This window comes from Hyaena hyaena, unplaced genomic scaffold (assembly GCF_003009895.1).
Source record: "Hyaena hyaena isolate Hyena2069 unplaced genomic scaffold, ASM300989v1 scaffold_62, whole genome shotgun sequence".
NCBI classification, from domain to species: Eukaryota; Metazoa; Chordata; class Mammalia; order Carnivora; family Hyaenidae; genus Hyaena; species Hyaena hyaena.
In genome coordinates, this window is record NW_024080694.1 from 3961928 (window position 1) to 4034016 (window position 72089).

Here is a 72089-nt window from a genome sequence, read left to right on the forward strand (position 1 = left end):
CTGAAGACCACTGGTAACTGGGAAAGAAAAATGACCCTAATATAGGGATACCTCATATTGCTCATAACTGACTCTGTTCCCCTAAATAAATTACTTAACCACAAGGGACTCAGTCTCCTCCTGCTTCAGTCAATGCTGAGGACTTTCTGGCACCCACAGTCTGATTTCCAGGCACCCTTCTGGGGGTGGAGGCGATTGTCTGACTGAAGCTGTGTGTGTTACTGAAGAGATCCATCAGACCATTTTTTCCAGGCAATTAGATTCTGTGGCAGACTCATCTCAGCATATCAAACAGATTTATGAGGTTAATCTTTGACCTTTGCGACAACTAGAAAGGAACATAGATGAAGGGGAACAGAGCTTTTGGGCATTTCTCTTTATTGTTGTTGTTTTTTTGGCTTGATTAGATAGCTGCTTTCCACAGCCTGCATGACTAATTCCGTGCTTCAATGACTCTCTTATAACCTTAGCATGTAAAGATGGAAAAATTCCCCTGACATTTTCAGGAAACATTTATTACAGACTATTTTATATGTCTGGTCAGAATGGGCTAACTGATTTTTCACAAGCACAGAATTTGGCAGAAAGCCTGGCCTCCTTTAGTCCCTCTCTTGCCAAAAATCACTCTGGAGCCAACCTGTCGGGCTTGTGATGTCCCAGATGAGGCTGGACTGGGAACGGGCTTGGGGCAGACGGACTCTTTCACCCACAATGGGGAACAAGACCCATGTAGAGATGGGGAACCTCTCCCCACCTGTGCTTTTGGGGAATGTAAGGTAAAGTTCTGTGGCTTTATCTCCCTGGAAATGGTACATCTGGAAGATCGGGAAAGGGACAGAGAATAGAGGAGCCAGGTCACAGTCCATCCTCAGAACTCGCAGGAAGAAGAACGAAGGAGGATGGTCCCCTGTCCTTCTCCTTCACATCTCCTGATTCCGTGGCTCACCTGGCTCGGCCTCCGAATCACCTCTATCCCCTCTGGTCTGGCCACTTTGATCTCCAGCTGAAGATTCAGCCCCATTCTGGCTCTCAGGGCAAATGCCGATGAGACGCAGGAGGTCTCTCAGCCACAGGAAGGGTTTAAACAGGCTGTGTCGGGATCCCATTTCAGTTTCAGATTTACTGCTGTGGCCGCAGCTGCGTGGAGGATGTTCCGGTTACGCTGCGGTGATAAAGTTGTCATTCTGCTGGAGAAACCCAATGAGTTTCACATGTGTGTTGCCTGTTTTATGCGGCGAACGCTGACAGTGCCTCTGGCTTGCGGCAGACGGCTGTTAGCACCTTTACTGAAGATGAGCAAACCAGCCAGAGTCGCTGGAAAATGGATATTTTTAAGAAGGTCTCCACTAAGCCAGCTTGGTAGACCTTGGGCTCTGGACCCAGACAGTCCAGGGTCTGAATGCCTGCTCTTCTATTTGCTGTGTGACCTTGGCCAACTTACTGAACTTCTCAGCTTGTTGCTTGCTTGTCAGCTAAGGAGGATAATTGTGTCTACTGCACAGGATTATCATGACTATTATGTTCCTGGCCTGTATAAATATTATGCTACCTATTTTCTTTCTTGAACTAGAGCTGAGGAAAGGTGGGAGAGCCATGGTTAGAAGGGGGTTAGGATGGGTGGGCCTGTAGGAGGTATGGGCACAGGATGGTATGATGTCTCTGAGTTGGATGGGCAGAGATGCTGCAGTTTTGCCTAAGAATGGCATTGGATATATGTCATTTATAGCTCAGACATCCTAACTGATGGCTGATAGGCTTGTTGGTAGTTGGTGATTTGTTTTATCTACAGGATTAGCTGGATCTGAGTAATAGCTGGTCCCTTGAGGTGGGTGGGTTAGTCAGTGTTCTCCAGAGGAACAAAATCAATAAAGGGTGTGTGTGTGTGTATGTGTGTGTGTGTGTGTGTGTGTGTGTGTGGCTTGGCAAGTCTAAAACCCACAGGGCAGGCCAGCAGGCTGGAGACCCAGGTTAGAGTTGGGGTCTGTGTCCAAAGGCTGCCTGCTGGCAGAGTCCCTTCTTGCTCGAGGGAGGTCTGTCTTTATTCAACTGATTAGATGAGGTCTACTCACGTTGTGGAGATCAGTCTGTTGTATTCAAAGTCTACCCATTTAAATGCAAATCTTCTCCTAAAAACACCTTCACAAAGACATCTAGAATGGTGTCTGACCAAATATCTCAACACCTTAGCTCAGCCAAGTTGACACAGAAGTTCATGTCTGACACCTGACCCAAGCCATTCATTCACTCATCTTCCCGACTTGGAGGTGTTTGAGTATGTGATCCTTACTCCAGCATTGCTGTTCATGATTACAGAGAAGACTTCATCGTTGTTGGACACTACATGATAGTTTGATTTGCTGGAAACAAATGACTTTCTAGGCAAATACGCCCATTGTGCCTTTCCTAGTCTCAAGTCTTGCCTCTGTTATCATGAACTGGCCAGAGAACACACATAAGGCACATTGGGGTCTCAGACTTGGATGGCTGTGCAGAATCTCGTATGGGCTCATGTGTGAGCCCAGTTGGGACTGTGACAGCATGACCCCGAGAGAAAGCCTGACCTAGCAATGGGAGCTGGGGAAAGTTAACCTGCAGGAGCAGCTGCCCCGGGATGTCCTTGTGTTTGTGCACATGTGTGTTTGGACAGGGAGGTTCCACCTGAAAGTGAGGTCTCCCTGCTGCGGTGCAAGGGCTCAGGAGGTTGGTAATGTGTTAGGGCCCCTGGGCAGCAGGGTCTGACCAGGGTGGGGTCAGCGTGAGCTATACTGGGATGGGTTTTTATTCCAAAAGTTGAGGGTTAGGGAAGGGTTGAATAGAGAGGGGAGTTGGGCCTATGGAATGACCACAACAAACTACAGGGGCTGGAGTTAAGCTTCTGTGGTTTAAGGATCATTTGGTGAGCCCAGGTTCATCCCAGAATCATCTAGGCGACTATAGGCAACAAGATTCACCTCAGACCTTGCCTGGTGTTGCTGTGGGACTGCTGGCCTGATCTAGACAAGAGAATGAAGGTTTGAAGCTACTGTGACAGACATAGCTGTCATTGTTGGCTGTGACATCAGGCAACAGGGTCAACACTCTATGTGTATGTGAGGAAAAGTGTGTCAGGGACAGTGGTGCCCTATGCCCCAGTGTCCTTGGATGAGGCCCGAGAATGAATGGAAGGGCATATACTGATGGGGCTAAGGATGACTTGTCCATGAGATGGCGCTCATAGCTTGTCTTCATGTGTGCCTGTGTGCCTTTTTTTTCTTTTGATAAAAACGCATAATGTAAATTATATCCTGTTTTAGAATTCGTGGAAATATGATTTGTCTTTCCTAATCTAAAAAACAGATTTCATGTACTTTCAAGATTCCCAGAGAAATGTCTATATTTGTAATAATTCACTTCTTTTCTTCTTCTAGGATGCAGTGACAAGGAGAGGCAGGATGCATGTTATGATCTCCCTGCTGAAACACCCCTCGATCTCACCCTATCTACAAGAAGCTCACAGTCCAGCAAGAAGTGAAGATCCACCCACTCTTCTGACACAAGGTAGATTTTGAGGTAAAAACAAGACAGTGTCATTGGTTGAGGGAGGAAGAGGTTAATTCTGCTTGGAAGCTCCTTGAGGGAAGACTGAGACATCAATGGGGCCCAAAGAAAGGATAATACTTAGGGTGGAACATACTTTTTCTGAAGCCTGAGAAGTAGGAGTATTGCAAACAACCCGGGTTGTCCAGTGAGAACAGTGCTCAAGGCACATGAGAAGACCTCGTTTTGTGAGTCTGAACTGAAATGGAACAAGGCAAGAGGGAGGGAAGGGACTTTATAAAACATAGGAAGTGCCCCTGTCTGCTGGAGAGAGAAGGGGTCAAGTAAGTACTCAAGCCAAGCTTTCGCAATTAGAAGGAAGTAGTCTCTTTTGAAGTTATCTCAGGCAAGAGTTAGTAAGAGGTGAAGTTAAAAATGCACAGCTTTGGAATCAAATAATTAATAGCACATTTGTATCACACTTTATGGTGTGGAAAGCAGGATAACAGTGTAGGAAGTTTTGATATCTCTGTTTAGCAGATGAGGAAGCAGAGGCATGATGAAGTGAATTACTTAAGATCACATAAATAGTAAATGGCCAAATCCTATTGAAGAATGAGGTCTGGAACAGTTCTTGATCTAGTTTTAGCCACTGGTGAAACTAATCTTTCATCAGGAAGCATTTAATAAAGAACTACTATGCAGATTTTAGGTATCTGACAGTTTCTGATACAGTTTCTCACAGCCTAGGGAATAGCTCTGAACGGGGGTAGTTTGGGGTGACATTTGGTGATGTTTGAAGACATTATTGGCGGTCATGGCTGGCATTTGGTGGGTAGAGGCCATGCATGCTGGTATACATTCTACAATGCCTGGGGCAGAGAGCTATCTGGCCTAAACTGTCAATAGTGCTGAGGTTAACAAACCCTTTTCCAGTATATTATTCATTTATACATTCATTTTATCACATATTCTTCAAGCTTTTGGGGTACCTGTAATGGACCAGACACTGTTTTAAGCATGAAGTATATGGTGGGAAAGAAGACAGAGAAAGCTCTTGTTCTCATGTCATTTATATTTGGGTGTGGAATGGAGGGTGGAGGGGAAGAGTTGGACATTAACAGGGAAATGAATTAGTAACAAGGGAAATATCAGGTGGCATTGAGCGCTCTGTGCAAGGTTCGGATGCGTTGGTACCATCAGATGTAACTTGGAAGTTTCATTAGAATGGCTCATAATGGAAAGCCTTCATAAAGCAGTCATATTGGGGTGCCTGGGTGCTTAGTCGGTTGAGTGTCTGACTCTTGATCTTGGCTCAGGTCATGATCTCACGGATTGTGAGTTTGAGCCCTGCATCAGGTTCTGTGCTAACAATGCAGAGCCTGCTTGGGATTTTCTCTCTCTCTGCCTCTCCCCTACGTTTGCTTGTGCTTTCTCTCTCTCTCTCTCAAAATAAATAAATAAAACTTAAAAAAATAAAGCAGTCGTATTAATGACTGAATTTGAGTGCCAGGAAGCCATCTGAGGAAAGTGCAATATCAGGCCAAAGGAAAAGCAGGTGCAAAGGCCTTGAGATGGAAATGAAGTTGGGATGTTCTTTTGAGGAACAGAGGAAGGTCAGGGTGTTTGGGGCGTGGAGGAGGAAGGAAGTGACACTATAGATGGTGGTGGGGGTTACATCCTGTCAGGACTTTGTTAGCCAAGATAAAGAATTTGCATTCCCTTCTAGAGCCTTCCATGTGGAAAAATGATAAAGGTCATGAAGAAAAGGAAGTAGGGTCTTGGGGACAAAGTGATGGGGGGGGGGGAACAATATTGAACTTGATGGCCAGAGAAGGCCACTCTGAGGCCTGGATGCCGACAAGCAGATACCTGTGGGAAGGCCTGGGGAACCTGAGGCTTGAGATTCTGGGCCAAATTGTATCCCCTCTTCCACTCCCCCGCCATTTATATGTTGAAGTCCCACCCTTGTTTCCTCAGAATGTGATTTTACTTGGAGATAGGGTCTTCAAACAGATGATTAAGTTAAATGAGGCTAGTGGAGTGAGCCCTGATCCAGTGTGACTGGTGTCCCTGTAAGAAGAGGAAACGTGGATGCCCAGAGACACCAGGGTGTGTGCTCACAGAGAGAAGTCCATGTGCAGACACAGCAAGAAGGCAGCCATCTGCAAGCCAAGGAGAGAGCCCTCAGAAAGAACTAATGCTGGTCACACCTTGATCTTGGACTTTGAGCCTCAGAACTGTGAGAAAGCCAGGTTCTGTTGTTTAAGCCCTCCAGTCTGTGGCTTTTGTTATGGTGGCTCTCGCAGACCAATACACCTGGAGTTTGGTTTTCTTATCTTTTGCAAAAAGTGCTTGTGGATCTTTCAGTTCAGGTTTCTCTAGTTCTAAGAGCCTTTGATTCTAAGAGATACATGAGCGCTTCCTCCAGGCTACCTGCTGTCTGTGTAAGCCTTAGTTAGCTACCTGTCCTTGATTAGAGAATGGCAGAACAGTTCTGGGGAAAATGGAGGAGCCCTAGGGAGGAATTTGGAATTAGATATGGATTTCCCATCAATTTCAAAGAGCTCCCGGGCTGGGAGGATTCCAGTTCCTCTTCTCCCACAGGAAGGGGATTCAGAACCCCAGATGAAGATCCATGGGATCATAATGACACGTATGTATCCCTTGGGGACAGGCAGAATTCAGTGCCAGAGTTTCCAGAAAGCAGATGGAACTTTAGGAATTTCCCCTTGGAAAGAGTTCACTAGAGAATAGGGCCCCATAGAGAACTTGGAGTCCCCTTTGTGCTGACCCCATGCATCATCCAGGCCTTGCAGAGTCCCTGCCTTCTGTGTGAAGGAGCCTCGTTGGCTCATCTTATTCCTTTAGGCTCTTATCTTGTCTCTGAAAAGGAAGGTTTGAGAATATGACTCATTTTAGGACTCAGGAACAGAGTGGGCAAAGCATCTGCAAACTTGACATGTGCTGCTTATTGAAACAAATCTGACCCAGTAGGCAGCTCCTCTGTTCTCTAAGCAAGAGCACGTGAAGCATGGCAGCTACTGTTTGAGCAATTGCTTTTGTTTCTAACATTTCCCCTACAAGTTGATATACATCAGAACATATTGGAGGGGCAGCCTGTGCCTTGATGCCCAGCCTTTCATAGTTAACCATCTGTTCAAATATTATGAACTCAACAAATATTTACTAAGCAATTCACATTGCTTACAATTTTTGGAGGGCATGGGAGTGGGGAGGAGACACAGACACTAAGCTAGTATTTGACACGTGTGTGTGTGTGTGTGTGTGTGTGTGTGTGTGTGTGTGTGAAGTGTCTAAATATAGTGGTTGACAGGGAGTAGTTGCTCATTAAATGGGTGCTGAAGAATGAATGAATGAGGGAACAAATGAATGGACTGGACATTTTACACTTCAGATTCTCTCTGTCTCTGCCTCCATGGAGTAGTGTAAAACCCTCCTGGAACATAACTTTCTCTGCTCCCCAGAATGTAGCCTTTCTGAGAGCAGGGGTTTTTGTTTGTATTGTTCTGTGTTGTATCCCTAACACCCAGAGACCACTGAGGACATTACACCGGTAATCCAGATAAGAGCTGATCATCCTGGGCAAGCAGAGAACACAGACAGATGGTTAAGAGGCAGAAAAGTTACCAAACCTGGTAACTGATCTACTGTGGGGATCAAGAGAAGACAGTTTAGGGAATCTCTAAGGATTCTGCATCTGTGTGGATAGGGTGCTGATAGCAAAGACAGTGAGATGCAGGGAGGATCACTGGCCAGTTACAAATAGACATCCAGCGTTTTCCAGGGAGATCAGAGTCACCAGTATTAACTGGGAATTGTAAGCATAAGGTATCAGTTGAAGCCGGAGAAAGAGGAGCAGAGGCCTGAAGATAGAGCCTTAGGTAAATAGTGACATCTAAATTAGGAGGAAGACTGGACATCAGGAGGTTATCTGAGAGTTGGAAGAAAATGAAGAGAGAGTGGTATCTCCTAAAATCAGATCGTGTCACGTATCTATGCTGCAGGCAACCTGGGTTCTGCAGGATAAAAGCCCCGCGTCATTAACATGTATACCTCGAACGTCGTAGGTGCTCAGGAATATTTTGCTAAATAGGGAAGTGATTTTTTGGATACATTACTATAAGGCATTAATGGGAGAAGATCAGGGGTTTGTTTTTCTGTATTCCCCCTGAGTTGCAGGTCACTAATGGAGTTAGAACACATTGGGTAGCGTGATATAGAAGCGTTAGTCCTTCAGATGTGAACAAGGAAAGGGGGGAGGTGGTGAGCATCCAAGACTGTTAATTTGACCAAGGCATTCCAGTAGGTCAGCAGGCTCTGGGATTTGGCAGCAATTTTGTGCATTTGGAGACTCAAAGAATTTACCAACCCCCTGAGAGCCATTTTTGCAGACTGTTAGACTTTTAGGTTGTCTTGTCTGATGCATTTGGCCACAAATGGCCTGAAGAAGCTTACGTCAATATACACCATTTAAGTATTATTTTTGTCATCTCGCCATATAGTTTAAACTAATATTTACTGGCCTCTACCGTGTTCCAGATGCTGTGCCAGGCATGTTAAGTAAAAATCTCTCATGATGCCAAACACCCATTTTACAGATAAGAAAACTGAGGCTAAGAGAGGTCAAATAAACTCAAGGCGACATAACTCATAGAGTGCATTTGGGATTTTACCTCAGATTCTCTGACTCCACGTTCAATTTTTTTGTTTGTTTTCTGACCTATAAAATAGAATCAATAATGTCTGCCCTGATCAATTTCTAGGGTTTCAGGGAGAATTACATGAGATCATGTAAACAAAAGGTCTTATTGAGATTTATCATTAAATCAGTGATGCTTAGCTGGGATTTGCTTTTAATGCCTTCACCCGAAGTCTTGAGAAGCATGGAGGTTTGTGTCATCCTAGGATGCTGGTGGGGAAGTATATTTGGTGGGGAGCGTGGGGCTGTCCAAGCACCTCTCACATTCCATCCTGGAGGAAGGCATCTAACCTGCCAAGATGCAGGCCACGTGCTCCCCAGTGTCCTCACTGCTAAAACTGATGGAAATGATGGCTACTGTGTACTAAATGCCCACAGGCCTGCTGCTTTTCCCATAGTATTTTAAAAAATTAATTAATGTATATATTAATGAATACTTGATAAAAACACATTTCCATTTTTTAATTACAACTTTTAAAATGTGACTCCCATGTTATTTTACTTATTTATTTAAAAAAAGTTTTTTTAATGCTTTTTATTTATTTCTGAGAGAGAGAGAGAGAGACAGTGTGAGCAGGGGAGGGTCAGAGAGAGAGGGAGACACAGAATCTGAAACAGGCTCCAGGCTCTGAGCTAGCTGTGCCCGACACAGGGCTCAAACCCAGGAACTGTGAGATCATGACCTGAGTCGAAGCCTGATGCTTAAGCGACTGAGCCACCCAGTGCCCCTCCCATGTTATTTTAAATCTTGCAGTAAAATTTACCAGTGTAGAGACTGAGGTTCAGAGACTTGCCCAAGGCAACACAGGTGGTGAGGGACACGTTGCTCTTGAATCCCAGTGTGTCTAAGTCTAAAGAGCAAGGGCACCCTCCCTGGTCATTGTTCTTCATTCTAAGGGTTTATGTATGTGGTTCTGGGTAATTCTTTTCCCTGATGTGTTATCATGACTTAGGATCTTTCAGAAAAGATTAGGGCCCTTCCCTTTCCTTAGGTGAACACTCTGTGGTTTGCCAATTGTTTTATACACATTTTAAAATACATTCATAGCTGGCATGGCTTGGGAGCTAAATTTAATTCTCTATGTGCTGCTTTTTGCACTTATAATTTGAACAGGGGTTGAACAAAAGCATTTAATGATTGGTAATTAAATTGATGACACATCATTACGTCTTATCCTCCCCTGCTTTGATCAAACAAAGCTCAGTAAATTAGACGTTTAAACATGAAAAAGGCAGATGCACCAGTAGCCGAGAACAGAGGCCAGGGGTTGGCAAACTGTGGCCACAGGCCAGATCTGCCTTGCTGCCTTTTCTTACACAGCCCTCAGGAGCTAAAATGGTTTTTGCATTTCCAAATGGTTGAAAAAAAATGTGGACATTTTTTCTTTTGTTATGTACATGTCCCATAGTGTCTTGTTTTTGCCTCTGGGCCCATAAAACCTAAAATATTCACAATCTGTCTCTTGCAGAAAGATTGCTGACTCTTGACATAGGACTTTAGCTCTCTGAAGTGAAGTAGGAAGGACGTGATGTCTCCTTTATTTCTGGAATATTTTATATTCTTTTATTTTGCTTTGTTTTTCAAATTTTTATTTAAATTCTAGTTAGTTAGCGTACAGTGCAATATTGGTTTCAGAAGTAGAATTCAGTGATTCATCACTTACATACATTACCCAGTGTTCATCATAACAAGTACCCTTCTTAGTGCCCATCCCCCATCTAGCCCATCCCCCCCATCAACCCTTAGTTTGTTCTCTATATAGAGTCTCTTATGGTTCCCCCCACCCTTTCTTATATGTTCAACTGTTTTGTTTCTTAAATTCCAAATATGAGTGAAATCATGTGGTTATTTGTCTTTCTTTGATTGACTTATTTCACTTAGCATAATACACTGTAGCTCCATCCACATCATTGCAAATGGCAAGATTTCATTCTTTTTGATGACTGAGTAACATTCCACTGTATATATACACCACAGCTTCTTTATCCATTGATCATTCAAAGGACGTCTGGGCTCCTCCATAGTTTGGCTATTGTTGCTAGTGCTGCTATAAACATTGGGGTGCATACCCCTCTTTGAATCTGTATTTTTGTTTGTATCCTTTGGGTAAATACCTAGTAGTTCAATTGCTGGGTTGTAGGGTAGTTCTATTTTTAACTTTTTGAGGAATCTCCATACTCTGTACTCTCTGGAGTGGCTTCACCAGTTTGCATTCCCATCAACAGTGTAAGAGGGTTCCCCTTCCTCTGCATCCTTGCCAACATCTGTTGTTTCCCTGGTGGTTCATTTTAGCCATTCTGACTGATGTGAGGTGGTATATCATTTTGGTTTTGATTTGTACCTCCCTGATGATGAGTGGTGTTGAGCATCTTTTTATGTGTCTGCTGGCCATTTGGATGTCTTCTTTGGAAAAGTGTCTATTCATGTCTTCTGTCCATTTCTTAACTGGATTATTTGTTTTTGGAGTATTGAGTTTGAGATGTTCTTTGTAAATTTTGGATACTAACCCTTCATCATATATGTCATTTGCCAATATCTTGCCCCATTCTGTAGGCTGCCTTTTAGTTTTGTTGATTGTTTCCTTTGCTGTGCAGAAGCTTTTTTTATCTTGATAAAGTCCCAATATGTTTGCTTTTGTTTCCCTTGCTTTTGGTGATGTGTCTAGCAAGAAGTTGCTCCAGCTGAAGTCAAAGAGGTGGTTGACTGTTTTCTCCTCCAGGATTCTGATGGTTTCCTGACTCACATTTAGGTCTATAATTTAATTTTTTGTGTGGGGTGAGACAGTGGTCCAGTTTCACTCTTCTGGATGTTGCCATCCAGTTCTCCCAACACCGTTTATTGAAGAGACTGCCTTTTTTTCTATTGGGTGTTTTATTCTGCTTTGTCAAAGATTAGTTGACTATTCTTTTATATTCTTTTTCTTTTAGTTCAGTATCACAGATGTTCTCGAGCAGAGCTTTGTGTAGAAGCTGTAGGGAAATGGAAGTAGAGAAGGCAAATCACTCACTGGGGCCCTGGACTCCATGGCTTTTCCTCTTTCAGAGGAAGAGGGTTTTGTTCTGGAAGGAAAGGAAAATATTTCAGGGGCAACTCTTCTGCAGTGAGCAGAGTGGACTCTTTTGTGAGTACCTGGCTTCTAATCACAGGCCCACCATGAACCTTGTCCGAGCTGGGTTCCATTATTGCACAAATGTCTGAAGAAAGTTTTCATTTTGTTGAGAAAAGAAAAGACTTCATATTTTTTATTTTTTTTTACAAGGCAGAGAAATTAATGGGGGAAAGAAGTTCTCCTTTCTGTATCAAGAATGAAAGGGAGCTGTTTGAACAGGCCTCAGGCAAGAATCAGCACTAACTGGGTGCTGGGCTGCTAGCTGGGCTTTGTGGCTTCCCGCTCTATTAAAGCATTCCAGCCAGCTCCTCCTGGCAGTCTGTCTTCTTCTGAAGGCTCGGATGTTTGACGCTGGACAGTGGGGTGGGAGCTCAAAGCGAATATGCCCAGAGCATGAGCTGCTTCAGATCTCTGCTTCCAGCCAAAGCCACGGGACAGGAAGCTCATCATGAGCCCACAGAGCAATGCCTGCCTCCAGCGGGCCAGCAGACGCAGAGCCCGAGCTTTGTGCTTTTGGCGTCCACGAACCCCAGGCTGTCTCCCACCTTGTAGAGATGCAACGCTGAAGTTTTTCAGAGCACGCTGGGAAAACCAAGTGCGTCCAGGCCCTTGCCTTTCTCTTCTTTGTTGGTCCCAGGTCCTCTTCCGGTGGGACCCCCTTCTTGACTCTGGGCTGCCTTCTGCATCGCTGCCTTCCCAGTCCTGCCTTGTCTTTTCTGCCTCCGAGTTCCCCTGTGTCCCTCCTCTGCCACTGCGCTGAGCTCCTGGCATTTGGCCTCACCTGTTAAATTGCCTGGAAAGGCCACATGGGGTTGTTGGGGGCTCTTTCGCTTCCTGTTACTTCCCAGGTATGGAATTCACCAGACAACACATCTGTCCCCAGGAATGCCCTCTTAATACATCTAGGAACAAATAGCTTCAGTCTGGGTGTCTCGGGCTGCCCCCAAGTGAGGGTACAAAACCAACTCACGATAATGGCAGGGACAGTCCTTCCTTTTTTTCTGGCTCTGACTTGCTTGGGTAAGTGGAGCCTCCAGGCCCCCTGAGAATTGCATGTCTCTGGGAATCTTGGTTTAGGCTTTGCATTCCTGAGATGATCTCCCCAGCCTTGACCTCTGAGGCTAAGTTGCTTTATCATCAAGGCCACTGCTGGGCCCACACTGCTCTCAGTCTGCTGAGCCCGCAGGGCTGTAGCTGGGGTGCAGAAGCCTTGTTGAGTCCCCAGCATAGTGGGGAGACTCCCCCTTCTCCACTCCTGGGTCACTCCCCTTCACTTCTGTCTTAATGTAGGGCTGCTGCATGTTGGACCCACGTTGTGTGCCTGTCTTGCTAGAGATGGTGATTCTCTTTGAAGGGAGTTTCTCTGTTCCTCACAAAATAGACTCTGAGCTGCCTTCCCCCAACCCCATCCTGCAGGCATATACAGACCTACAAGAAGAGAAGAGCATAGGCACAGTCTAGAACCGCTGGGCTACACACTGCTCTGTCTTCTTGCTTGCTGTGTGAAATGGACTGCCAGAGCCTCTCCTGCAGGCTCCTGGAATGACGGTCCACGGTCAGCAAGCTCAGCTCATTTTCCTCCTGTGACCACACAAAGCACATTTCAGTGGTAACTACTATGTTTCCAAGACCAGTTGTTAGTCAGGTTTCTCCCAAGAAGCAAAACCAATAGGATACATATATAAGGAGACTTATTATAAGGAGTTTGCTCATGTGATTATGGAGGCCAGTGAGTCCAAAATCTGAAGCATGGGCCAGATGGTGGCTAGAGACACCATCTGGACAGTGCTGGGTGTTGGGACTGCAGTGGTGAATAAGGGTTCAGTCCTTGACCTTGAGGAATTTCCAGTCTGATGTAGGTAATTATATTATCCTTTAGGATTTACAAAGGGTGTTTGTTCACAGATATGACCTCATTTGAGTTTTACATGGACTTTTCACCTATGTGTCATTCTGATGTCCATTCTGATGTCCATTTTATTTTATTTTTTTAAATGTTTTATTTATTTCTAGGAGAGAGAGAGAGAGAGAGAGAGACAGCATGAGCAGGGGAGGGTCAGAGAGAGAGGGAGACACAGAATTGGAAACAGGTTCCAGGCTCTGAGCTGGCAGTCAGCACAGAGCTCGACACGGGGCTCGAACCCATGAACCTTGAGATCATGACCTGAGCAAAAGTCGGACGCTTAACCGACTAAGCCACCCAGGCGCCCCTCTGATGTCCATTTTAGAGATGAGGAGGTGGAGGCCTGGAGACCTTAATTGTCCTCATATTTTACTGCTAATAGATAGCAGAGCAGGTACTCCAATGCTTCTTTTTACACTTTAAAAGCCCAAGCTCTTAGGTCACACATACAGTTAATGAGTTAGGAAAAGCAAATACGATGTAGGATTTTACATATCTCTTATTAAGTTGCACGGTGACTGTACACGACATTGTGATTTTTCACGTACCTGTCTCTTACTCTCTGACCATCAGCAGGGACAGACGGGGTCTTACTAATTTTTAAATCCTCAGAGATAAGCGGAATGCCCAGTACATAGTAGGTGCTCAGTAAACAGTTATTGAATAAAGTGTTTCTAAGGGTCCATTGTGAGCCAGATTCATTTTGAATTTCGTTATGACTGGGAAACCAGTCCGGGAGGGAAGTTAGGGAGGCCAGGTGGAAGCTGTCAGATGAGAGGCAGTGCTGGGGATGAGGTGAGGAGTGGGCGGGAGGGCCAGGGAGTGCCTCACAGTGAGCTTTGATAGTCACTACTCCGGGCTTTGATTTCCATGCATGAGGTTCAAGTGCTGCCTTTGTGTACAGATTCATCAGAAGGAGGAGAGGCTTTTTCAAGTGGGATTTTAAATTAAATCTGTATGGGAGGGATAGGAGTGAAGCCCATGGTTCTGGCTCCCTTTCCTGGACAAATTTCAGAGGAGATTCCTGCAGAAGTCAGGGGTCGTCACAGCAGAAGCATTCCTGTGATTGCTAGTGCCAGTCTGCAAGCTGGAAGGACATGTGCTGGCAAGCACCGGGGGCCGGGGGCAGCGGGGGTTCCTTTCCTTTGATTTCCTTCCAGCTCTAGTCAAGGTAGTAGGTGGCCACGAGCCTAGTGACAGCGGGACTGTGGGGGTGGAGTGGGGAGGACAAGGTTCTCACTTTCCTACTAGAAAAGCTCTTGTAACTGTTGGAAATTCGGCAGAACTGTCCAAAGCGCAGGACAGACCTAGCCATGCAAATTGGGGAAATTGATCCATTGCTTCCACTGTCCCGTGACAACATAAGGTTGTAAATTGTCTTTGACAGAAAAAAAAACAAAAAGAAAAATCATGTGCACGGTGCCATGGACACACATGCCACATATTCAAGAGACCTGGGTTGTTTGTGCCTGGGTCCTCCCCTCTGGGCCCACCCTCACCACCTTTGACATCTGTGTCAACACCCTGAGGATTTAAGGAGGGATGTGATTGGATGCCTGGGTGGCTGAGTCTGCTAAGCACCTGAATCTTGATTTTGGCTCAGGTCACGATCTCACAGTTCACCAGATGGAACCCTGTGCTGGGCCCTGCACTGTCAGCGCGGGGCCTGCTTGAGATTCTCTCTCTGCCCCTTCCCCGCTTGTGTGTGCTCTCTCTCTCTCTCTCTCAAAATAAATAAATAAACACTTAAGAAATCCTAAAGAGGGATGTTGTTGCCCTATCATGTCAAACAATAATTTCTCCTCTGCTCAAGTACGTTCTTTGGGTCCATAACATTGATTGCCAGTAAGATGGTAAACCTTCCTAATCAGTCACTAAGCAGTTAATTTATCATTGCACAGAGAGCCAAGGCAAATCTTTTTGAAGATCTTAATTTATTCAGTATCACTTACCACACTGATCAAATACAGAGGATAATGGCAGGAACATTTGAAGGAGATTCAAGTCATACATGTGTTATTAATTAGCTGTGTGACTTTGAACAATAAATACATCATGCTGGACATTTATTTCTGCATGTTGGGGTGGATTTATGAGGCAAGACCAAAGACAAGCAGACTGGTCAGTAGTCCTTATCATAGGTCAGGCAGTTAAGGGTAGCGTTCAGGCTGGTGGTAAGGCAGGTCTGGGTTTGAATTCTGGTTCAGTTTTTGTTAGCTCTGTGGCCTTGCTAAGTTGTGCAGACTCTCTGAGGCTGAGGTTCTTGATCTCTACATTGGGAATAACAGTCATCAGCCTAACCGACGGGGCACACGGGGCTTCTGCCAGTAAGGGATAAGGTGTTGTGTGTACAGTGTCAAGGGCATGAACATCAATGGTAACTCCTTCCCAGCAAGGCAGTCCCTCAGGCTTCTGAACTGGCCCACAGAACACCAAGCACATGGAATGCTTACCACAGGACATTTCACAATTGCTTATAATTAAAAATATATCTTTGACTCCTCTTAAAAAACAACAGGATTGGGAGGCAGCCCTCTTTAGAGCAGTCTTTGAGTTTCCAACTGAATACCAAATCAAACGTAAAGTCTTCCACCCAAGTGCTCTCTCTTCTTCCTGAACCACCAATTTCCTGGGTATAGTGTTATCTTGGAGGTTCTAGGCAGGGTCTAGTTTAATGGGAGATGGGAAGGGGCCAGAGATCTGGTGGCATTTACGTGATGAAGAGCCTCACTTTGGACTTGTGCTTGTCCTTCTGGATGAGCTAATGTAAGCAGTCGCGCTGACAAGGATGAAAGAAGAATGCATCCTCAGGTGACTGTCAATGTGCCACCTCACTTTGGCAATTCTTCACTTTTTAATATCCTGGGATCTTAAAATTATGATCCTCCTTTGGTTTCCAGTAGGGTCTGGGCTCAGATGTGCATGCCCGTGGAGTGTCCAGGTGCCATTCATCTAGCTCAAAGCTGTGCAGCTAATGGGGCCTGGCCACTTGGGAGGCAAATCTGTGCCGAATCCCTAAGGCTATGGATGTTTAAATGAAATTGCCCATCATACTTGCTTGGCTGGGTCTTGAGCTGAAACACTAATTATCCAGCAGGACCAGAGAGAAGACCCGGGGATATGTGGGGGAGGGGGGTCCTCCTTGGAGCCACAGAGCTGTATGGGGAGAAGGCTCATGGAAGCAGCCGGGCACTGCTGGCCACAGAGGTGGTGGCCAGCTGGAGGAGAAGGGTGAAGTCCAGGCTGTTTCTCTGCCATCTGTTGGGAGCAGTGTACTTCTTATGACCCAAATCCTGGAAGTGTTGCAGGCAGGCAAGCTGATTAATTATTTCCCTGGGGTCTCCCTAGCAGAGGATAGAAATGATGCTTGGTGGGCGTGAAAGAGAAGCCAAACCTTTCAACTAGTAGGGAATTTGTTTCCTGCCTAACTGCAGCCACATGTGAAGGTATAGAAAACATATGTGCCTCTGATAAAAGATCACATTGAAAGACTAGAAAGGAACCAGCACAAGGTCCTGTTTCTCATCAAACACCAAGCTCTGGGTTTCCAAATGCTCTGTGTTACTAGAGGGTGTTGAGAAGCATCCCAACAGGGCTGGGCTCCTCTTCTATCAGCACCTTTGGTGTATTTCTGTTACCCACTGTTGCTATCCAGTGTAGTCAGTCATTTATCATGGCAGTTCCTAAGCCCGGTAGCCTCTGTGGTCCACTGAGTCAGAATCCAGAGGAGTAGCCACCAGCCATCATTAGTCCTCTGGCTGATTTTTATGCAGCAAGGCTTTAAACTCTCTGTGAAATGAGGGATGGACAGGTTTGGAGAGAATGCATAAGGGACTGTGCTGAGCTTCAGGTAGCACAAATGTCACATGAATCTTATACACACACACACATACACACACACATACACATATGTATATATGAGTTTTTCCTTACACACAAGGAAGGAAAGGGATGGGGAAGTGAACAAATGATGGTAGGGATTCGTAAGAGATAGGGATTCATAAGAGCTGAGTGTCATTATAGGAGCAGTAAACCCAGCAAGAGTGGTCAGCCTTCAAATAAGGAACTACCAGTAAATGCCCATCTCTATGAATGGAATCATTATTTATTTAGTCTCCCAAGCTATAAACCTTAGAGGTATCTGTGATTCCTCCTTTGCTCCTCTTTTCTCCTTCCGTTCCAAGTGGTCACCAAATCTTGTTCATGGTCAAACCAGTCCTTCCTCCTCCCGTGTTAATAGGCCCCAGGGTTAACTTGAGAATGAGGAAGAGTCTCACTGGATTCTTGCAGTAGCTCCTTCGCTGTTCATTTGCCCAACAGACTCTCTTCTTTCACTCATCTACCATGACTTGGGAATGATTGTCCTTTAAAAAGTCTAGGAAACTTATTTTTCTGCCTAGGGAAAAAAATCTCTGTTTATTGCAAACAGGATAAAATAGAAACCTCTTAGTGTGATTCTCAATTTGGTCCTGAAGTTCTCCAAAGTCATCTCTATAGCAAATTAAAGATGGTGGAAAATTCCTTGACACTCATCCCATAGAAAGGTGGGGTCTGTGTGCCCTCTTTTTGTTTCTGAGCTGGCTTTGTGACTATTTTTACCATAGTCACATGTTGGAGGTGACCCCGTCTGTTTCTGGCCCACGCATTAAGATGTCAGCTTCCATTTCCTGTCCCTTAGGGTATTTTATTATTTCTTTTTCAGAGTGCTCTGAAGTCCAACTACTCTGAAAGGGCATAGATGTTCTGTTGGTGATTTTATTGGTGCCTACCTTTTCTATCCACCTTCCATACTAGATATCTGAGTGAAGCCATTTGGGCTAGTATAAAAGACCAATATCGGGGTGCCTGGGTGGCTTAGTCAGCTAAGCGTCTGACTTTCACTTAGGTCATGATCTCAAGGTTCGTGGGTTCGAGCCCCGCGTCGGGCTCTGTGCTGACTGCCAGCTCAGAGCCTGGAGCCTATTTCAGAGTCTGTGTCTCCCTCTCTCTCTGACCCTCCCCTGCTCACGCTGTCTCTCTCTCTCTCCTAGAAATAAATAAAAATATTAAAAAAGAAAAAAAGACCAATATCAACGCGTGACCCTACCTGATGTCATTTGGTGCATAAGAATCTCCCAGCTGAGTTCTGCCCAAATTCCTGAACCACAAAATTGTCAGATATAGTCAAAATAATTGTTGTTTTAAGTCTCTTAAGTTTTGGGGGTAGTTTCTTGTGCAGCAACAGAGAACAGTCTCCTATCAATCTTCCCAAGCCCCACTCCCCAGTTAGCTGGAACTACCATCAGTATTCTAAACACATCAAAACCCTCATGCCAGGAGTGGCCTTCTTCACCTTCCTTACTTGGAAAACTCCTGCTCATTTTTCAGATACAGCTCACATATTACCTCCTTTCTGAAGTCATTATTGAACAAATGAATGAAAGAAATCCTTTCTATTCTACCTTAGGTTCCACAGGTTCTTGAAAAGTACCTTTCTAAAAGCAGCAACATGGAGGGGTGCCTGGGTGGCTCAGTCGGCTAAGCGTCTGACTTCAGCTCAGGTCATGATCTCATAGTTCATGAATTTGATCCCCACATGGGATTCTATGCTGACAGTTCAGAGCCTGGAGCCTGCTTTGGATTCTGTGTCTCCCTGTCTCTCTGCACCTCCCCTGCTTGTGCTCTGTCTCTCTTTGTCTCTAAAAAAAAATAAAATAAAACATTAAAAAAAGAAAAGCAACATGGAACAGCACTTAAGTGTTTGGTTTCTTTGAAAGTCTGGTAATACCTGGAGAGTAGGAATTGTGTCTTCTTCAGTTTTGTGTATCCAGTGCTAAGCACGGTGCCTGGTACATAGAGGGAACACAATAAATGTTGAATGTAGGGAGGACCCAATAAGCAAGTAAAACCATGAAAAGCATTTTGGTCTCTGTATTTTTTTAACGTTTAATCATGCTTTCCTGGTTTCTTCCAGTTAGAGTCACACATGAAATAGAACAGACTGTTGGCTCTTTTGGTCTTTTGTGAAATCCCGAGTCTTTGGCAGCCTGAAGAGTTAGGTTGGCTTGTCATTGTTGGAAAATAATCGTCCAACTACCTGGAAGAGGGAGGCACTTGTGAAATAGAAGTCTGGTGGGTAGTAGGTGGTGAATTGACATTTTCTGAGGTTTAAAGAGGCAACAGGATTAATAAAAAGAGCTTTGGTGAGGGAGGGGTGACTGGTGGGGGGTTTCGGGTTCTGTCACTGAGGAAACTGGCCAATTTGCTTTATCTCTTTGCATTTTAATTTCTTGTGAAAAGGGGCACTGGGTCAGATGACATGTCAGTTACCTTCCAGTTCTGACATTCTGTAAACCCAGCATCAATGTGGACTATTTCACTTGTATTGTTTAAATGGGATAGCTGAATCTTGAATCTCTACCTTCCCATCCCTTTGCTGACTCCCGAACTCTCTGTGCTTTGGTGGCCCTCATGGGGAATCACATGCTTAGAAGATCTTCCTAGAGCAGAAGTTTTTGTGTGGGGGTAGATCAGCTCTGTAGACCAGCGTTGTCCCTGTTAATGGACTGATTTCTCTACAGATTTTTTGAGGTGTTCTTTATAGAACACCTTTGATTCCCTCATATCTTCCAAGAAGTACCTCCCAGGCTGGCTTGCCAAGGAGTCTGAAATGCTAGTTTGAATTTTCCCCTTAAGGCATTGAAGGTTCTTCGTTCAAATTCGAACATAATTAAAACATTAGCAGCCATTAAAACCTTATTTGAATGAGCTTATCACATCAGCTCCCTCACTCTGATTTCTCTAGAGCTTTTATATCTATTATCCCATCTAAATCTGCACAAGAATTTATTTTACAGATGTAGAAATTGAGTGTTTTAGCAGGGGGAAAATGCATGTATCCAGTCCAGTTTCCTGATTCCTAATCTCACTATATACTTTCCAAAGTATCACATTGCTTTTACAAGCAGGGTCCCAAGGAAATGAAAATAAGGACAGGTATATTTTGATGGAAGGAAGAAAAGAAATGGGAAGAAAGTCCCCCTACCCCCCAAACCAGCACACTCCAGAGTTTAGGGAATTGCTTAGAAAAGCAGCAAGTAGGACCAGCGTGAAGACACTGTCTGGTGCCTTAAGAAAGATGAATGGAGGGATCTAGAAGACCCATTTGGGCAGTGTGGTATCATGGACTGGACTTGGGCTCAGAATATTTGGCAGTGTGGCCTTAAGGAAATCACTTAACTTCTCTGAGCCAAGTTTCCTCCATGTTGTAAAGACGGATCATAACACCTACCTTGTAGAGTTATTGTGAAATGGCAGTGGCATTTCTTGAAAAATCTTGAAGTCTTCCAACTCAGAAATTGGTACCTTCCGCTAGTATCAATATTACTTTTATCATATCATAGTTGAGACTTTTGGTAGACAAAAACTGCTAGGCTGACCCCCAACCAATATGATGATTTATTTCCTAAAGGCAAGTAGACAGGATGCTTAATTTGAAGGATCTCTTAATTTGTAGGGATGCGTTGTTTCACTCAGATTTGGGTCTCATCCTTGCAGAGTTATGTTCTTGGTATCTAGTAATATCTTGTATTTATTTCATAGAGTATTGATAACAAGGGTTTTTACTGAAGGTTCACATATTAATAAATTATTGCTGCCAACCATAAGCTGGAAGTGCACTGGTCTCATTTCTCCAGAGGGAAATTCAGACTGAAGATTTAGCTGACCCATGTCAATACCTTGATTGCACTACTCTTCTTTTTCTTTCTTTGTGTTTGCTTTTCCCTCTGCCTAGAACACCTCCCAAGCCTACTTTCTCTGGGCTCTGTTCCAACTTCAAGTCTCAGTGTAAATGCCGCTTCTTCTGGGACACCATTCTAGATGACCTGGACGGGGTGGGACTCCGTGACTCTTCCCATAAACTTCTGTCATCATGACGCTCATCATACCCCATGCTAATTCCTCTTTTTGTTGCTTTTCCCATGAAATTAGGGGCTCTGAGGGCAAACATGTCTCTCTTCTTCATTACTGTGTTCCTTGCACCTAGTTTAAGCTCCAGAAAATATTTGTTAAATGGATGAATGAGGATATCAACTTGTTCCAAAAAAGTTAGGATCAATTTATTAAAAATGCAATAAAGAGAAGAATGGATGTTCAAATACAACCAAGTGTAGGAAAACAAATGTTCAGGTCTGGGAATGGGAGATAGGATCAGGGAGAAGGTTAATATTCAGAAGCCACACTAAAATGAACAAATCAGGAGACTCTAGATGCTGGCGAGGATGAGGAGAAATGGGCATTCTCCTGCTCGCACTGTTGGTGGGAATGTAAACTGGTGCAGCCCCTCTGGAAAACAGTGTGGAAGTTCCTCAAAAAATTAACCATAGAACTCCCCTATGACCCAGCAATAGCACTGCTAGGAATTTACCCAAGGGATACAGGAGTGCTGATGCATCGGGACACATGTACCCCAGTGTTCATAGCAGCACTCTCAACAATAGCCAAAACATGGAAAGAGCCTAAATATCCATCAACTGATGAATGGATCAAGATTCATTAATTAATGAAAGAAAGCATGCATTCTTTTCAGTGCGTTTTGTGAAGTTTGTAGTATTAGCTTTTGAAAACTTGCTCTTTTCTGGAATTTCTTTTCTAATGCTAATTAAATATTTTTGTACCTGATTTTGTATCATAATTTTGCATTCTTTTTCTTAAATGGTCTCCCCAGTTTTTATAAGGCTCTGGTCCCCCAAACCTGATCTGTCTCTAACGGAAACTTTTCCCTCTGTAAAATGTTGTAGGGATTAGGAACATGGGCTGTGCAAGGTGTGATTGGTGTGATTGGTGTGAATGGTGGGTGAGGAAGAAGGTTTGAGGGGCCAGAAACACTAACTGTAGTTCTCACAAAAATAGGCCGGAGACGTTTGTTTTTCAGTTGAGGTGAAGTTCACACAACAGAAAACTAGTCCTTTTGAAGTGTCCAATTTAGTGGCACTTAATACATTCACTACATTACGCAGTGGCCACCCCTGTCTAGTTCCAAAACATTTTCAACACTCCAGATGAGACCGGTGTGCAGTAAGCAGGCACTTCCTGTTCCCATGCACCCCTCAGCCCCTGGCAACCATCAGTCTATAGTCTGTCTCTATGGATTTACCTATTCAGGATATTTCATCTAAATGGGATCACTCAATATGTGACCTTTTGTTATTTGGCTTCTTTTACTCAGCATAATGTTTTCAAGCTTCATCTACATTGTAGTGTTATCAGTACTTCATTCCTTTTATTTATTTATTTATTTTTTAATGTTTTATTTATTTTTAGGAGAGAAACAGAGAGAGAGACAGCATGAGCAGGGGAGGGTCAGAGAGAGAGGGAGTCACAGACTGAAACAGGCTTCAGGCTCTGAGCTGGCAGTCAGCACAGAGCCCGACGCGGGGCTCGAACCCACGAACCGCGAGATCATGACCTAAGCGAAAGTCGGACGCTTAACCAACTAAGCCACCCAGGCGCCCCAGTACTTCATTCCTTTTAAATGACGTGGAGTATGTACGTGTGTGTGCATATGTGTGCATATGCAGAGATGTATATTTCTTTAAAAAAAATTTTTTTTAATGTTTTATTTATTTCTGAGAGAGAGACAGCATGAGCAGGGGAGGGTCAGAGAGAGAGACACACACACAGAATCTGAAACAGGCTCCAGGCTCTGGGCTAGCTGTCAGCACAGAGCCCGACATGGGGCTCGAACCCATGAACCACAAGATCATGAACTGAGCTGAAGTTGGATGCTTAACCGACCGAGCCACCCAGTCGCCCTAGGAATGTATATTCAAAAGAGTTCATTTGGAAACCGTTTTCTAATTCAGCCTAGTTGAAAACATTTATTCAGAGCCTATCATGTGCCAGGTGCTGAGCCAGGCACTGCTCTATTTTCTTTATAATCACAGTTTTTGGATGAAAAAGAATGTACCTGAGGGTTCTCCCTTATATTCAGGAGCCCGTGCCAAACCTCGCGGACCCTAACATCGTGAGCTCAGACTTACAACCCACTCTAGTTCTCTCTAGAATTTTCCCCCAGGAACTTTTGTCATCCTTTTACCAATTTTCGGCGGTGGGAGGAGGTGACAGGAGAAGGGGTTAGGACAAGATGTACAATTTATATCAGGATAACTGCCCAGGGTTGAATCGACATAGGAAAAGAAGGCAATAACACATAAATTTCATGACAGCGTTTGGAATTTCCTCCGACTTATTGCCAGGCTACCTCCCTGTTGGAGGGGTGGAGAAAGGGCTCCCATGGACAGCAACACGGCCAGGCACCGTGCTGTAGTCCTCTCCTCGAGTTAACTTTTATGACTAAGCAAGTGACCTTGGAATTTGTGAAAGCAGTGCATGACTACATTACTATATGGTACTGAATGTTTGCGTACCCCCCTCCCCCCTGGATTCATATATTGTAGCCCTACTCCCAATGTGGCATCATTGGAAGGTGAGGCCTTTGGAAGGTAAGTAATTAAATTGAGATGAGGTCATGAGGTTGGAGTCCCCTGTACAAAGGCATCAGTGTCCTTATAGGAAGAGGTCACATGAGAATACAGCAAGAAGGCAGCCATATGCAAGCCAGAAAGAGGGCCTTCACCAAGAAGTGAATATGCTGGCACCTTGATCTTGGATTTTCCAGCCTCCAGAACTGTGAGAAATAAATGTCTGTTTTTTAAGTCATCTAGTCTTTTATCAAGCAGCAACGCATAGTAGATTGATACCACTCTCATTTGCATCTTGGGTTTTCTGTTTGCCTCTCTGTGAGCACTGTCTGGGAGGTGTCTCTGAAGCTGGTGGGCCAGTGGGAATCAGAATCCAATGTGAACTATGACCTTGCAGGTTCTTCTTGCATCTGCCTTTGTTAGTTTGTTCTCCCCCTGGCAGAGAAATAACCAATCCACTAAACAGCCAACCCCTGTGTGTTGAGCTCCCTCGGTGAGCCCAATCATGTGCTTGGCACCAGTGCTGCTCTGTTTATTGAAGCCTCACAGATACTCCAAAAGAAGGGATTATTATCATCTCCATTAAAGACAATGAAATCAAGACTCAGAGAAGTGAAGGAGTCTCTAAAAGCTCACAGTTTGTAAGCAACAGAGCTGGAATTCAAGCTCAAGGCAGCCTCCTTGCGAGCGTGATGTTCTTAATTTATATCATAGCCAGGGAATACAGCCTGTCCCCAGAACTGCCGGGGGTTAAAAGAAAATATTCTTTTGATTTTGGAACTCCTTGGGTCCAAAGTTGTTGCTACATTTTGTATGCAAGGGAGTTTTTAATTTTTTCTTTTAAATTTGGGAGGTGTTTCCTCATACAAGAAACAATAAAATTTGGATTTAAGCGTTGATTAATGCACTGAGACAAGGAGCCGCAATGTACAGCTGGAGAGCGAGAGAGCTCGCCAGGCGAGGCATTCATCTTGGAAGTAATCGTGTATTTTACTTGGCTTTGGCTTCCTGGAATGAGATCTTTGAAAAAGGGCTCTTAAATTTTATATCACTTTCAATTTGGTGGTGTGCACTAGGCTTTTGCGTGAGCTGTGGTGGGGACATTTATCTCAGTAGAGAACAGAGTTGATGAACCATAAATTCTCCCACTCAGCACCCTACGTTGGGTTTTCCTTTCTCACTGCTCAGGTGGGAGCTTCCCCTCCTTAACTAGATGCTCAGGCTGCAGCCAGCAAGGGCCTGGAGAGGCTCTGGGGAGACCAGGAACCAGGCCCAGGAGGCAGCACCAGCCCTTCCTACTGGGCGATTGTTGCTTATTTCCTGCTTTCTCAGATACTGTCTTTCTGCCCTGCTTGGGCAGGTTATGCAAAGGGAACATTTAGTGAGCCCCCCATTCTCCTGGATCAGCATCACGTGGCAGATTTATGAAGAGGTTAGGATCATTCTGGCTCCTCTGAAATCCGGACCCCATATTTTCCCCCAAAAGTGTGGGGCCAGCTCTGTGCAAACTGGTATGCCACCCCAGTAGGCTCCTTGTTGGAGTTTTCATCCCTTCTGGAATATTTTCTTCCCTCCTTGCCTTCAAGTACCTGGCAATCTTGTTTCCTCTCGCATCTGCTCTCTCATTATACTTCCACTTGTTCTCCTCTTACTAAAATGTACTCTCCCAAAAAGTTCTTCATTCAGTTGGAAATAGATCAAGTTTAAACAAAGTTTGTTCCCCAAAATTCAGTAATCTGGACTCTGCCTAACAGCTTTGGCCTTGATAAAACAGCCATGTCATATTCTGGGCAGCTTGAATTGAACACTCAGTGAGTCAATCTCTTGACCCCGTCACCTCAGAGCCTTTGCACATGTTCCTTGTGCCTAAAAAGATTTTTCTAGCCCTCCTTCACTTCTGCCTCGCTGTCACTCTTCAGTCTTCATGGATGTCCCTTCCTCAGGGAAAACTTGTTCTGACCCCCCAAGGCTAGGCTGGGAGCTCATTGCTACTTAACATTTCCTGTTTTCTTGTGACCATCGCTCAGCAAACTGGGAGCTCCTCAAGAGGAGGGAGTGTAACCCTCGACCTGGCAGAGTCACCCATTAAATGTTTTTGAATAAATGAATAATACACAAGTGACCACTAGTTTTGTTTCTTTCATAAATCTGCACTTCAACAGTCTTAACTCTAAAGTGACTTTGAGATCAAGAAGAAAAATCCACACTTCCCTAGTTTGCATTCAACTCTGGGGAGGTGGTGGCTTCGGAGATGAGGTTCCAGTGAAGGAGCTCTGCAGAACCCAGAGGCACTAGAATGCATTTTGCTTCAAAGAGGTCCAGTTTGATATGACTGACCAAATCAACAAAATTAATGGCAAAATTTTGGGGTGGACGGTGTGGACAGTAAAGACGTTTTGAAGGGTGTGCAGAATGCAAATAGGGGTCCTTCTGCTGCATCTGCTGCCACACAGTTGGGCATAAACACCAGCACCCCTGTGATAGTGGCCACAGGGAAACCCAGCTGCTCCATTATTGTGTGTGTCAGAGGTGGTGATCAACTCTGCTGCTTGGTTGCCTTTTCTGCCTCCATTTCTCGCAGGGAAGCGGGGTCACATGGGAAACCCTAGTTGCAAGGGGGTTGATAAGTTAAGCCTTTAGCTCTCTAGCTGCGAACATGGGAGGGTGCCGTCCATGGTGGCTGGAGGACTGAGTGGTCGGTTTGTAATGTCTGTCCTAATGTGACATGAAAATCCAACTGAGGATGCGAAATTTAGCATACTTAACTTTAGCCCCAACTCCATGTTTCTGGCACAGTAGTTATTATTCAGTGTGACTCCATTTTAATTAGAGAGAAAATGAGTGTATATTATGCGTTTGCATAAACATTGACAAAAGTATACTTGCCTAAGCAACTGAAGTTAGTTCATGAAGGCTGCTCTGGGTCTGAGTATTGACGAAAACAAAGACCAGACTTGGCTGGGTTCCTTTTACTTCGTTCTACTGCCCAAATAGTGGACCAGTGGTCCAAAGCATGCGACTGAATCCAGGATGCATGATGGTGTAGTGGGATGTGGCCTCTAGGGAACTCTTCAGTTCCTCACACAGAGCATGTGCTTCCGTCAGGTCCGAGGATTCTAGAACCACTTAACTTAATCCTTTAAAGACATGGAGGACTAGGGACGGGCCAGCCCATTTTACCTAATGTTTACCTGGACCTAATGTTTCAGGGTTTAATTTCTTGCTGCATCACAGTTATATACCTAAAACTCCCTGGACTTCTATTTCTTGCTCTTGGGCCTCCCTGAGTTTTGAGTACAATAGTCCTACCAGGACTTTCCACTGCAAATGTTGATGTTCTCAAGTGGGACATGAAGGGAGGAGGGAGAGACCATTACTGTCCAGTTAGACATTACAGATGAACTTCTCAAATTGCCTTGCATAATATTCATATAATCATAGAGCTTCCATCTCTAGCTTTCCCAAATGATATAGTTTCAAATAGTAGTCAAGAATCTCAACAAAATAAAAACATACTGGACTATTAAAAATGTTTCAGGGCCAATGGATGAGTTTCAGATACCAGCATTACTAGGTTTGGATGGGATGGGAGGAAGAGGAGAACATTCAGCGTCATCAGGTATGTGAAATGTTACATCCAGGGGCACCTAGGTGGCTCAGTCTGTTTAATGTCCGACTTTGACTCAGGTCACGATCTCACAGTTTCTGAATTCGAGCCCCACATCAGGCTCACTGCTGTCAGCACAGAGCCCACTTCAGATCCTCTGTCTCTTTCTCTCTCTACCCCTCCCCTGCTGTGTTCTCTCTCTCTCTCTCTCTCTCAAAAATAAACATTAAAAAAAAACCTTAAAAAATAAATGTTACGTTCACACTCACTGAAATGATGTAAGAGGAGCTGGGCTTAGAAGGGAAGAACATTCCTCCGTTCCTCCTTTAAGGCCACGTGGTGTCCTGGCCAAGAGCATGGGTTCTGGCCTGGGCCAGCAGGCTTCAAGTCCTGGTTCATCATTCATTGATTTTAAGGTCTTGAAAAATTTACTTAACCTCAATGTGCCTGATCTTTAGAGTAGGGTTTAATAATAGTGTTTCTTCAGAGGGTCATGATGAGGACTAGATGAGGTAACTTGTGTAAAAGTGCTTAGTCCAAAACCTGGCACACAAAGAATATTCCATATATGCCGGATGTCATTGTTACTGTACTAAGGCCTTTGGCATGGGAATAAATTTTGTGCTAGGGTCAGGGGCATGGTACAGGTGTCTGGTCCTTAGAGAAGATAAATGCCTAACATAAGACCAAGTTGAAGAAACACACCAAAAAGCCCACAATTGATTGTGATGGCTGAAGAAGATACTCCAAGGACTATGGTGTTTTGGAGGAACTTAACCAGTCATTCAAAGAGTTATTTGTTTCCAAGTGGATTTGAGGCATAAAATAGAGGACCTGTGTACTATGTGTTTGATAAAACTGAAATCTGACATTAGGACAAAAGAAGAGAGGAAGGATGTAAGTTACAAAGTGAAATAGATGTGATTGAATTTCAACGTTCTATCAGACAATTTGTAGAGGCAAATGGAATGCCTTAGCTATTTTCAATTGAGGTTTTATAGACTGAGGGTAGAATGGGAAGGGGTGAAGAAGAACATTCAAGAAGAATGTTCTGCCATGGCTGACGAAGCAGGGAAAACTTGTAAGGCAGGGGGGTTAGTAGAAGAGGCATAGGCCAAATTAGTAAACTGAGTGATGATAATGTGAATGTGATTTTAACTGTAATGATTTTCACTGAATATTTTGTAAGACCGTTTGACAGCAGTGATGAAGTCTCATCCGGTCCTCACCTTAACTGCATTCCTCACCACAAATATTCATCTTCCTAGTTATGGACTGACCTGTCCGTCTGTCCATCCGTCCGTCCATCCATCCATCCATCCATCCATCCATCCATCCATCCATCCACCCACCTCTATTTTTAGTCTCCAGATAAGATGGAGAACACACAGAAGGATCAGGTAACATTTGTGCCAAAACCAGCATATGATTCCTAGCAAAGCCTTTGGGACTCACCCTTTTGATGTCAGGAGATGAACTCTGCTTTGAAACTGTTGTTTTCTACTCAAATAAGCAACTTTTCTACCTTTCATCATCTCCTTCCTGTAATAGGTGTGATTAACAAAATTTTGATGACTAATGGAATAAATACATTCGATTGAACAATGAACACTTACTTGATTAATCCCCTTCCAAGGCCTTTTCTTTGGACCCATACAATGGCCTCACCACACCACTGCTTGCTGAAACACATCTGAAACTCATCTTTTGAAGTCACCTTCAAACAATGTGTTGGTTGGATCCAATGATTTCTGGGTGTCAGAGGTCTTTCATGGTTCATTTCAATTTGAGGATCAGCTAGATGTCATGAGGTGGCAAAGTGAAACCAAGAATTGCAGTGCAGCATGAACATTTTTACTTGTCAGAAATTGTGAGATGGTTTTATGATGTTAATGATTAATTTTATGCTGTTCAAAATTGTTGCTAACATGAATGAAGCTATGGATGGACTGGAGTAAATCAGTCAAGATGTGACATATTCTTGGTGGAATTCTCCTGGAATATACTCCATCCACTGAGGTTCTCTCTTTACCCTGATCATTAATCTTTTCTAACTTCTGGAGGCCACCTCCATTCTGTGGCTGTGACCCCTTCCTCCATCTTCACAGCAAGCAGCAGTATCTCCTTAAATCTTTCTCTGTCTGTCCTGCTTCCTTCATTCCCTGATGCAGGCCCTTATGATGGGCCCACCTGAATAATCCAGGATAATCTCTCTCTCTTTCTCCCAAGATTCTTAATTTAATCACATCTGCAAATTTCCTTTTGCTCATGAGGTAACAGATTTAGAGGTTCAGGGATGAGGATGTGGACATCTTTGGGGGGAGGTGGTATTGCATTATTCTTTCTGCCACTCCAATCCAGGAATTTATGTCCCTTCCTGGTTTCCTGTTACTTAACAAGCCACAGCAATAATAACCTGAGCCATCACTCTGAGAGAGACCATGAGATGTGGGGGAAATTTAGCTTTTGTGTCCTGGTGTATTAGGTCTGTGCTCTTAGCTTTTGCCTCAGGCCTTTGATTTTACCTCTTTTCAGGTTAATCTTTTCCTCCTTGTGCGGATCTCCATTGTTAAAGCTATTAAGAAGATTAACACATTTTCTGGCACTGGAAGCAAGCCAGAGGAATGCAAGGACTTGACAGATCTAGCAACTGAGGTTTCAAAAGATCGAACAATGTGTCCAAACTAGGGAGTGGTTGAACTGAGCTTGAATCCTTATTGGCTCTAAAGTTTCTTCTCTTTTTCTTTTCCTAACTTAGGAGTTCACTTTTAAGGAAGAAAATAAGAATTATCACTTAAGCAGAGACTAAAGATCTAATTTGATAACAGGATTAACAGTAGAAACTTTTGAAAAATCATTTTCTACTTCTAAACCATATATTTAACAGGAAAATTAAGAAGCAGGAAACAAACCCATCAATATTAAACATATTTGAAATTTCTGGAAGAAGACAAAAGGTAGTATTTCTCTTCTATACCAGTGTTTTAAAAATTTTAGTTCCTCTTTTGATGAACATAAACATGTACACTCCACAACAACTCTGACGTAGTCCCTCTGTCTGCTTAAGGGTCATGACATCTTCTGTACGTTTCCGACAATCAAGAGGATATTGTCAACTTTTATGGCTTACAATCTATAATTTGTATTATGGAAACACACTATTTTTCCAACTGTAAAATTCCACTGTTATTATTAGATATGTTTTTTCAAACTACTTAGTAGAGAATCGCCGCCCACTCAGGGCCGAGATGCATGTTTCTGTATGATTCAACCATGGGATGGTGTGGAGGTTCTGTGCGTGGCTCAAATGTAAATGTTTTGAGGGTTGAGAGTGTTTGATCTCAGGGAAATATAATTTACTGCTTCTGGAGTAAAAACAAAATTAATAAATGATACAGCACACAAACTCATCTTGGCCGTGCACTGCTTAGCAGTGTTTTAGTGAATTACATTTGAATGAATGAGAAACATATGGAAGAAAAGTCCCTTGTGGCTACTCCTGGACTCAGAGATGGAAGGGGGAAAGTGCTTAACCAAATGCACCATATTTTTCTGAACTGTAACATATTTGGACATATTCTCTGGAGCCAGTGGGAGACTGGTCTTTCTCTTCTGTCCCTAAAAGTACATCCTGGCAAGGCTGGTGGAAGCCTCCCTGTGTCAGTGTTTGACTGGGGGCTGTGGGTGGGGCGGGTGGATTGGCTAGGGGTTAGCATCTGACAGCTGTGGGGTTCTCAAGGCATGATAGTGGAGAGTGTTGAGTTAGAATTGGGCTTTATTTCTTCCTTTTATATGGAACTGTGCTCAAGCAACTGTTCTGGGAAAGTAGATTTCCAATAAACCAGCTGGACAGAGGGAACTTCTCAGAATCAGAAGACCATCATGGAAACTCTGTAAGCGGAAATTTTCATTAGGTGGAATGGTTGACCAGTTGATTCTGCCAAAGACTGGGAATCTAGGTGGTGGGCTCTTCACGCTGCCTCACTGCTTTAGTGATGGAGGAAAGAAAGCCCCACAACTCTCTTTGCTCCCACTGAGGTGGATATTAAGGCTTCCATGCAATTCTCTCTCCTACGCATCTTGCAGGAAGCCAATCAAAGCAACTGCTATTACTTCCCTCTGAAAGAAAGAGTGCAGCTCAGAAGAGAAAAACGATCCACCAGGGGTTGCCTAGCTAGTTGATTTCAGAGGTAGCTCCTGCCCCAGACTATTTCATCTGAACCCCCATTCCCATGATTTTTGCTCTGTACCAGGCAAATAGTCACACAGGTGGTCCCACTTAGCACTTAAGATGTTATGACTAAAGCAACAGGAAGCATCCGTGTTTTCGTCTGGTCTCCCCTGAGACACTTACTCTGGTCTGTTTCTTTGTCTTCTGTCTCATTTTTTACATGGTGAGTCACCTAAGAATACCAGTCTCAGTGAATAGGTCAGTGTGTATAATCCGCTTTATTCCAGCAGAATGGATTTCAGGGTGAAAATCTCATGCAAGCAGGTGAACACGAGTACCTGGCTTAGACCTAAATTTCTCTTGGAATGACAGTGGACGTTATCTGGTCTCTGGTTGGTTCCCACCTAGTTTTCTCCAACTGGTCACTGGTCACCATCATAGACTCTGAAGGATTCCTTCTGTAGCCTGAGGGTGTTACTCTTCAGTTTCAGGTTCAAAGAACCCCATGGAACCCCACAGCTGGTTACTTGCTTCTAAATGAGCCTCTGGCCAGAACCTGCAGATCCGGTCCTCTGGCTTAGCTCATCCCAGTTGGCTGAGGCCCCTGGTCTTTTTTTAGTTTTGTGACATTTAGTCTACTCTCTTGTTTGCTTTCTGGGACTTCTGCTTTTGTGCTGCTTCTCTAGGACCTGTTTGTTAACGAGTCTCTGTGCTCTCCTTTCTCTGGTGGTATCACACCTGGCCTTCCCTTACGTCTCGTCACCTGTACAGGTAAATGGGCTTGGACTTTGGAATTTCTTCATCTGTAGGTGGGCCTAGCGTGCAGCATGGAGGGAAAAAAGTGAGTCAACAATTCAAGTATCTGTCACTTAGTCATCATTTGAATGGTAAATAGCATTTCTTTCCCTTTTGCCATGAAAGACAGTTGAAGAAGTTGAGTGGCACAGGATATAGCAGATCAGTGGTTCTCAACCAGGGAGTGATTTTGCCCCCACCTGGAGACAATGAACTGTCAATGTCTGGAGACATCACAACCGGCAAGGAGGTGCTACTGGCATCGAGTGAATAAAAGCCAGGGATGCTGCTAAATATCCTTCGATGCACAGATCAGCCCCTCACAACGAAGAATCTTCAAGCCTAGAATGTCAGTAGTGCTGAGGTTGAGAATTATCACCACAGAGGATGCACTGTATACTTTGAGCTCAAAGACATATATGAACACTGCTTTGGCCTTTGTAATATTGATGTCAATATATGCTGATAGCAATGACTATCCATAATAAAATCAATGTTAGTATCAATATGATGTAATACAAAAATTTGAATGAGCAACTTGCCATATCCCAGGCAAATGTATTAATGGGTTTCATCATCACAATATCCCTTTTAAATGTAGTTACTTTTATCATCCTTTTTTAGGCCTGATGAAGACAGAGCTCAGTGAGGTGGAGTCCTAGTCATGTTTACTAGAATAGGTGCCCAGACCTAATAGATGGCCTTAGTTCTTGGTGGCAGTAGAGGTTCTGGGCAAAATGACCAGCAGGAGGCAGTCTCGGACTTCGTGGGGTCTGTTCAGGTTCACTGCTGTATGATGTGGAGAATCAGGGGATAATCAAATCTGCCTCTCACGCTTTGGTGAATTCTGGCCTCTGCTACTGGATATCCCCCTCCCAGGGGCTGGTGGGTACTCTCTGGTTTGGGAGGTGAGTCGGAGATCCCCAGGTGGCTGTTGTAAAATCCAATTAGGGGATGTTTCTTCTGACAGGAAGGAGTGTCTCCTTCCTTTTTTCTCTGGTGAAGGAGCTGGCCCTTTGAGGCTGTCCCTTGTGAGTGCACATATTGCTGGTAAGGCCAGAAGACGGTAGCATCTCGGCTCATTAATAAAAAGGAGATGGGGAGGGGGGTGCACAGAGAGTTCCCAAGGTCTTCAAACGATTTCCTTCCCCAAAGTCGTTGGCTCTCTAACGAGCCATTCAGGAGGAGGGAAATCTGCCTGAATGTACTCTTGCACGGGAGGACTTCCCGTGGATCAGCAGCCTCTGTTCATTGTGCACAGGCCTCTGGCCATCTGGACCACCCAGGGGCCAGTGTTTTCCTAGGGAGGGCAGGATGAGGGCCAGGGGATTGACACCGCAGCCCCAAGGTAATTACCAGATGGCAAAACACTTGCATTCACTGGATGATTCAGAGCAACCAGTCACCCCAGGAAAGCAAATTTGATTTCACCTTCAGTATCCAGTTTTTCCCCTTCCAAGATGTACTCTTCTCTTTTCCTTGACAGGCAGCAGCAAAGGCTGCCCCTAAGGGCTGCAAGACAGTTGTTTGATTCGGAGCTGCTGCAGGTTCTGGTCAATTTCCACCCCCTCCTCCGGTGTGATCGGCCAGTCTGGGGTCCCATGTGTACTTGGGGGGCCAGCGCCTAGCTTAAGCACACACTGGCTGGGTGACTGGGCAAGTTACCTGACTATTCAGCGCTTCACAAAATGTGGATGAAAATTCCTGCCTTACAGGGTCAAATAAAATATCTCATGTGAAGGGCCTGCCCCAGTGTGCATCCTCAGTAGATATTAACTCCTCTTCCATTTTGGTGCCTTAATAACAACCATCCAACGCCTCCCTGATGTGAAAGCTCAAACATCAGGGTATTAGAACGCTGCTCTTCCTAAACATAATGAATCCATTTATTAGCGTATCGCAAGTGTGTATGTATGTGTGCATGTGTGTGCGACGACTACTGTTCTCTGCACGTTCGTGACCTCCAGCTCCTTCTCTGCCTTGTAGTCCACTTCCCTTTTGCCTCCATTCCTTCCCTGCCAGCCCAGATCGGATTAGATGAGGGAAATGGATGTGGCCGTTCCTACTCAGCACCTTGCTCAGAGGAATGTCTGAGTAGTTTTCTATTATAGATTTAAAAATTTTAAATATTCTTCCCTTAAAGCTTCTGTTTTACTCAGCTTTGGAATCTGACATTTCTGCCCCTCTTTGTAAAAAATGAGAAAATAGACGTAGGTATTAGGGAGATTTTATTGCAAATTGCCGCACTGGTTCACTCTCCTCTCCTGCTCCTCAAACTCACATGTGCCTTCCCAGCAGCTGAGCCCGTGACCAGCAGGGGGCACCAAAGCACAAGGCATCAGCTTCTCCCAGCCCCAGCGTGTGCAGTCTGCAGGATCCAGTTGGGGCCTGAGGCCAGCTGACTTGGGTCTAACCCTGTGCGGTAGCCACTAATTCCTTTCTTTCTGATCCTTCATCTGATGAGTAAGTCACTTAGGGGGCAGAATGGCAAAAGGAACATAAGTTTTACAGCATTGTCTTGAATCCTGGTTTCTTCTCTTCCTGGTCTGTAAATAGGAGGGATCAATAGCAAGGACTGTTTGTGGAGCGCTTATTATATGCCTCACACTGTTTTAAGTTCTTCATGCAGGAGGTGGTAGTACCTGAGCCGAGTCTCAAAGAATGAATGGGGGTGAACTGATTTCAGCCAGTTCTTCTTGAAAATGAGATAGAAATAAGGTTTAGAAGTATTGCCTGGAGTCATATTTAAAAAATATGACTTAACACTATAGAAAGAAAGCTCCCGTGATTTCACCCCTGTGATTTAAACCTATATTATGCTATTTTTGTGTACTATCATTGGTTGTCATGCAACTTCGTACAGATTTCCCCATAATTGCAAACACAAGGCTTACTGCATTCTACATGTTTTAAATGTGATATTTCAACATGTTAAATGAGGCATAGTAAATAAAGTCATGCAGGCTCCCAATCAGTCTACCCTGGCTGAGTGTCTTGACTCTGCCCCTTGTAAATCCAGGGAACTTGGCTGCATTATATAACTACTGCATGCCTCAGTTTCCTCACCCCAAAAATGGAGCGAATCATAGCAACTGTCCTTTAGAGTTATGAAAATTAAATCACTTAATACATGTAGAATGTTGGCTCTTGACTGGGTTCAATTTTGCCTTCTGGGGGAGCATCCGGCAATGCCAGGAGACATTTTTGGTTGTCACCAAAAGTTGAGGGCATCAGAGGGCAGAAGTGTTACGGGCACCTGATGGGTAGAGGCCAGGACCACTGCACACTTTCTACAATGCACAAGGCTGTCCCCCACATCAGAGAGTTCTCTGGTCCGAAATACTAGTAAGGCCGGTGTTGAGAAAGCCTGCTGTGGGCTGGGAAGCAGTGTTTGGCACATGGGAAGGTCTTACTAGATTATAGTCATTATTTCCTAAGCCTTCCAAAATCTGTAACCTGATATTCAAGAAGAGTGATCACAGCCAACCTTTGGACATTCCCCTCCTGCTTTTCCTTTATACGCAGCACAGAGTCTAGCCAGCAGGGCCGGGCTCCCTATGTCATGCCCGTGCCTAAGCTTGGACCTCCTCTCTCCTCACCCATGGCAATTCCTGTACCTCCTTCCAGAGCTGTCTTCTCTGTGAAAGCCCCGCACTGATTTCCTGTTCTTGGGGCCCAACTACTCCAATGTGGTTACATACATTTGGCTCTGCAGGCAGGTCTTAGCCTCCCTGTGAAGTCCCGGGCCACTCCAGAAGGAGTTACTCTGGGCCAGGAACTCAGTGTCAAGGCCCCAAACACACAATGTCTTAACAAGCGACAGGCCTATCCGGGAGGGGTGTACCCCTCCCGGTACACTGCTCGATCTGGTGTACTGTTCAAGTGCTCATTAAGCACCTGGTGGGGGCACTGAGGGGCAATTCAATGAGTTTTGGGAATCTGTCCTACTCGGGAGGGGTTAAATCTAGACTCTGATCTCATTAGCAGAGTGATCCTGCTCGAGTGACTGATCAAAGGACACTCATTTATAATGAGCATGATAAGAGGTATTTCAGAGTTGGGGGGTTAGGTTGAATACTTGGTTATGGCTTAAAAGTGTTAGTTCTTTTCTACCCTGATTGGCTGGCTTGCTTTCCAACTGCCCATCTTCCCACTAGTCCAGGGGCACCCCCCTCCCCCCCCCCAAGAGAGCCACTCTCTGGGGTCTAGCTCTGTTCTCTAGTAAACATTCTCCCTCTGACTCAGGCTGCTGCTCAGTCTTTCTGTTGGGGCTGTATGTCTGTGCAGCTGAGCCAGTGCTATGGCTCTTAATAGGATTCCAGGAAAAGTGAAGCCCTCGATGGAGCTGTGCTTGGCTGAGTCGGTGTGTTCCCTGCCCCCCTGCCCTCCATGCATCCAGAGTACATTCTGATTCTGAGGAGATTCCTTCTGGGTTGTTTCCACACAGTTGGGGGTAGAAAAGAGCGTCCCCAAGTGGGGGGATTCATAACGCATAGCACAGATGACACGTGTTTTGACTTACGGCGTGTATTGTCGGTGTTGCTGAGTCGAAAGCCACGCAAGTGTTTTTGGTTAGGCTTTTCATTAGGCTCTGCATTTGCCAGGCATAGAGCTCTGTGGAAGAGGACAGACAGGCCCAATGTGCTGACAAGCCAAAGGCGATGGTGCTTTTATATCTGGTCGTGGCATGGATGTTTATTAGGGGGCTCCAGGCAAGTCACTTGCCTTTTTTGGGCCTCTCAGAGGCAGTTTAGTATAGAAGTTGGAATGAGGGTGACCTGTATCTGCTGTGTGACCCTGGGGAAGTTACTTCATTTCTCTGAGCTTCGGTAGCCTCCTTTGTAAAATGGAGATAGCAGTAACAGGAACAACAGAACTATTGCGAGGATTCACCGAGATAAAGCTCAGAGAACTCTTGGCACAGCAGAGCACACACTGTGGGGGTCCCACCTACCGCCATCCTGCCCCAGGGGAGGCTTGCACGCTGACTGCTTCCTGCATATTCCCTCCTGAGGATAGTCTGTGGTCTTGGGAAGGTGCTCAGTTCTTACATGTGATAGGCTGGAAGGCCAGGGTGCCGAGGGTTTAGTGCCCCAGGAGCAGCCAGTGTGGGCAGGATTTGCTGGGTAGGAACCTCAGCCTCTACCTCTCAATGGGACAATCCTAAAATGTACTCCATCATTTCTTGGGGGTTCCCACTAGGATTAGGTCCCAGTTGCCCACAGTGCCTGTTGGCTAATGTGCTCTTATATTGCTTTGCCTCTATGCCCTGTCTCACTCTCCCAGCCCCTCTCCGTGTTCCCTGAGATCACATCTCCAAGGAACTAATGCATCCGGATTATTGCCTTAGGCTCCACTTTTGGGGAAACCACAGACCAGGGATGCCTATGCCACATGCCTACTGTTGGTGTTAAAACGTGGAAGCACCTTGAAAAAATGATAATATACCCTCCACATGTAAGAACTAAGTCCATCTCTATGGAGCTAATATGCTGCTGTTATTATTCAATCAGGGACATTCACAAAGAAATTTCTATGTGACCTGCAATAGGTTCACTGCAACAGGCGGGATCATTGTAGCATTGGTACCTTTATATGGCCCAGAGTGGACACTGGTGGATGTTGCAGGTATGAGGTTATGGCTAAGCTTTGACAGCACTTGGGATACATCATTACTTTGACTATTTTGATTCAAAAATCTTCCAATGATAGTATATATAATATTTTTTATAGGGAGGGAAGAAGAGCGAACACATCATTTTAAGAGTTAGGGAAATGAGAGTGGGAAGAAGGGTTTATATGTGTAGAATGTCGCTGATCATAGATGTCCATAAGTTCTTCTCCTTGTGAGAGGCGGAGTCTAATTCTCCTTCTCTGGGGTTTGTGCTGGTCTTTCTGACTTATAAGCAACCGGATGTGTGGAAGTGGTGCTGTGTGACTTCAGAGGTTAGGTGAGGAGGCATGCCGCTTCCAGATGGGCCCACTTGAACACCTGCTCTTGGCCACCACCTCTTGGGACCCTCAGAGTCCAGTTTTTATGCTGAGAGAGCCTCAGACCACATGGAGAGGCCACGAGGGGATGCTCTGGGTGACAGTCTTAAGTGAGTTCTCTCAGCTTACTGCCAGCATCAGCTGCCAGCCATGTGAGTGAGATATTTTGGGCATCAGCCTTCAGACAACTGTAGCCCCAAACAGATTCTAAACTGCGAAGTTAGTGAGAGTCCCAGCCAGAAACCCCCAGAGGGAACTATTTCAGAATTCTAGATTCACAAAATGATGAGCATGGTAAAACAGTTGCTTTGAGCCACCGAGTGTTGTGACAATTTGTCCTGCAATGGTAGATAACTAGATGGGGAAGAATGGATACAGAGTAACATCACAGGGACACTTAATTTATGTAAGGTAAGGGATATGTCTTTGACAGTATGTCGCAGTATATGGCAGAAGGAGAGAGAGATTGAGAGAGATGTAAACAATGTGGACAATTCCACTTTTCATTCTGTCAATGGGCATGTGTCCTGGAGTAAGAGTAACATGATGATATCAGTCTTCTTATTGGTGAGTTGGTTTCTCATCCCACCATACTGGGTATGATTCTGTCATTTGGGTTGTATATTTCCACATGTTACGGTCTCTATAAGTAGGCTATCTCTTTTCATCTGGCTCAAACAAGGAAACAATAAAATATATTCTTTTATTAAATTTTTAAAAAATGTTTATTTATTTTGGAGGGAGGGAAGGAGAGAGAGAGAAAGAGAGAGAGAAAGCATAGGGGAGGGGCAGAGAGAGAGGGAAGACAGGGAATCTGAAGCAGGCTCCAGGCTCCAAGCTATCAACACAGAGCCAGATGTGGGGCTTGAACCCACGAACTGAGGGAACATGAACTGAGCTGAAGTCTGCTGCTGAACCGATTGAGCCACCCAGGTGCCCCGCAATATAATGTATTCTTAAAGGAAATACAGTGGTATTAGTTTTCTTGGGAAATGGTATGCTAATCGGGAGGACATAATATCCTCCAAAGGAAATTATAATATGAAATTTTAGCCTCATGATGTGAGTTCAAAGCAGGCTTTGGCTTAAGACATGACTCAACTGGATTACAGTGCTTTATGCCACAGTACCAACATGGTGTCTTCACAGAGCAGATGGTTGGTAAGGATTTTTTGATGAAATGACTTCTGGATTCTAGGAAGAGCCCATTAAGCTCTATATCCATAGTGACAGGGTTGGCTCACAGCCTGCATTCCCACTATTGTTAATTGTAGTAGGGAATTTGAAGTTACCTCCATTCTAAAGACTTTAATTTGAAGTAGGGTTTTTCTGTTTTGGATAAAACTTTGATCACTACAGGAATATCTGCTGAAGAGTTCAAAGCGATATGAAAGAGTAGGTTCGTGTAGAATTCCATAAGATGCTTATTTCAATCTTCTAAGTAAGGCTATAGGATGCAGTCATCATCTTGAGTTTTCTAGAGCTAATGGTTCAATTAGGGAGGCAGACATTGAACAAATATTTACAAATGTGATGAGTCTTATCCAAGGAGGTGCTATGGGAGCATAGAGCAAGAGATTTCGCTTTACCTGGGTGGTAAGGGAAAGCTGCTCTCAAGGAATGACCCTGAAAGATGAGAAGATATTGGCTAGATGAAGGGAGATAGGGGATTGCATTTCAGGCAAGGAACAGTATGTGTGCACTCTGTCCCAAAAGCTGGCAAGCCTTTTCTGCAAAAAACCAGATAATATTTTAGGCATTGTGGGCCTTATGGTCTCTATTGTAGCTAATCTGCCATTGAAACATGAAAGCAGTCATAGAAACTTTTTTCATGTTCCAGTAAAACTTTATTTACAACATAGGTGGTGGGCCAGATTTGGCCCAAGGGCCACAAATAACCAATTCCTGATATGACCCTGTGTTTTATAGATAAGAAAATAGCACAAAACTAGTAAGCGGCACACTTGAAATTAAAATCCAGGTCATTATGACTCCAAAACCTATGTTCCTTGAAACATAATATGTTTCTAAAATATTTCCAAAATCCTTTCTGAAATCTTTTCAAAGTTTTCATTAGAGCATCAGAGCTGTGTAACCATTGATCAGAAAAATCCCAAGTACATTGTGCTACCATGCTGACCACTGTGGTTTGATAGGGATGGTAAATGGCTGGTGTTAGGTACTCTTCAGATTCTCTACAGATTAGTCAATGTATATTTATCTTGATATACCTAATTTTAATTTGTTGGTAGTGACTGATTTTAGCTCTGTTGTGGTTTGCTATCCTGTCAATAAATCCTACAATTCAGCCATAAAACCAAGCATTCTGAGAATCAAGTGTTTCTTTTGGCACAGATCTTTATCTGATGTTAGTACTATTGTGAAGACACTCTCGGAAGTCATGGTATTTATAGGCATCTTGTTCCTTTGGTGGATGTCTGGGAAAGATCAAAATGTGTAGGGCTGGCATTGATGGGGTCTTTTGTTCCACGTTAATAGTCTACTTTGATGACATTCTCTAAGGAGTTGTAGGCATTTTATCTCATATGGTCAAGGTTACTTGGTTTATAGCATTCTAAAATTGATTTTCATTTACGTTTAGGCAGTTCTATCTAGGAGCACCCAGCTCTTTGGGTATTAAGCTATAAATGTTTCAACATGCATCTCTGGGGTTGAGTGAATGGGGAGCCTTTGGATAGGAGTTGTCTGTGCTGTGGTAGGGCTTCTTGCTTCAACTGGAGGATGGACCAAGTAACCACTCTTGTCACTTCAGCACTACTTCCTGAGGACAGGGGGGTGATGTAGTCAGTTTGAGAGTGATTTACACACTCCTCTGTCTCTCTGAGTTCATTCATTCATTTAACAAATATTTGTTGAAACCATGTGTGTCTGCTGGTGTGCAAGGTTATTGAGCAAGAAGACAGGTCCTTAGCCTGATGGAGCTTACAGTCTAGTGGGGAGGTGATTAATGTCAAATAGTCATATCAACGAATGAATATTTGCAATCTGAGATGAGTCCTTTGAAATAAAAGAATGCAATACTGAAAATCAGTCTGTCTCAGACTGGGTAGTCAGGGAAGTTTCCCTGGGTTGGTGATGCTTAGGCTGGATTTAATGGGTGAATCAGAAGTAAAAGGTAGATGAAGGTGGGATACTAGAATATTCCAGAAAAAAAGGAATTACATGAGCAAAGACTCCATTAAAAAAGTTGAACAGAAGTGGGTGGGCTCAAAACATGTCTCCCTGCTCCCAGAGTGAATGACCACTGGAAAACCTGCCTCCTTGTTCCTACTGTTGGACGTGGGGCAAGGATCCAGTCAAACCACAAGAGGGTTTATTGGCCTAGTTCATCCATTCATTACATTGCTCATACCCCAAGATGAGTTGATAATATTCATGAGAAGATTGTTAAACACTCTTCTACCTGGTAGGAGCTTGGAGCCTAGAGTCTTGGCTGCTGAGAGCTTGGGCTGGATGTGGGGATGGGCTGCAGGATGTGGTGCCCACAAGAAAATTCAAGGTGGCCTCTGACAGACTGTTCAAGTCAATCTTGAGTTTGGAAGGGCTGGGAAGAAAGTGAGGAATACTGACAAGAACACAGTTTTAAGGCAAAAGTTGGGAGGTCAGGACTGCCAGAGGGAGTGGCCCATCCATGTTTTAGAGGGTAGTTTTGGTCCTTGGCAGGGGCTGAAGGAGGTGGGGAAATATTAGCGTCAAGTATAAAGGTTGGATTTTAATTATAATCAGATTTTTCTTGGAGGAAAACAAAGCTTTCTCAGTCAGTCTCTTTTCAATTCCCCTTGGCTTTCTCCACCAAAACTGATCAATAATTTAGTTCCACCAAGGGTTCTAGCTCTAATTCAGCTTATCTCAGCCTCCACCAATAGCTGTCATTTGATCCTATGATGGTTTTAGCTGTAGCAGCCCTTCCCTTCTCCCTTACTATATTTCCAAGTCATCAAAGATATGTGAATTTCTATTTCCTATTTTCTCTTCCTTTCCCGTCTGCACTACTGGCTTTGAAACATTGGTTGTGTTCTTCTCCCCTCCTCTTTCTCAGATGGGAACTTTTTCAGTCTGGTTTCTAAAAAATGCACATGAAAACATCTTGTACAGTGGCTGGAACATCATCAGCGTTCAGTGAATATCAGCTTGTTTTTCCTCAAGTTGGGTTGACTCAGTTCTCATTCCCTGTGCCTCACCTGTGGGCCTTTCCCTTCCTCCTATGATCGCCATACTTGCCCCATCCAGCCCATCCTCCACAAGCATTTGTACTGACCGTGTGCTGTCCCTTGGGCTCTCTGCTAGGTTGGTGCCCATTTCAAGAGAGCTGCAGCAACACTAAAGCGAAGACATTTGCACATGGAAGGAATCGTAGAAATCATGCTCAGCCTTCTTTGTTTAGAGATCTGGAAAATGAGTCCTACCCAAGAGAAGGGACCTGGCCAAGTCTGCACAATCAGATAGTGGCAGAGCCAGCTGAGCACCTCTGTCTCTGTGTTGCTCCTATTCCATGTGTAACTGTCCCATCCATTAGTTTGGTTATTTGGCTTTTGCTTTGATGAGTTTAGATGAGTTTGTACTTCCTGTTGCTGCCCAGTGACCTGGCTTCACCACCTACCCTTTTCCCCTTTCCTTCCCTTCCTTACTTCCTGCCCCCTTCTTCCTTTTTCCTTTTCCTGCTTCCCCTCCTTCTTCTTTGAGCAGCATTTGTATTTGACATGAATCCAGAAGACATTGTGCTCGTCACTATGGGGATGGACAGGAAAGAACAAAATAGAATCCCTGTCCTCAAGAAGCTTGAAGTTCCCAGAGCAAAACAGCAGCAACAACAACATAAAAATAATAATAAAAAAAGTAACTAACATAGAGCACTTTGTGGTGTCAGTCACTGTGCTAAGGCTTTTAGATGCATACATTTATTTAAACTTGACCACAATGCTGTGGGGCAGGGACATTTCTGCATTTCACAGATGAGACGGTTAAGGGGCTTTCCCAAGGTCAAGGTCATACAAAAAGGAAGTTGTGGCAAAAAGATATGTACATGAGAGGGAGAGAGAAGGAAGGGTAGAGTACCTGCATGTCACCTCTTGGGGTCCACCACTGGCAAGTGGTCTCTCCAGTGTCCAAGAAGCTGCAACCTCAGGATAAAGAAGAAAAGAAGACAATGGAAGCTCTATAAAGACTCAGCACAGCTTGAGGAAAGGCCTTCCTCTCCACCAGCCTTATGAAGGGAACTTAAAGTGATTTGGAAGTTACAGCCGTGCACAACTTCTGGTGCTTATTTAGGGAAATCTGAGCAGAGTTAACTAATCAACCCAAGGAATTTCCCCCTGTGCCTTGTGGCAGGTCCATGGGAGGTATGTGGAGGCTTTCCCAAGTCAGGGACTACTGGCCCTGTGACTTGGATCACCCTCTAGGATGTAGACTCCCTCCTGGAGCCCCAATTTCCTTGGGCAGACCCTATGGCTATGACGCTAACATAGTCTTTGCTATTTCTCAGGATTTGTTTTAGCTTACCTCATCTCACCCTTTCACTACAGTAAAGATCCCCCAGCCCTTCTCTGTGATTTTCCTCTAGCCCTGCCCAGCCAGGCCATTCTGAGAAGCTTGGTTTGGAATTGGAAGATGTACAGCATCTTTCTCCAATAGAGTAAACTGTCAATATGTGAGCCAAAAAATGTATGTACATCTTGGGGTTTTATAGGATTAAATATGTTTTGGCAAATACTCTAAATACAAAGAGAGGTTGGAATAACGGCGATCTAACAGGCTTTTAGGTTTCTATCATGTTCCCTTTCTGCAGAATGGGTGATCATTTCAAGATGCGTCATTTTGTTCAGTTCATCTTTAAGGAAACAAAGATCACTATTATTCATAAACAACCAGAATGAGAAACAACAATTAAAATCAAGACACACACATGCATATTGGGAAATGGACTTTCCCTCTTCCATCCTTTTCTTTGCTCTACAATGATGGCTATTCCTGGTCTTCATTCATTATACACGAATAGGGTTAACACATTTTGGCATCCGTACCCTGTTTACAATCAAATGTTCTTGTCCAGCCCTTTAATGCTGCTGTGTGGTTTCTGCTGGGCTGCCTTCAAGTGACGAAAACAGGAGGAATCATGGGGGATGGGATGGATAGGGGTGGAGGGAGGGGGTTGTTTGTTTCTTTGGGTGGTGCCTCTCTTGGGGCAATTTGTCAGAGAGCCATTCTCTTCAAGTCCACATTGCAAGGTTTAAAGTGATAAATAGCCCTTCCCATCACACAGAATGAGAACGAAGTGATCAGTGAGCTCAGTGAAGTGAGTTTCCAGTGACTGGGGTGGGGCTGTCCGCGCTGGGGAGGTCATGGCAGGCATAGTTAGTGGGCAGTCACCCTGCTCAGGGATCCCCACAGTGAGACCTCGCAGATCGCCCAAGACTGGTGGAGACAAAGTCCACAGGGGAAGGGTCCAGGAAGGAGTAAGTCTTGGACGATTATGCTTTTTCTTGAAAGGAATAATCATCGTCTCTTCTGTGTGTTATACTTCTCGTTGCTACTGGATCTTTCTGATCAGCATTTGAACACACTCAGATTTCTCTCCTCTTAAAAAAAGTAATCCTCCTCCCATCCCCCATTCTCCTCTGTCATCTGCCTTTCCCTTCCCCATCAACTTGTTGAAATAATTCTCTAACTGGCTTTTGACATTTTTCCAATTCTCCCTCCTGGTACATTTACTCCGGCCTACCTCTCGTCCTAAACACCAAATAAGGTTGCTGTGTCCAAAGTCATCAGCCCAAAGGTCTCCCGCTGAGTCCTAAGCCTACGGGCCCCTCAGGCCCAGCACAAACTACCTCCCACACACTCCTTTGGGAATATTCTCTTCCTCTGTCACGTCTGTGACCAATCACCTCTGCTTTTTTTTTTTTTACCACCTTTGTGACAAAGGCATAGGGTCCTTTCAGGGCTCATCTTGCTAACTTATGCCTCAAAGACTGATATTTCTTCAGGCTTTTCCTCTGGCACTCACCTTGGTAAGCCCACCTCCTCCGATGGTGCTAATTGAAGACTGACACAGTCCCTCACTCATATTTCTCTGCTAAGACTCAGGCCTGGATGGTCTGGCTTTTTTTCCAAAAACACTTGGTTGTCCCTTAGAAAATTCCAGTTCAGAATACCCAAAGTGATGCACATCTTCCCAACCAGGTAGTCTGCTCTTCCCTCCATCTCTAGCAGTAAGTGCCATTCCTATTTTGTTTCCTGGTCTTTTGACTCTTTCTTCCACACATATTTGCTCATGTCTAAAATCTGAACACTACTCCTGATCTTTACTGCTCCTGTTCCAGGGGAGGCCATTGTTATCTTTCTCCTGCATTTGGATACCTCTAATGGGCTTCCCTACCTCTTCACATGGAGACAGTGGAGGTCTTTCTAGATGTAAATCTGATAATGTTACTAAAGCCTGTTATAACATGGTCTCTTTTTATCTTTCTCAACCACTTCCCCCTTCAATTGTACTACTGAGCAGTACTAAACATATTTAATTTCCTTACACAGCCTTCTGACTTCACTTGCAAACCTTTGAACATGGTAGTCCCAGGAATATTCTTCCTCCCCCTCCCCTGACTAATTCCAATCCATTCTTTCGTGTTACACTTGGGTAATTGTGCTGAAGTGTCCTTTTCCTCTGGGAAGCCTCACCTATAGTCACCAGGCGGGACCAGAGCCTCCCTTCTGGTCTTGTAGGGTTCATTGCTGCAGTGAACTCCCCCAGTCTGTTCATACCTCTCTGTCTCCAGGCCCTGGTTGTCTTGTTTCCAGGCAGCATCCTCTCACATTGGCTGTGCACTTGGCCAAGTGACAGAACAGCAAGTGTGACACCAGTAGGGATTTGAAAAAATGCTTACACTTTGGAGTTTATCTTTTTCTTCTGTCTGCACCACCACTGCAAGATAACCCGTACCAGCTTTTTGCACAATGAGACAGACACAGCCCAGTCACCTCTGTCACCCAAGCTGGCAGCCACTTAGTCATCAGACAGGTGAGCGACCATCTGGGACCATGTTCTTTGTGCCTGGACCACTCTTCTCATGTTTCCTGCAGAGTACTCCTCAGTTCTCAGGAGGCAGCCTATATTTCCTTTCCTGGAGAGACCTTGCCTGATGATGATCTAAATCAGGTCCCCCAAATAAGCTCTCATGGGACCTTTTCCTTTTCCTTTACAGTGCTTACTACAGCTTGTATTCAATGCCTTTAATTGTGTGATTATTGGCTTAAGCGATGGTAAACTCCATAAGGGTATAGAGCGGGTCTTCATCCCAAAGCTCCTTGTATGCCGTCAGAAATTTGCATGCATACATGCATGAATGAACGAACATCTAACGCCCAGGGTGAGAAGTTTGCACTAGGAAGGGAGGTCAGTGGGAGAGACAGTGAGCAACTTTGCATTTCCTGCTGGTTTGGTTTCTGCTGTCACCCTACAGTGTATCTTTTTACTTGTTTGCACATTTCTTGTTTTTTATAACCAGAAGTCACACCTGAGGTCAATGGTCACCAATTCTAGAGCCTTTATGATTTTCAGGACTCAGGGTCTCCTGCCCAGGTTTAATGGCCTGTTCTCTGGCTCTTCAGTGGCATTGGAGTCACAGCATGGAATCTTTTCCATCTGAAATATGGGCAGAAAAAAGAATGAGAGTAAAGGAATCCAAAGGATGGAGGTGGGGTCCCACCTGTGACTGGCCAACTGTGTGACCTTGGGCAAATTCTCAACATTTCAGGACCTTGTTGTGAGGACTAAATGTAACCATGTAAGTCAAATGTGTAAGCCAGCTTAGTCATGCATGCGTATGCCCATTTTTCACTCCTACTTTGCTGTTTTTAGTCTAGTCCCTCCTTTTTGGTTTTTTTTTTGGTAACAAGAGGTACATGATAAATATTAGTGCAGTGATTGAATGGGGGCACTGGAGGACTGATAATTTCCTGCTTACCATCTTCTTCTTATTAACAGCAAGTTTAGTATCCAGCATATAACCTGCAGGAACATAGCTTGGTCTTTCTTACTCTTCAATCTGTTTCTCAGCAGGAGTCTGGTCATCTACTTCTGACAGATTTTCTGTAATCTATACATCTGCTACGTGCCAGACCTATCACATAAACCTACATAGTCCTGCTTGTGCTGGAGTCTACAAAGCCAAGGACATTACATTCCATTTTTACTGGCGGCAAATCCTTCATTTCCAAATGAGAATCAGAGGATGATACTTAAAATAAGAATTCCAGTTGGCTAAGTTGAAGAGTCTGAGAAAAAAGTCAAATTCAAGAAAATCATCTGGCTCTTAGCCCAAGGCTTTTATGTTGGAATATAAATTGGGTACTATGTCTTTTGCTTGTTTAAGCTCTCACCTCTCAGGGTTCTGCTTTCCTGGAACAATCACACACTCATCCAACAACCACTTCAGTGGCCCCCAGATTGCGGGGCTGGAGCCATGAGTCAACTTCAGGGGTATGAGGATGAGTCTCTGTAGGCCTGACCGTTCTCTCCCTAGTCGCCTCTTGCTTGTCTTAAATCTCGCAGCAGGCAGGGAGGCCTTGGACGGTTAGAGAGCTGGATGATGAACAATGTCAAGTACTTGAGAAACATGTGGAGAGAGGAACTCTATCTCTTCTCTGGACCTGGAGTGGATTAGGAGGGACACCCATAGTCTCCAGGATACCCACAGGTCATGGAAGGTGGGAGCCTTGAGACTTGAGGAGACAGCATGTCCTTTCCTGGTCTGATGACTTAATGGTAGACCTCCCACTCACAGAACATTTTGTCTGGAAGATTCTGGTCAGAAACAGATTCTGTGCACAAGAAGGTGACCGCTGTTTCCATGACCCTTTCAACTTTGGTGTTCTTACCACTCACCATGCAAGCAAGTCAGTCTTTCTGACTGATTTGAACGGTCAGTGAAAATGGGGCCCATGCCTATCTTGTTCTTAACTGTCTGCCTAGTTCTTAGCACAGGGCCTGACAGAGGGTCTGTTGTTGAGTTGAATGATTTATAAATCACCAGTCTTATCTGTGTGCATTGTCACCTTTAATGGGTGAGGATAATAATGGCATAAAATAAATACCTACAAGAAAGAAAGGAAAAAGATAAAGATAAAAGAAAAAGAAAAAAGGATCCAAATTTCCAAACCAAGATTGCAAAACCATATAATTAATTGATTATTTATTCAATGACTATTTACTAAGCACTGTGCTATAGAATATTAATGACACCCATATTTCAACACTTTCTGTAACTCCTTCTTTGCCATGTGTCTTTGTATTTCCTCTCAATTAAAAGGCAAGGATTATTTTCTTGCCTCTTGAATCTGGGCTCAGCAATGTGACTTGTTTTGACCAAAAGTAAGAGATGAAAGTACATATATGTTCTTGTTCTGAGCCTTGCCCTCAGGAGGACTTGACATTTCTGATTTCATTCTTCTATTTTCTTATTGCCATGAGAAGGCCATGCCTTGGCCATGCCACTGGTCCTAGAAGAGGAAGAGAGAATGCTCAGTGGAACTGCTTCAACAAGCCCAGCCTATGTGGGACCCCTAGCCTGGCTCTTAGGTAAGTATATATATATAATATATGAGTGAGCCCAGCTAGGATCAACTGAATCCAGTTCAACCCACACCTCTGCAAGCTTAACAATAAATGATTATTTATTAAGCAAATGAATTTTATGGTGCTCTGTTACACAGCAATTTTGCAGCAGTAGCTAACTTGGTATAAGCATTTACCATATGCTGGGCACTCTGATAGAAAGGTATAGCTACTTATGCCAACATGACATAGTGGGTTGTTCCAGGAAAGATTTGCCTGGGAAATACATGACAACAAATAACTTCACTTTTGGCTTCAGCAAATTCCTACAGATCAATTTATGAGACAATAGCTTGCTCATAAGGGCAGAGAGTTTGCTTATCAAGCAAGAATTTACCTGTTTTGTGCTGGGTTCACCAGTCCTAAAGTATTATATCTTTTGTTTTTAAAGTTTATTTATTTATTGAGAGAAAGAGAGAGAGTCGGGGAGGAGCAGAGAGGGAGAGAGAGAATTCCAAGCAGGCTCCACAGTATCTGTGCAGAGCCTGATTTGGGGCTTAATCCCACAAACTGTGAGATCATGACCTGAGCCAAAATTAAGATTTTAATGCTTAACGGACTGAGCCATCCCGGTGCCCCCTAAGGTAGTAGATCTTGAGCTTTGCCACATCCCAATCAGTTTCTGGGCCATGACTTGATGCTTATAAGCTTTTCTTCAGTCTCATGATTGAAAAAAATATCCAGGATGGTTTAGACAGTTATTTTTCTTTCATTAACTTTTTACATTGGTTACAACCCTAGAACATCAGAATCATGGGAGCTTTTAAAAACACACATAGCCAGCGCCCAGCTTTTGGTGAAACTGACTAAGGAGATCTGGGAAGAACCTCCATAATTTCTATAGGTTTTAAAAGGAACCTAGGTGAGAGTCATAGTTCTAGAGTAACCATCAAAGAACATTGAAAACTACTTTCCTGAGCTGAATGAACGCCCCAAATTGAAAGGACTCATCACTGGCCAAAACCATGGTGTCCTCAATTTCACCTTCCCTGGTGATTTGCTCATCACCTAGAAAATGGCACTTTCTGTAGTCAGGGTTTTCTGTGCACAGGGACTCTATCTGAGCAGGCATCTTTTCAAGTGCCAGTCAATCTCTACATCCTCCCCTCTCTCTTCTTCTGATAGAAGAAGGGCATGTGTTTGACCTGAAGCCATGCCCCAAATGGGTTGTTGGGTCAACTGTGCAGTCTGAAACATCCTGTTCATGAAATTAAAATAAACAGCAAAGCAATGGAATGCTTCCCTCACTCCATGGTGGGGTCATTTCATTACATTAATTGGTTTATTTACTCATTCCTGTGATCAGCAACCGTTTTAATTTAATTAGGTGCGTAAGATAGGGGAAAATGTATTTGTGACACAGTCAACCTATTTATGAAAGCCATATATGAAAATCCATTTTGTTTCCACGTGATCTCATTTCATACACATAGCAGTGATGACCTGTTACCTAATTTGTGGTTATGATTTGTGATTATTTATATGGATAGGACTAGGGTACTTTAGAGCACACCGAGCAAGGACCTCCAGCACTTTCCAGAAGAATCTGGATGAAATAAAAGTTGCAGCTTCCTTTTCCTTTGTAAAACACTAGCATTGGAGGAAGAGGAGCTGGAAGTTGTCTGAATTCCTCTGAATATTCTTTAATGTGTGTGTGGTGTGTGTGTGTATATACACACATATAGCGTATACACATTCTCAAAAGTAATAACAAATAATATACATAGACATTATTCTAATGCTTATATTCATTTGTTTCTCATAACCCAATGAGGTAGGTACTATTATTATCTGTCCATTATAGATGAGGAAACTGAGGCATGGAGGACTTAGTCGACTTGCTCCTTAGTCAGCTGATATGTGATGGGTGGAGACAGGATTCAAACCCAGGCCACTTCATTAGAGTCCCTGCTGTTAACCAGACATCCTGTCCAGCCTGTAGCCTGCTTTTGTATGCCATGGGAGCTAAGAATGTTTTTTTATATCTTTAAAGGGTTAAAAACAATGAAAAGAATACACAACGGACACAGTATGTAGCCTGAAAAGTATTTAGTCTCTGATTCTCTTCAGAAGAGGTTTTCTGGCCCTTGTGGGTATTCACAAGTGTGCCCTGGTGTCTCTTGGTGAATATAATGCCCATTTCAGACTACAGGTTCAGACCTAAAGGGTGTGCATACTGCTTCATTTCTAACACTTAGGAAATTCTTCTGCTTCTTTGTGAAGTTCCAGGAGAAATCTTCTTCCCAGTGTAGTCTCTCTGTAGGGTGAAGAGATGGCCCCTTTTGCCCAGGGCAGTATTAATTAGTTTACTCCTGTTGACCTGACTTCTTCAGTAGCAACTATTTTCATTGTCAAACATGTCGCCGAGGGCTGGGTGCTTCCACGTGATGATGATGATTGGTTTTGAGCTCGCACTTGTCCAAAACAGAGCACTTAAATCCCGAATCTTTACCTATTTATGACTAGAGAAATATTTTCCCCTCTGCCTTAGTTTTCTTGGGCTGCTACAACAAAATGACACAGATTTGGTGACTTAAACAACAGACATTTATTTCTCATAGTTCTGCGGGCTGCAAAGTTCAAGATCAGGGGGCTGGCAGATTCCATATCTGGTGAGGACTCTGCGTGGTGTGCAGATGACTGCCTTTTTGCTGTATCCTCACCTGACAGTGAGAGCGAGACTGAGAGATAGCAAGTTCTCTATGTTCTCCTAAGGGCACTAATTCTATCATAAGTGCTCTACCTTTAGGACCTAATCATTTAGGTGATTATTTAAAAAAAAAAAACCACCTCCAGATATAATTACATTGGGGGTTAGGGTTTCAACACATCGCGTGGGGGTCATTAGCATTGTACATAAGAATTTTGGGGACACATTTAGTTCTTAACCCTCCAATACCGGTCCTATGGAGAACTGTGTCTTTTTCCTTTGTTAGGTAATGATAGTTGATGGTAGGGTGCTGCAGGCAGTTTTGTTCTCTCTCTCTCTCTTTGTCCCTTCTCATCTTTTCTGCGTTATTTTGGAGGAGGGTGGGGTAGGGTCCTGTCTCTCTACTCACTGTTGAGATCTGAGTCTCTGCTTGTTACTGGGTTGCCAGAAATGCATTATCCCCTCCTCCGAAGGAAGAATCTTCTGCTTGGGGGCTGAGCTGAAATGTGGCCCCATTGTTAAAGGCCTGTGACATGTCTTCTGTGGCACCGTTAATACTGGTGGCCCTTCCCCACCCTGCCCTAACCCCAGTTGCAGTAGCAGCTGTAGTAATAATAGCAGGAATTCACGAACCTTCTTGTGGAGTCACTTTGAGGCCATTCTTGCTCGTACAGAGGACTGGCATTACCTGGGAGCTTGCTAGAAATGCCAAACCTTGTGCCCCGCCCTCCCGTTCACTCTCCAGGACTAGAAGTAGGTACTTTGAACTTTCAGATTTGAGACCCACTGGTATGTCTCATTTGAATCTTAGAATTAACCCTAAAAGATAGACAGTGTGGTCCCCATTTTACAGATGAAAAAACCGAGGCCAAGAGAAGTAAATGACTTGAATAACATCCACCAAACCGAAAGTGGCAGAGGCTGTATCTCCAGCAAGCACCATCATCTTCCCTGTGAACTTGAAGCCTGGATCTGATTCTTGCTCTATTCTGTCTGAGCTGCATGACTGAGATCTTAGTTTCTTCAGCTGTATAACAAGTTGGTTGAGCCCAGATGATATAGGGTTCCTTCTGGGCTCCAAACTCTGTATATTTCATGGGAGCCTATTTTACATATGTTCATTTTTGAAGACTAGGAATCTGTTGAGCTTGGGCAATAAAAGGATTTCAAGGTCTGGAATGAGTAGAAGGGATATCACTCTTCAAATGGACAACCATTCCTTTGCTTTGCACTCAGGGTGGTATGTATTGCTGACTGCTAGCCAGCAACTGCCTGTTAAATGAAATTGTGATTTCCTCCCTTCCTTCTCCTAAGTGACACGGGGAAGTAAAGACACCCCAGGGGGAAGGATGAGAGAGATACCATTTTGGAACCATGAGAAAATTCTAATAGTAAGAGGTTGTAGGCATAACACAAAGGGAGATGAAATAAGATTTTCCCTTGTTTGGGCCTTATCATTTTGAGATGATCTCTTTGGTAGAGAATTCTATTCTTAGCATAAATAGGAGGCTTCCTGTAGAGTAGCGAAATTCTTCCCCACTCCCCCATTGGGGTTATTAGTGATTTGACACATATGGATTGCTCTCAGCCACAGTAGCAAGAGGAGGTCCGGCAGCTCAGAACAGCAGGTGATGTAATGTTAGAGTTGGGCAGGACCTTGTGGTATAAATCCTTTTTATGGTTGAGAAAATGAGATCCAGAGGAAGTTGGCCAAGATTACACTATGTGTGATGTGGCTTCAGCTAGAACCCGGGACTCTTCCCCCTGGTGCCTAGCCCACTGCAGCAGTGATTTCCAAAGCACACGAGATTGGCCATGAGGCGAGGCAAAGAGCCAAAATGGTGTATTCTTTTTACTAGTCGTGTGTTTATTTTTCTACCTGTATTTAAGAGAAATGTCAGTAGTATTGGGGAGCCTGGATGGCTCAGTTGGTTAAGCCTCTGACTTCAGCTCAGTCCATGATCTCATAGTTCATAAGTTCAAACCCCACATAGGGCTGTCCGCTGTCAGCACAGAGCCAGCTTCAGATCCTCTGTCCCCTCTCTCTCTCACCCTTCCCCACTCATGCATGTGTGCATGTGCCTTCTCTCTCAAAAATAAGTATTAAAAACAAAAAAGATAAATGTCAGTAGTGTTTCATGTATTGTAGCACTATAGAGTTTTCTTTGAAAGTGATGTGTTTAGGATACAACCATAAGTAAATTAAAATATTAATTAAATAACAGTACGGTTGGTACATAGATATGCCAACAATTATTAAGGTGGTAAAAGAATGTCTGAAGTGGGGCGCCTGGGTGGCTCAGTCGGTTAAGCGTCCGACTTCAGCTCAGGTCATGATCTCATGGTTCGTGGGTTTGAGCCCCGCGTCGGGCTCTGTGCTGACAGCAGGCTCAGAGCCTGGAGCCTGTCTTCAGATTCTGTGACTCCCTCTCTCTCCGACCCTCCCTTGCTCACACTGTCTCTATCTCTCTCTCAAAAATAAATAAAACATTAAAAAAATAAAAAAAAGAATGTCTGAAGTTTAGGAAATGCTGTAAAACTTGCTAAGCCGTCAACAAGCCCTGGGAGTATGACTATCTGGGTTTCAAGGTTGAGGAGGGAAGCACACATTTAACATTACAGTTGAATTTGGCTCAGGGAGGGAGATGTTCAGTTTCCTTTATTCCTTTGTTAGTGTGCTAAGGCAGGAATCAGACTGGCAATTTAGGCTATGTTATTCTGCTGTGACAAAGGACCTCAAAACCTCAGTGACAGTTACCTATTTATTGGGACTTACCTTGTATTTCTGTTATTGATCTGGCTTTGGCTTTTCACTCAGAGACCCAGGCTGGAGGGTCTCTGTCAGGGATATTATTGGTATCTTGACAGGAGGAAGAGGGGAATGCAGAGCCAGAAGGTTCTGTTCAGAAGTGGCACAAACGAAAAAAACAAACTCTTGATTTCAGCTTTGGTCGTGATCTCAGGGTCATGGGATTGAACCTCGAGGTGGCTTCTGTGCTGAGCGTGGAGCCTGCTTAAGATTCATTCTCTCTCTCTCTCTCTCTCTCTCTCCCTCCCTCTGCCTCTCTCCCCAGCTCGTGCTCTTTCTCTCTATTAAAAAAAAAAAAGTGGCATGTGTCACATGATTTTCACTCATATTTCATTGGCCAAACTAAGTCACATCTTCATGGATGATGCCCCTGGGGTGAAAAGTACAATCTTCCAATAGGGATAGACCTAGTGGGAACAGAGTGAGTATTTTGACAATCATATAATCTGCGACTAATTAATTAATATTAGCAAACCATTCAGTGAATAACCCATGTTAGCAACTGAGAATTACTTATAACTGCCTTATGTATTGAGATCCTTCAGGTTGTAGTGAAATATCTATGTTATGATTCCCTCCACACGTGAGTCTCCTCCCCAGAATCACATCATCCCACAGCACAGCTGGATATTCCTCTGCTGGTTTCAGAGATTACTAAATACTTTTAGGCTTTTCCAGAAATGGAGCATGATTGAGTTGTCCTAATGTGATTGTTTGGTTCTTTACGGCATTGGGATGGGGAAGAACGCTGATGGACTGACTCGCTCAAACTCCTAACCATACGTGTCAGTTTGTGTGACTGGTAGGTTTGTGCTGCTTGACTTTGTACCTTTTTTTGTCCCCACCTCTTCTCCCCCCTGTCTTAGCTGCCTACCAGTTACACAGGGTGGCCAGGCCATGACGTGTGATGTAAGTAAACCTGGCTTCCTGTAACAATCAACTAATAAACATATCATACTCCACAGTTCAACCTAAAAATATTGACATTCATAACATATTACTTTATTTATAAGGGATCAGATGATTATGGCGTAATTTAAAGACATTCAAAACCTTGGGTTAATTGCCTGTTCCCACACCCCCTTATTTTCCAAGTTAACCATCTCAAGAGGAAGTGATGGTTTGTTCTCTTTTAGATCTTGTGTAGGTGAAGTCAGCCTAAGTTCTTTCCAGAGTCCAAGTGCCTGGAGAGCACAAACTCAGGCAAGCTTTGGCCCCAGGACTTTGGGTCCCTGGGTGGTGGCAGCTTTCTTTCCATCCTGATTTTCCCCAGAGTGAGTGACCTAAGAGAGAAATACAACCTCAGTGTCCTGTATGACCTAACCTTGGAAGTCACTCCACCTTTTCCTTAGTGTCCTATTGACCTCACAAGTCAGCCCTATTGAAACGTGGGAGGGGCTACAAAGCACACGAAAACCAGGAGGTAGGGATGACTGGTGACCATCTTGGGGACTGGTTACCACGTCCAACTCAGGCCCTGTTTCTTCCATTTAACCTGCTATTAAGTTCACACCTAATATGTGTGAAATGTGTAAAATGGATTTCCTTTGTATTTTCTCTCTGAACTGCCAATACGGGCCTATCAGATTCTGCTTTGAAGTGTCCCTTGATTAGGCATTTTAGACTCAAATGCTTTAGATTATCAAGTGGCTCTAGGTCAGATCTTATGATGGCCTGGGATGAGGAAGATGGGGGATGGGCCCTGACATCTTTAGGCACTGGAGTGCGTACCTACTCCTTTGTGCAAGCCTGGAGGAGGGGGTACACCTCAGGAATTCATCCACAGGTGGGTAATGGGCTAGGAGAAAGCTCTAGCATGGGTCTGTAGCAAACACTTACAAAAGGAATATGTAAGTGAGTGCAAGTTTGTCCAGGCATCTCATCAGATTCTATGGAGACTCATATTCCCTACTGGTTTTGGAGTCATCTTCTAGGGATAATTTCTTGTCTCGATGCAAAAGAAATGCCCTCTCACCTCTGCCTGCAAGTGCAGAGTCAAGGGTGGCTTTGGGAACTGGGTGTTACTAATTTTGTGTCATTCCTGACACCTACTGATGAGGTTCTGTGGGTTTGACGGTAAAAAGTTGCTCTGGTGAGAGGCTTTCCAGACTTGGGCAGAAGAGGGTGGGTGTCATTCTGCTTCTGGGCCTGGGTCAGTGACGGACTCTTCAACCCACGGGCACTTCTGTGGAAATGCAGCTCCGAACTCCTCTGCCTCTGCCCCTCCCTTCTGCTGGGGTTCAAAAGAGATTGCTCCAGAGGGTACCTGAAGGACCAGGCTTGGAAGGGGGCCACGGTGATGCATCTCCAGGCACACCTCGCCGAACACGTGGGACTTAATTGCTGGCACTCGTTTTTCTGCAGGCAGGACTCTGTGTCATTAATGAGCGGGACATGCACTGGCTGCGTGTCAAACCACCTCAGTATTTATTTGGCTTCAAGCTGGGCCTTTCTAGAACACATGTGTCTCCAGGGCATTGAAACTCTTAAACTGGTGGTGACTTCGGTGGTTTTAACTGAGCTGTCTCTGCAGTTCTGGAAGCCCAGAGTCTGTCTCTTGGTGGTGGGCATGTCCTGGCCAGGCAGAGGAGCTTAAAGGAACAGGAAGGGCAGGAGTGGGGACAGGGGAGGGGCCGCTAGCCACTTCCAGGGCCCAAGAACGCCACCCTCATTCACCTCCCAGAGGCCAAATTTATCTGTAGCAATTCAATTTTCTTCCTTCCTTCCTTCCTTCCAGGCCTGTTCAGTATGCATTATATTAACATATTTACATCTTATTAACCCATAACATACTGGTTGAGAGTAAAAATTCTGGAGTCTGAGAGATCTTGATTTATATTCTAGATCTCCCACTTTTTAGCTCTGTGCCTTTGGGCATATTCCTAACTTCTTTCTTTCTTTATTTATTTTTTAATGTTTTATTTCTAGGAGACAGAGAGAGAGAGACAGCATGAGCAGGGGAGGGTCAGAGAGAGAGGGAGTCACAGACTGAAACAGGCTCCAGGCTCTGAGCTGGCAGTCAGCACAAGCCCAACGCGGGGCTTGAACTCATGAACCGTGAGATCATGACCTAAGCAAAAGTCGGACGCTCAACCAACTAAGCCACCCAGGTGCCCCATATTCCTAACTTCTTTAAACCTTACTTTGCTCACCTGCTTGGTGGAGAAGAATAACTGCACCCATATATTTACAGCCAGTTTGTGAGATTTCTTGTTGGTATTGCGGTTTCACATAGTTTTTTTTTCAGGTTTTGGTAGCAGGGTTATACTGGCCTCATTAAATGAGTTGGAGAAGCATTCTCTCCTCTTGTATTTCCTGGAAGAGTTTGTGAGTAAGATTGGCATTTTTTTTTTCTTTCTTAGATATTTGACACAATTTGACAATAGAATCTGAAGTTTTCTTTATGGGAAGGTTTTATCCTAATTATTTACAAAATTTTTAAAGTTATAGTTTATTGTCAAAATGGTTTCCATATAACAACCCGTACTCATCCCTACAAGTGCCCTCCTCCATGCACGTCACCCATTTTCCCCTCTCCCCCACCCCCATCAACCTTCATTTGTTCTCAAGAGTCTCTTATGGTTTGTCTCCTTCCCTCTCCTTAACTATTTTTTTCCCTTCCCCTATGGTCCTCTGTTAAGTTTCTCCTGTTCCACATATGAGTGAAAACATATGGTATTGGTTTTTCTCTGCCTGACTTATTTCGCTCAGCATAACACCCTCAAGGTCCATCCAGGTTGCTACACATGGCCAGATTTCATTGTTTCTCATTGCCATGTAGTATTCCATGGTATAGATAAACCACATCTTCTTGATCCATTCGTCCGTTGATGGACACTTAGGCTCTTTCCATGTTTTAGCTGTTGTGGAGAGTGCTGCTATGAACATTGGGGTACATGTGCTCCTATGCATCAGCACTCCTGTATCCCTTGGGTAAATTCCTAGCAGTGCTATTGCTGGGTCATAGGGGAGTTCTATTGTTAATTTTTTGAGGAACCTCCACACTGTTTTCCAGAGGGGCTGCACCAGTGTAAGAGGGTGCCGTTTCTCCATATCCTCGCCAGCACCTATAGTCTCCTGATTTGTTCATTTTAGCCACTCTGATCGGCATGAGGTGGTATCACAGTGTGGTTTTGATTTGTATTTCTACTGGAAGGTTTTTGATGACAGATTTAATGTTGTTACTGTTGAGAACCAAGTGGATGATTAAGCAGGATCTCCCATCTGGGAGAGGCAGGTTCAAGCACATAGCCAGTACTAACAGACTGCTGTCACTGTCCCACCAAATATCTCCTCACCTCCTGTATGTGGGATCCCATACCAGTGCACTGCATATGTATGAGCAGCTCTGAGAAAAACAGATTCAAGCTGGTTAGGTCAATTTGTACAGATCACACGGCTAATAGACTGCAGAGTAAAACCATTTCATTCAGTTTTTTTGACTCACATCCCATTGGGTTTCACATTCCCCAGCCGGAATGCCACGATTCTATCCATCGATTCTGTTTCATCTGCTGACAGTGACGTTCTCTTCCTCTCTGCTCTCCTGGTGGGCACTGGGAGCTGGGCTCAGAGTTAGCTCTAAGTACGTCCATTCCCAAGTCATTCCCAATGTATTGTGTGTTTCTGAGGCTCCATGGAAACGTCACTGCGAAACAAGCCGACAAACCAGGTCACAAGGGTGTGAGTACCTTTAGACAGCTTCAAGTGGGGAAAGAATTCACTCGTAAAAGGTTAGGGGATCAAAATGAACATCATTCAGGGCGCCTGGGTGGCTCAGTCAGTTAAGCGTCTGACTTTGGCTAAGGTCATGATCTCACAGTTTGTAAGCTCGAGCCCAGGGTTGGGCTCTGTCCTGACAGCTTGGAGCCTGAGGGCTCCTTTGGATTCTGTGTTTCCCTCTCTCTTTGCCCCTTCCCTGCTCATACTCTGTCTCTCTCTCAAAAAAAAGTAAACATTTAAAGGAGCATGGTTCTCTAGCAGACTCCAAAGCCAGAGCCATAGCTTTGGGCAAGTGCCTCTACAAGTCATTAATCTTCTGTAATCAACATTTGATTAAGCAGCATCTTCCCAGTGAGTTTTCCCTGACCCCAGATAGGTTCTTGACATTTATGAGATAACATTTGGAAGACATCAAAGTGAGTAGGAAGTATGCACCAAACGGATGGAGCAACATTCCTGCACTAGCGAGGCAGCTAAAAGGCAAGCAGTGGGAAAGGGGATTGGATAGTTTCTCCTGCTGTTATGAGTCTGAGTTCATGTGTCTGGCAAAGGGCTAACTGAGGAGAGTGGAAGAGACAAAGCCCATGGAATTTCACAGATGAGGAGGGAACCAAGAAATCAGCAAATAGAAGCTGGCCACAGGTTCTGTTGGTTAGTGGGTGTTTGTGGCCCAGTTCTGGGCTGGATGTGCACATCCCTGCACTCATGCACACAAATACACAGCCCAGAAGAAAACAACTGCAGCTTCTTAGGGACCACACTCTTAATTCTGGCTAGAAACACAACAATGGCATTTGTTCCAACAATGTGATAAATGACAGGTTTTTATCAGGCAAAGGTTTCTAATCAACCAAAACCATATGCAAAAACCAAAACAAAACAGGGGCACCTGGGTGGCTCAGTTGGTTAAGTGCCCGACTTCAGCTCAGGTCATGATCTTTAGTTTGTGAGTTTGAGCCCCGCATCAGGCTCTGTACTGATGGCTCGGAGTCTGGAGTCTGCTTCAGATTGTGTCTCCCTCTCTCTCTGCCCTTCCCTCACTCATGTTCTGCTTCTCTCTCTTTCAAATATAAATAAACATTAAAAAAAGTAACAAAACAAAACACATAAGGTAGAGCAAATGGCAGTTCATTCAGGCCCCAAGGAGCCAGTGGTTCATCTGTGAGATTTTTATCTGCAGGTCTTGGCAAGAGGAGCTCGAGTAACAATAGGAATAATAGCAGCTGCTGGATATTGTGGGTTTCTTTGTCCCAGACACTGTCCCAAATGCTTTACATACATTAGCTAGTTCAGTATTTCACTGCTGCCCCCTGGCCCAAGCCACCATTGCTTTCCACTTGGACTATTTTAATAGTTTTCAAATTAGAGACCGTTTCTCAGCCCTTGTCTCCTATAAGATCTTATTTTTACAGCTTCCAAAGTGACTATTTTAAAGATAAAATGGCTCAAAATCCTCCTGTAGCTTTCTACCAATCTCACAGTAAAACCCCAAATCTTTCCAATGGCCTTGCGCCCTCAACTTTTCCATAGTCATCTCCAGTACCCTGCCCCTAGCATCCAGCCACTCAGGCCTCTTCCATGGCTCGAAAGCATGTCAGGAATGCTCCTGCCTCTGGACCTTTGTGCTTGCTGTTCCTACCAGCTGGAATGCTTTTACCTGGGACTTCCTTCCGTTTTCCACGTACATGTTCTTGAGGAGGAGGGCCTTCTCTGAGGGCCCTTTATGAATTTGGTACAAATCCTTTACTTTCGGTATTTGTCTTCTTAGACCTTAGCCCAACCCTGCGAATTACATCTGTATTTGTTTACTAGTTTATTGCCCCTCTTCACCACATAGAATATAAGGCCCCCATGGACAGAGATTTTATTTGTCTTATTTCCTGATATATCCCTGACACTTAGAACAAGGCTCAGAATTATTTGTTGAGTGGATAAATAATAGAAAAAAACAAATGATACTTTCCCTGCTTTTCCGTACTTCCCATTGGCCATAAAATTTCTCCCAAGACCATGTAATTTTTTGTATTAAAATTTTTTTTAATGTTTCACTTATGAGGAGGGGGAGAGGATGAGTGGGGGAGGGGCAGAGTGAGAGAGGGACACAGAATTGGAAGCAGGCTCCAGGCTTTGAACTGTCAGCATAGAGCCCAAGGTGGGGCTTGAGCTCATGAAGTGAGAGATCTTGACCTGAGCTGAAGTTGGACGCTTTATGGACTGAGCCATCCCGGTGCCCCTTAAACATAAAAAATGGTAACAAAAGAAAAAGAAGAAAAGACTAAACTTTGAATAGCAACAAGATTACAATCTGAGAAATCTTAGGCACACGGCAATCTGTTCTGATCCAAGCTGGTGGGTGGGAAGAAGTCCTAGTTGGCCCATGGGAACCAATATGGCATCCAAACCGGTAGCCAATAAGGCAGTGGATTAAAGGACATGAGACGTGCATAGCCAAACTACATGACACCTTTGTTATTCCCAGGTAAGTGTTCTCTAGCACCTTAAGTAGTGCTCCAGTCATTCTATAGCTGTAGCCGCATCACCTGTACAGATGGTAAGCTATGTGTATTTATATTATAGCTATTCCTGATGAACTACATTTGATTAATTTCAGAGTATGATTTTAATTATTGCCTAATTATTTTACAAAAGAGGCTAGAACTCCTAGAAATTGTTCATTCATTCATTCACTCACTCACTCACTCACATATTTAAGAAGTGCCTTCTATGTTTCAAGGACTGTATACGAAATCGAGGATATAACAGGAAGTAAGAGAGAAAAGGTCTTTATTCTCAGGAAGTTAGAAATAGGTTAGAAACAAGTGACATTTGTTCATTGTTTTCAGACCCTAGTGCCCAGAAGGAGAGGAGAGGTACGTTTATTTTATGATAGTCTTCATACTGCTTCCACAGTGAGCCCCAGCCCTTGCAGGACAACTAAAAGTGTGACAAGCACATGGTCCATGGAAAGGGAGCCATGACATCAAATACAGACTCTTGCCTTCTTGGCAAGCTTTTGAACACTAACTGGATTTTCCTTTTATCTGCTATGATGCTTGATATGCATCACAGAGAAGCCCTGAGTCTGAGTGATAAATGATAAAACCTTGGAATCAATAAGATCAAAGAAAAACTGGCCAGCCAATATAGACAATTATAAACAATACTTCAAAAATAACTGTAAGTGATACTAGGCTGTATATAGTTTTATGGTTGGTTAGATAGAAACCAAATCCAGATTTTAACAGATTTTCTTTTTTTTTTTTAATGTTTTATTTATTTCTAAGAGAGAGAGAGACAGCGTGAGCAGGGGAGGGTCAGAGAGAGAGGGAGTCACAGACTGAAACTGGCTCCAGGCTCTGAGCTGGCGGTCAGCACAGAGCCCGACGCGGGGCTGGAACCCATGAACTGCGAGATCATGATCTAAGAGAAAGTCGGACACTTACCCGACTAAGCCACCCAGGCGCCCCTTTTACAGATTTTCTTGATGTGCAACAGAACACCGCCGCCTTCTACCCGTGGACAAAATGCGTCTCTTCAGTGTCTTCTTTAGTCTTCACCCCACCCCCTTGTGTTCTCTCCACATCCAAAATGCTATGTTTGGTTTTTCTTCAAGGGAAATACTAAATATGGCACAGTACTTAGATTCCTACAAAAGTTTATAGGTTGATAAATTCTTTAAAATCAATTACCTCATTTTATGAGCGTGTAGAACAAGTTCAGTAGAGACATACTCTTCTTCTTGCTCAGCATTCTCTCTTTCCCCTGATGCCAGTGTTTTGCTTTTGCTGTAGGGAGTTTCCCTCATGTCCGGGTCATTCTTGGTCATCGTGTCTCCTCTCCCATCCCCCACAGCCACAGGATTGATCATGCTCCACAGCTGGGGCAGCCAATTCAGGTCGTGCCCCCTGTACTCTGACCCTCCTAGGGCCCTTGTCCTTAACAGGACACAAAGTACTATGACCCGGGCTAATCAATCGAATCCACTTTCTTGACATCAAGAAAACATTTATTCCAGCCTTTGGAGATAAAAGATGAGTGAGTCCCAAATCTTGCCCTCAAAAGTCTTCTGGTGGGGTCTGTAGGCATAAATGAAAATAATTAGAAGGAGATATGGTGATGGCTATAATAAAGATATGTAATAGGACTTTAATGAGCACAGCAAAGAGATATGCTATGAAATTCCTTAGAGGTGAAAATACCAGAAATGGGTCTTTCAGGATGAGTAAGGATTTGCTAGGCAGTCAAAAGGGTGGGAGGGAAGGAAGGTCTTGGCAGACAGAAAAGCAAAGGCAGAAAAAGGCATGAAAACTGTATAAAACACTGTACATGTATTATTATCATTACATTTGATTCTTTATTTATAAATTGAGAGGTTGGATGACTGGGGATGGTGGTAGCGGCGCCATCTACTGAGTAGGGACTGGGAGAGACTCCCGCCTGTGGGGGCAGGTGGCTCCTGACTCTCAGTGCCCAGGGGGAGTCTTCCTACCACACAGAACAAACCAGAGTCCTCTTCTCAATGTTGAAAATCCATGTGGGAATCTGGTAAAAGCTATGAGCATTCTCCCCAAAAACAAGCAAGCAAATAAACAAAAAAGCAAAAAGAAGGGGGAAGAACCTCTCATCCTCCACACAGTTTTACATATAATGCCAAAGACACTTTGAGGTCCAACCAACAACACCCTCTAGGAGCAGTGATTCTTGAATTATCTATGGCAAAGGACAAGATTTTATTTATTTTTCAAAATTTCAGTCTGTCATAAATCAATCCTTGTTCCCAGCTCACACCACTTGAGACGTCCCCACGAGTGTAACGACATCCGAGCTGTTCAATACCCTGATAGGAGTCTACTCATCACATGCTTGGATATCAATGTCAAGTTTAAAAAGGCTCATTCTCAATCCTCATCTTGGTGGATGGCCTGTGTGGCTGTGGTCTGTCGGTTACACTTTGTGTGGCACTGCTCTGTAATTCTGAGGACTCCCTGAGAATGTCTATGTTAAGGGCTCTTGATGCTTATAGGCTGAAGATCATATTCCTCCTTACGGCAGACGAAGCCCCTTCTATCCTTTTCTCCACGCTGAGTGCATTGATATTGTTTCCTTTGCCATCTGTTTAATTTCGTCCCTCCTTTTACTACCTTACCTCTTGTCAACCCAGGGAAAATTTATTCCCTTGGCATTTAACAGTTACTATTTATCATAATATGTTGCAATTACTTGTTACACACCTTTAACTCTCTCCAAATAGTAATCTCTTCAAGTGAAGAGGTGGCAACTTTACATATGTTTTTTGTGAGTGTGTGTGTGAAAGTCTATTCACAGAACCTGGAACACACAAGGTGCTCACTAAATGCATGGTGAATTGAAGTGAAGCAAATTGGCCCACAAGGGTGGGAGAGCACCGATGTCTAGCTTCCAACGAGCATGTATTCCTTTGCTAGTTCCTTCACTGGGGAGAGAGCAAGGCCTCATCCTCAGGTGCAGTTTGTAGTTGATGAGAAAAGCAGAGCTGAAGATTTAGCTTTGGCCTGTGAATATGTTTGTTACCTCTTGCCAGAGATTTGGTTTTGGCTGGAGGAAGGTTGATTTAGGTCTATCCTGAGCCTCTGGGGGCTGAGCTCAATGGGAAGAGGGGAGAGCGTGTTTGGAAGCTTAGGTACACCTGCTCTTAGCATAAGATGCTGCTGCTTTTCATAATGTTTTACTGTCAGAGCAGGAGCCCTTGCCTTTCCAAATGAATGATTGATGGTACCTCTGGGTGGGAATGTTTATCTTTTACTCATGGCCATAGCTTATTGAAAATACCTCCTACTCAAACATTAGAGGAGACCTGGGGTCATCACCTGGGCTAAAGCCAGGGATGGACCTTGAGTTACATGTGTGTGGGGGAAATGGTTGCTCCTTGCCAGCCTGAAGGTAGAGGTTGGGGGTGGATGAGGAGAAAAGGAATCCTGGGTCTCTGAAGCAAGTTGGTTATGTCCCAAATTGTATTTTAAATAGATTAGAGTTATAGACATTCTGGAAAAGGAATGTGGGCATTTTAAAAGAAAACCATGTGTCTAGAAAGGGTTGAGGACCCTGATTAAGCTCAAAGTGAGAGAAGAATCAGGAGTAACTCCTGGAAATTCATTCAGAGCAAAGAGAGGGGGCAATGAGAGAGTGAGGGTATCTGAGTAACAGGCCAACATACAACATGGATGATTTACTCCACCTGTCCCTGTTCAGCCCTGGACTTGGGCGTGTAGCTGCTTTCAGATACACCCCCACCAGAAGCCCAACCAGAACCTCATAGTCAGCTGAGCTTTTTAAAAATATTTGCCCTTGCCCTTCTCCTCCTATGTATTCAACCTTCGTGAGTGATACCAGCATACTCTTACTTAAGCCTTAGATTTGGGTGTGCCTATCAATTTCTCCATCTCCCTCATCTTCTCAATTATCACCAAGTTTTATTAATCCCAACATCTAAACATTTTAATAGTTATACCCACCTCTTCTAGTCTTCACTGAAACCATGTATGTCAGGTCACCCTCATTTTATGCCCAGTTTTACTTCCTTCCATCCATTCTCTGCTTCACAGCTGTCTGGGAATTCCCTAAACACATATCTAGTTATGGTATTTCTTGGCTTAACACCCTTCAGTGATTGCACATTGACCTTTGGATAAAGTCCAAACTGTTACAAAAGGCTTGCAAGGCCTTCCATGAGATTCCTCATCTTTTCTTTCAGCCTCATCTCTTCTTGCTGTCTCTCTGTTCCAGCCCTCCCGAACCCTCTCTCCGTGCCATGTTCTGAGCATTTGTTCATGTTCTTCTCAGTCTTACTCTTTACTTTTCTTATTCTTTAGATCTCAAATTGGGCATCCCTTCTCTTGGCTCTCCAAGATTAAATTAGCTGTCCCTCTTATTGAGTCTCATGTTCTTCCTTTCTTTCTTGTCTTCCTTATGAATAGTAATATTTGTTTGGTTTGTTCCTTTTTTTATTCCCTGGACAACAAGCTAATTGAAAGCAGGACTGTGTCTTATGCATGATTGCATTTATAATGTTTGATGTCCTTATATGCTCAATAAACATTATTTGATGAAATGAATGAATGATTTCAGAGAAGCTCAGAATGAAGCTGAGTATCAAGACATAGGAAAGAAATAATATGGGTGGAGCCTCAAGAACATTGACTTAGAGGTGAGGCAAATAGAATCAGACTGTGTGCAGTAGGAAAAGCAAACAAGTATCCAGGGACTGAAGGAACTGAAAATAGATTAGGCCTGGTATATTCCTAGGATTCTGGAAGAAAACAATTCTATTCAGTTAGTTAACCTGAAGACTTTTTAATAAATGTCTTTAATAAAAGAACAACACGCAGCAGTGTGATCAAGGTTGAGGAAATCATCAGAAGATGTTGTTGTACCTAAGGGCTAGCACCAGGGGGAAGCTGTTACCACCTCTGAGGGCTGAAAGAATAAATAAATAAATAAATAAATAAATAAATAAATAAATAAATAAATAAAAAGGGGGGGGAATAGTGTTGACAAAGCTAATGAGAACATGGAGGAGGGAATGCTTGGCTGGAGCTCCAGAGTTAAGGCAGGGCAGGGGCAGGGAAGAAATGCCCTGATTGCTGTCTCCTCCTTCTGGTGTCCCTTTTAGCCAAACTCACTGGAAAGCCAAAGGATGGGTGAACTGAGTGATATAGCTCCCCCAAGAGTGTCAGTCTCTTAGGGCTCAGTAGGGCAAGAGAGGTGGGAAATTAACCTGGAGTCATAAGTGAAGATTAACCAGCGTACCTGGTTGTAAAAAGGGAGAAACTTAGTAAGAAAAGAGAATGCCTCCCCATGTTGGATTTAGAAGAGAATTTTTAATTGTTCGTGGACCAGTAAAAATTGGTGGTGATCTTGGAAAGACTCTGGAATGTTCTAAACCTGCATCAGGTGAACTGGATAACATCCTGTGTTTAGTCCATGGGTAGAATGTGTATGTGGATATTTGTTTGTGATCAGGAGCCCTTAAGGAATTGAGTTGTTGACCTGGAGCACGGGTCGCGCTGCCAGAGAAGCAGTGTGGGGTTGGGGCATGGGAGGAGGTGAGGATTCTTAGAGGAGAGAGCTTCCATTTGATGGGTTGCTATGCAAAGCGCTTAACACATGCTAGGTAAGAGGAACGAGCACCTGGCCAGACAGCCCGGCATTGACTGTTGTTGGTGCTGTATTTATGTGTGTGCACAGTTGCACATGTATGTGTGCCTGGGCATGCATGCATTTATATGCGTGTATCTTTGGGAGCATCTGGGGGTGTATATGGGGAATGGACTGCTCTGTACTTTTGTTATAAGTGACCTGGCAGAATTCCTCTTGGAAACGCAGTTCTTCAGAAGGTATTTTGCAAATAATCCACTGGTTTATTACCTACTGTCAGAACATAATACGAAGAGATGGTTCTAAGTGACAGCAGGAAGATTTTAGTTTAGACTTAAGGGATGGATTTTAATAACCCATAGTATCAGATTCCTTCTTGACTGTGGGGAGACCTCGTTTGTCTCTTTGATTCTGAATTACATCATGTACCTGAACAGCAAGATTTCCACATTTTAAATTCCATTGAAATGACATTAAAAAATATATATGTACCAATTTTCTTCTAAATTACCACTGAAATGTTGAATGTCCAGGTTGTCTGTATTCTGATTATTGATGCTTGTTTGTCCAGTCCCCATCTCCCTCTCTTTCCCTGCAGGGCCCAGAGAGCAGAGCACAGACTCAACCATCGTCTATTCTTACTTGACCTAGCAGCCACCTTTGGCTTCTTTCTCCCCCTTGCTCACTGAGCTCCAGGCACATTGGCCTCCTAGCCACTTCCTGAGGCTCCTGTCTCAACCCTACCCTCATCCTTTTGCCTCGAAGGCTCTTCTTCCAGGTGTGTGTGTGTGCCTGCTGGACCCCATCACCTTCCCAGTGAGGTCTTCTCTGACTACTTTGTCTGTGTCTTCTCATCCCTGACATGGAACTGGTAGCAGCATGCCAGTCTGTTGGTCTTCTAATTGTCTATTTGTCTGTTGTCTACTGCCCCAGTGAGAGTACAAGTTTGACAAAGTCAAGAACCTTATCCATCCTGCTCGTTGTTTTATTCACAACACCTAGACCAGGGTCTGGAAAACAGTGGATGTTCAATCAAGATCTGTGGGGTCAATGAGTATATGCACAAGAAATATTTTAATTACCATAGCCCTTCCTCCTTCTTATTGTTTTTAGCAGAAAGATGCATGGCTTACTTACTCATCATCATTGTGTGTTATTCTGAGCCACTGACCACCTGCCTATGCTGATACAAAGGAAATCTTGCGGGATGTTGGCTTCTTCCTCCTCATCTTGTGTGTAGGCCTGCCTGGTGAGCACCCAGACTGTTCTGTCTCTGCAGATGGACACTGGCCCTACCATGGCATGCCCTGTCTTAGCAGCTATTGCTGCATAAGTCTTTCTAATTCCAAGATTGAGAGCTTTGAGTTCATTTGCCTGCAGATCTAAGCCATTCTTTCCAATACTATGCTGTTGGTAATGATGATATTTTAGTTCCCCATCTGCAGTCTCTTTGACCCTATTTCTCATTTGATCGAGAACTCAAATACAAAAAAAAGAGATACGAGGGGTGCATGGATAGCTCAACTAGTTAATAATCTGACTTATTTCAGCTCAGGTGATGATCTCACAGTCATGAGATCGAGCCCGTGTCAGTCTCTGCAGTGATAGCACTGAGCTCACCTGGGATTCTCTCTCTTTCTCTCTCTCTGCTCCTCCTCTGCTGCCACTCTGTCTCTCTCTCAAAATAAATAAATAAACATTAAAATTTTCAAAATTAAAAAAAAGATTCTATGTCAATAAAATTCTTAGTAAAGTGTTGACATCAGGTGTGGGCTTATCCAGAGACCTATCTCAGAGAATGATCTAGTCCTCACTTTCTCATAGCTCTGAGTACTTGGAAACTACTGACTTAAGGTGCATGTGGAATGCCACATCTCTTTGCAGTTCAATGGACAGCACCTGGGCTGGGGGAGTGGCGAGGTAGCATACAGGCCTTGGGTCTCTGTGACTAGAACACTAAAGAAACAAATGGTGGGAAATATAGGCTGTAGTTTCTCTGGGTCAAGGTGGTCCTCACCCTCGTTAGCTTTCATCTGTGTGGATGAGGAGGGAAAACAGCTGTGGATGTGCATATAGCTGGTTGGCCTCCCAATGAGCTGAAGATTCTGTGCAGTATTGTTCCATGAAGCTAAGTAAAAATAGCACTAGATTAATAGTCTGTTGAATCTTGTGAGTTTGACAGCCAATTTCAACCCATCAATCTCCTGTATTTGAGCAATAGGAAGCCTCATCAAAGAGCCCACAGTGCCTACTGTTAGGAAAGACACAGAGAAAGGAAGTCTCAGGAAAAGTACCCTTCGGGGGGAAATGAGCCAGTTTCAAGGCTTAGTAGTTATAGTTCCCTGCCTCAGTTTCTTCATCTTTGCCATTCACATGTTCAAATGAGATAATACTGAAGATTATGCCACCCATGTGTTATTTCATATTTACAATAATTTCATGAATTAGCGCCTGCACTTCAAATAGAAGATGTTATTCTTTGAAACAGCAATTTTCTCTTGCATGTGCTCTAGCAAGCCTTGTGCTAGTTCTCGTTGATGCTTCATGCCTTCTCGCATGTCCAGGATTTCTCTGCGCAAATGTCATGTAAAGTAACGATGTCTATTAAATTTCCTGGTATTGTTTTAAAAATTTTCCTGAAGATAATAAGGCCCTCTCCTGGATCTCTTCATTGAGTTCCAATTCTCAGCATTTTGAGCCTCAGCATTCTTGTTATCCAAACACGATTTCTCATGGCCAAGAAAGTTCTGTGTGAAAAGAGGAAGCCTTAAGCCTCATGTGATCTCCTAGAGATCCCCCCCCCCCCCACAAGTTTAAGCTAAATACTACTGGGAATTATGTTTACAGCAGCCCCTTTGGCAGCTTTGCAATATAGGAAATCCTATTCCTGTCTTTCCTCTTGACTTCTCAGTGAATCAGATGCCACTGACAGAATAAGGATAAATCTTTTGAACGTGGATAATGGAAAAGCCAGAGTTAGTGGTTCTGGTCTCTTCTTGTGTTTTTATGCAGGGAGTAAAATATCTCTTGGTACACGTTAGAGGAAAGTTCTCTGGATGCCTGGAGTGTAAGACTTTGACATTAAGGATGGGATCTTATCCACCCCGCATTTCTCATGCCTGGCAGAATTCAGGCATGAGAAGTCTCCTGCATAATGCTGAAAGATGGGGTTCTAAAGTCATACAGACTTGGGCTTAAATGTTGACCCAGTCATTCCCTAGCTCTCTGATTATGGGTAAATTCCAAGTTCCTTGAGTTTCATATCTATAAAGTAGCATTAATAATGATAATTAAATAAGAGAGCTATTATAGGGGATCCATAAAATAATGTGTATAAGGCAACGAATTACAGTGCCCAGAATATCTGATATGCATTGGTTGTTATTATTATGATGACCATCATTTACGTTGTGTTGCTTGGATTAGGCTAGGCATTTGTACTCTGTCTTTCTTCCTGAAAGTCCTTCTTTGTGTGGCAAACCCTTATTTATCCTTCAAAGCCTTTTTCAAACATGTTGCTGGAGGTGCTGAGATGCAGCCACCTTACTATCTTCAAAGCCTGGCCTAAGAGGGGCTGGCAAATATTTGTTGTTGTTTATTGAATAATAACCAGGTAGAAGGTGATTGTGAAGATTCCCTGAGAGATCAATAGGCATTGTAGCCAGGACGTAAGGAACCATCCAAATATTGGTTATCGTTTTTGTTAATAACAAGAGAGCTCAGTCATGGAGTGTGTCCTCTGATGGTGTTATTTATGGAGAAGCCCGGGAATTGGTATGAGCTGGACACTGTGGAGAATTGTCCTGTATTGAGCAGCTGATAGGGATGGCTTGCCTCTACTATGCCTTCCAACTCTGAGATTTCCAAGTTTCTATGTGACTAATAGGCATGCATGTAGTAAAACAAACATTAGCCTTAGAATCCAAAATCCCAGGGTCAATCCTGGATTTCCCCTTCACCAGGTGCATTAGTTCAGAAAAATCACTTATGCTAGTGGTGGGTTTTTTTTCTCCTGTAAAATGAGGATGAGAACAAACGTGCTTCACATGGGTTATGTGAGGAATATTTGAAGTAGTGTTTATGAATGCATTGTATAAAGTTCCATGAGTGAGTAGCAACTATTAATGACCTCTGAGATAGTGACGTTAATAATAGACAACAAGTGCTAATCTGGAAGACAAAAATCAACCGACCAAAAGACCATTATATGCTTGCCTGGTTTTTAAGATTGGTGCAGAGAAAAAATACCCTGGAGAGAGAAGTATTCCATTATTTAGGAAAACAGCTTAATGGCTCCCTTGCTTTCCATGACAAGCCCCAGAGAGAGTCTAGTTACCAATGGTTGAAACAAAGAAAGTGTTAAAATCCTTTTGTGTCATCAACCATAGGAATTTTCATTTCTTTTCCCCCTGGTAGGCAGAGTCAGGAGGGCAGAGAGGTGATTTGCTAGATAGGGAAGGGACTTGGTGCAGAGAAAAAGGATCTAGCAGCAAGTTGTATGGTAGGCCCTAGAGGGAAATCATCCAGCTTGAGAGAGAGAGAGACAGAGACAGAGAGACAGAGAGCGAGACACAGAGAGAGACAGAGAGACAGAGAAAGAAACAGTGATGTTTCCATCCCATAGGTCTGTGCTGTCATTCACTTCTTTATCAGCAAAGAGAGTTGGATATATTGGTAATTAGCACTTGAGTTAATAATACTGTGGGAAAGGAAGCAGATGGGTTGTGCTGTGTCCATGCAGAACAGTACAGAGAAGGGAGCGAAGCAGCAGGTACCAAAGAGGCCAGAGATGATCAGAGTAGCCTGAGCTGGAATTTGAGCAAAACGGACAAAAGGTGATAACCACCATGTCCTCATCCTCTTCCCAAA